This window comes from Zootoca vivipara, chromosome 13 (genome assembly GCF_963506605.1).
Source record: "Zootoca vivipara chromosome 13, rZooViv1.1, whole genome shotgun sequence".
Lineage (NCBI taxonomy): Eukaryota > Metazoa > Chordata > Lepidosauria > Squamata > Lacertidae > Zootoca > Zootoca vivipara.
In genome coordinates this window covers 28716703-28788791 of record NC_083288.1, presented here as the reverse complement: position 1 = coordinate 28788791, position 72089 = coordinate 28716703, and the positions used below count along the sequence as shown (strand labels likewise).

At 40.4% G+C, this 72089-nt stretch overlaps 7 protein-coding genes and 1 pseudogene across 7 annotated transcripts; 7 read left to right on the top strand and 1 right to left on the bottom strand.

Annotated features, from left to right (window-relative positions):
- Positions 1–2041: 2041 nt before the first annotated feature.
- On the top strand, positions 2042–2902 carry LOC132592906 (olfactory receptor 13H1-like). Its single transcript, XM_060281130.1, has one exon. The coding sequence runs from the start codon at positions 2042–2044 to the stop codon at positions 2900–2902; it is 861 nt and encodes a 286-aa protein (XP_060137113.1).
- Positions 2903–25336: 22434 nt separating this feature from the next.
- Positions 25337–26191, top strand: LOC132592905 (olfactory receptor 13H1-like). The gene has a single exon (XM_060281129.1). The coding sequence runs from the start codon at positions 25337–25339 to the stop codon at positions 26189–26191; it is 855 nt and encodes a 284-aa protein (XP_060137112.1).
- Positions 26192–32821: 6630 nt separating this feature from the next.
- On the bottom strand, positions 32822–33463 carry LOC132592904 (olfactory receptor 2K2-like). The gene has a single exon (XM_060281128.1). It carries the CDS (start codon positions 33461–33463, stop codon positions 32822–32824), a length of 642 nt encoding a protein of 213 aa, XP_060137111.1.
- Positions 33464–41395: 7932 nt separating this feature from the next.
- Positions 41396–42343, top strand: LOC132592903 (olfactory receptor 13H1-like). The gene has a single exon (XM_060281127.1). It carries the CDS (start codon positions 41396–41398, stop codon positions 42341–42343), a length of 948 nt encoding a protein of 315 aa, XP_060137110.1.
- Positions 42344–47000: 4657 nt separating this feature from the next.
- On the top strand, positions 47001–47948 carry LOC132592902 (olfactory receptor 13H1-like). Its single transcript, XM_060281126.1, has one exon. The coding sequence runs from the start codon at positions 47001–47003 to the stop codon at positions 47946–47948; it is 948 nt and encodes a 315-aa protein (XP_060137109.1).
- A 5920-nt stretch (positions 47949–53868) lies between these two features.
- LOC118078159 (olfactory receptor 13H1-like) lies at positions 53869–54786 on the top strand. The gene has a single exon (XM_035101880.2). It carries the CDS (start codon positions 53869–53871, stop codon positions 54784–54786), a length of 918 nt encoding a protein of 305 aa, XP_034957771.2.
- Positions 54787–58688: 3902 nt separating this feature from the next.
- LOC132592901 (olfactory receptor 13H1-like) lies at positions 58689–59612 on the top strand. The gene has a single exon (XM_060281125.1). The coding sequence runs from the start codon at positions 58689–58691 to the stop codon at positions 59610–59612; it is 924 nt and encodes a 307-aa protein (XP_060137108.1).
- A 4851-nt stretch (positions 59613–64463) lies between these two features.
- On the top strand, positions 64464–65388 carry LOC132592900 (olfactory receptor 13H1-like; annotated as a pseudogene).
- Positions 65389–72089: the final 6701 nt, after the last annotated feature.

The window sequence follows — 72089 nt, the reverse complement described above, 5'->3', positions numbered from 1 at the left end:
TCCTGCAGCCAGGCTTTCCCGTTTCCTTGCTGTGGTGCTGCGTCAGTGGGGGAGGGCACAACCGTTCCCGCCTTTCCTTGCCACTCCCTGCGATGTGGGCAGTCTCTGACGAGATGCTGGGGGGAGTTGCAGAGAAAGCAATTCCCACCCCTTCCCTCCTTGCGTCTTGGCGCCGCTGGGGTTTGAAAAGCCCGCGCGCGCGCGCTATCAATCTGCATGGGTTCCTGGTCCTGACTGGCCCCAGGCGTGGCTTGAAAGGGTTGTTGAGGGAGTGGCTTCTCCTGCGACCGTGGGAACCAAGCCCGCTTTGCGCGCGTTGCTTGCTTGTCGCTCCATCTGGATTCCTGCCTCACCCCCACCGCCAGAGCCGCTTTGCTCAGTTGATCCATATTACTGGGCTTTGGACCTCTCGAGAGCTCATCCTTCACCTCCTCATGCAACCCCAAGTAAAACGCCGCTTGCATTGGGGCAGACTCCAGATCCCACCCCAATCTGTGCACCAGCATGGTGAATTTCGCCCAATACGCGCGAACTGTCATATTTCCTTGGCGTAAATTATGAAGTTCCTCCTTAGTCTGGTCCATATGACTATCGGACGAATACATCGTTTTCAAACCTTCTAGAAATAGTTTGACATTCTTCATGCAAGGATTCCTTGTTGCAATTAACGGTCTTAGCCACTCCCTGGCCGCCCCTGTAAGGTGCTCCACAATAAACGCTACTCTGTGCTCATCATCAGGGAACTCATCGTGGTGCAGCTCAAGAGCATACACAATCTCAGTCTCAAAGCCCTGAAACTCCTTCGGGTCTCCATTGAACTTGCTTACTAGGGTCCCGGCTCTCCTTCCTGGCAGCACTTGGACTTGGGGTGCCCCTCCCGCCTTGTTTTTCTCTGCATCCAGCTTGTTTTGGAGGTCTACCGCCACCGCCCTTAAATGCTGCTCTTTTTCCTGGAGCTCTCTCACCTGTTCCGCAAGTTGTAGCCGGTCGTCCTGGACCTTCTTAGTCTCCTCTTTAGCTGCCTTCAATTCTCCCTGCGCCTGCAGCGACAGCTGTTGCAGTTCTAGCTGGGCTTGCTCAGCGATCTGCCGCCACTTCTCCGCCTCTGACACGCTCATCCCGGCAACTCCAAAGTAGCCCAAAAATGATTAGGAGGTTGCTGTCACAGTGGCCGGAGTGGACTACTTCAGAGTAACGACGCTACGCAGCTCTGCATTTTATTCTTTTATTGGTGCTGCGTATTTACAGTGCTCAAGTCATTGCTATTTACACGGAGCGATGTTGTCAGTCGGTTTCAGAACCTCCTAATGGCTTTTGGCGCGTCTTTCTCCAACACAAAAGCTTTGGCAGACCCATCCTCTTGCCCCTCCTCTTCCTGCGTAATTCTGGAGTTGGGGGGATGGGTCTTCCCCCCTTACTTGCCCCTTCCTGTCCCACCTGGGACCCTGGCTCCTCTACCTTGCCTGAGCCTCGGACACGACTTCCTGCTTCCCCACTGGAATCGGAACTCTCCCTGCTTTCCCCTTTGCTCGGGGACGGGCTTGAACTCAGGAGGGGAGGGACTTCGCGATATCCCCTGTCCCTCACAGTAATGAAATGAATTTTTTCCACTTTGATTAAAAACTGACGGAAGCATTGTATCTTTGTAAATTTTCTAAAATTATTAATCTGTTGGCTTTCTCTAACATTATTGAAGACTCCCCTGCTCTGGGATGGTGGTTAATAGACTGAGGAAAAATTACTGGGTTACATTTTTAAGAACATTTTTATTATTATTCTGTATCTCCCTCATGCTCTCTTACCATAAAATAAAACATTGACAATCACTTCTTAATGTATACCTTTACATACAGACGCAATACTATGTGTGATAATAAAAAATCACAGGACAAGAAATAAAAGGTAAGAAGAAGGAGATCAAGAGATAATGTATCTCCCTTTCTTCTGTTTCAGGTCGGCACTCATGCAGGACGTAGGGGAAAATGAGACAGAAGTAACAGAATTTATCCTTGTGGGGTGGTCAAATAGACCCAAGGCAAGAATGGGATTGATGGTCCTCTTCATTGTATCCTATGCTGTCATCCTTGTTGGAAATGGGCTCATTATCGTGGTGGTCATAAATGACTCCCGGTTGCACAGCCCTATGTACTTTTTCCTCTGTAATTTGTCCATCATTGACCTTTGCTTCTCATCAACTGGCATCCCACAGTCCATAGTCAACTGTTTAGTGGATAGACCTGTTATGTCGCTTCCGCTGTGTTATTCTCAAATTCTTCTGGGTCTCCTTTTTGGAACGTGTGAGTGTTTGCTGCTGGCTGTCATGGCTTATGATCGCTTTGTGGCCATTTCCAATCCACTGCGCTATACGCTCATCATGAACAGGAATATTTGCATCACCTTTGCTGCTATGACATGGACGACTGCCTTCATGGTTACAATAGTCCCCTGCCTTGCGAAGCCAGCACGATTCTGTGGGAACAATGAGGTGGACCATTTAGTATGTGAATTCAAAGCTGTCTTTAAGTTACTCTGCACTGATACCTCTGCTGATACATTGGGCATGTTTTTTACAAGTACTTTCACACTTGTTTTCCCTCTGATTTTCATTGTTTTTTCTTATATACGCATTCTTGTTGCCATCATGAGAATGCACTCAGATTCCGAAGGGGGTAGGATGAAGGCTTTTTCTACATGTGGGTCTCATTTGGCTGTGGTGGTTATGTATTATGGCTCATGTATGGCCTCCTACCTCACCCCTCAGAGTAAAGAATCCTATTTAGGTGACAAGATAATTTTTGTATTTTATGCAATAGCCACCCCCATGTTTAATCCTCTGATTTATACACTCAGGAATCAGGAAGTAATGGGGTCATTGAAGAGACTAGTGAGTGGAAAAAAATAATACAGAAGTATGTTATTAGATACTTTTAGTCCACTAACATATATTGGTGTTTTCCTATATATGAACTGTTATATTTATATCCCAAACCAATCTTTTTTATTTTTTTAAAAAAACTTGATTTGGTAGTTTATTTAAAATAAATAGGAATATGTTTGAATTCAACTCTGATTCTCAATAAATGGTTTGTATGTATATGTGTGCTCACCTGCATAACGAGTTTATTTAAAAATTAAAATTAAATTGTAAGATTTCAGACTACTACTATCCATATGCATTGATCATCACAAAAGAAAATAAATTGGTTATTCAGGAGCTATACTGCCTGCACAGCCTGGCTCTGGAATTAGACAGAGACTCAACTGCCCAGTCCCTGATCCCGGGCGATTCCTAGTCCAGTCTCTGTGGCAGATAGGACAGAAAGTTTTGGCATACCCCATTAAAAGCTCTTTATGTCCCCTGAAGATCTCAAAACCCAAGCAGGTTTGTCTGTTAGAGTAAGGTCTTTCAGATAGCTTGGACCTAAACCATTTATACATCATAACTAGCAGTTTTAATTGTGCAGGAAATAGGCTGGAAGCCAGCCCTTCTTGTTTTAGCAATAGACTTGCATGCTCCCTATAACTAGCCCCAGTCAACATTCTGGCTGCAGATCTTTGACCCAGATGAGGTTTCTAAGTCGTTTTCAAAGACAGCCCCACATCAAGTGCATTATAGTAATCCAAACAGGATGTAACTAAGGAATATATCACTGCAGCCAAATCAGATATATAAAGGAATGGTTGAAGCTGGCAACAGGTTGGGCTAGATGAGCTAAGTGGCAAACTCTTTTGAGTGTGCAGACACTTGCTTTGTCAGGGTGGGATGCTCAGAATTTTTTTCTATAGGGCCGCATTTAATCTCACGTTCTCATGTTTTATTACTTCCAAAAGCTGTCCAAAAGCACTCCTGGCCGCTGCAGAGACTGGGCATTTAGGCTGAGGGCTGAGTCCAGGAGCATACCCAATCTGTGAACTTCTATCTTCAGAGGGAGTGTTACCCCATCTAGGACTGGCAGAATTAGGTGAAAGTGTGACTAAAAACGCCTGTAAAATAAAAAAATTCCTTCAGTAGCACCTTAAAGACCAACTAAGTTTTTATTTTGGTATGAGCTTTCGTGTGCATGCACACTTCTTCAGATACAGATGCAGATTCAGATACAGATGCATGCACACGAAAGCTCATACCAAAATAAAAACTTAGTTGGTCTTTAAGGTGCTACTGAAGGAATTTTTTTATTTTACTTCGATCCAGACCAACACGGCTACCTACCTGTAACTAAAAACGCCTGTGTTCATGAAAACAACACACAAAAATTCATTACACCTCAGACAAATTGTTTGCAGTATTAATCAAAACTGCACACAAAATGTGTATCTTAGGAGAAATGTGAAGTAATGTGTAGTGGTGACTTTCTAGTGATCTATGGAAGGGAATCAGGTACTCATAATTATGTGTGCCTGTAGAGGATGTCTGAGCTTGGTGGCTCCCTTGATATACCTCTGCTGCCTGAATTATGAAAATCCTGGTCTTGGACATAGGTTTCTGGGATGATTACTGACTCCATCTCTTTCCACCTTTAAAACACGTTTCAGTCTGGGTTGCAAGAAACAGGCATTTGTTGCCATTTGTTTCATGCCTGGCTGTAAAACATTTGGCTCAATAGATCTGGGTAAAAGGGCATCTGTTAATCTTCCTTCTTTCCTGTTAGCCTTTGAAAAGCTGACAAACCTGTTTTCTGACAAGACACTGTTAATCTATGCAAGAATTCCTGGGCTCTTTCCTTTCTTTAGATGTAGTCTCTTTGAAGTTTAGGAAGTCTTTTTAGCATCTTGGTGTTAGTTCCAGATTCTCCCAACAGTATCAGATTCAAGGTGGGAGGAAACCTGGGAGGGGTTTTAGAACTTAGGATGAATTCTATTGGATGATTTGAATCTTTGTAACCTTTTGATATTGTAATAAAAAGATCTGGCGAAGGGGAAGAGAATGCACTTTTCCTCCCAGAGATTTGCTGGTTGAATCTCTTTCCTTTGTCCTTTATTTCCATGTGGTATTCCCACATTTTGGTGCCCTCTCTGAGGCCATTGGAATGCCAATGCAGCTTCTCTGAGGCATCCATGAAAAGAGGATCAGGTAAATGATTGCTCTTCTGATTTTGGGCTTAACAAAGCTCCCTAGGTGCTGTTTGACTCTATCTGCAAATAGAGGGCTTTCAGACTGAAAGATTCTTATCGTCCGGAACCTTGGACAGAACCTGTGCGCACAGAAAATAGGTAAGAATGGGGGGAGATCTAAGTATTTTGCAGAAAAAACATAAAAGAGATTTGCTCTTTTTGTTAAGTCCTCATGGTCACAATCAGGTGATGTCCCCACTGATTGACCAGTTATTGCATGAGATTTCTCATGTTGCGTCCTTCTTCCCTGAGGAAGGTACCCTAGATCTAGAAAAATGGGACAAAGTGGGTTTGGTTTTGAGTAAATCTGACCGACCCTCTGTTCAAATCTTACATACGTGGAAACTTTGCCGATCAGCTGTAGCTAGAGTGGCTAATCCATTGCTTCAGCTTCAAGATGCTTCTTCAGCATCCCCAAGCCCAAGGATTTTGCCCCCTTCTCAACCTCCAGAGCTGGGAAAAGATTTTGCTCTTAAAGCAGCTTCAGCTCCTCCAGCGCCTCTGCCTTCTGCCAGCTCCCTGTTGCCTGGGTCTGGTTTAGAAGTAATGCCACCTTCTTATTCTGTGGGTTCTCATTCTGAGGTACCACAAATGGCAGTGCAACAGATGGTTAGTCAGGCTTTAAAGGAGGGTAATAGTGAGATAACTTTGGATGTTCTGCCTTTAATGGCTAACCTTCCAAATGAGCAAATAGTCATGGTAAAATCTCAAGAGTTGCCTGTTATTCCATTGATTTTGGCTGAAAGAGAGCAGCAAGTTGCTGATGATGATAGTTTTTTGAATGCAACTGAGAGCAGACTTCCACTGAGAAAGCTCTCTAGCCCTGATTTCACTGAGTTGCCAATCTCTGTTAATGTAAGCAAGGTCAATGATTTTTTTCCTGTCTTGAATGAGCAAACATGCATTGTTGAAGATGGCTGGCAGGAATTGTTTGATACTCCACAACAACACTTTTTGGTTGTTACAAAATATGCTGGAGACTCTTTTCCTGCTTCCAGTAAGCAGCAAAACTTGTTATGCATTGTAAAAAGGTTTCTGCAGGAAGTTTTTGAGTTTAGTACTTTTCAAAGCAGTTTAGGAAAAACCAATTCTCTAGAGCAGCTCTGCCGTGTTTCAGTTAGTAGAAGATCTGTTGAAATTGCTGCATATGAACCAGATTGAAGGAAAGATTTAAATTTGCATTTCTTTCCTTGAGGCAAATTTGTTTGTTTGGCTACCAGAAAAGTTTTGCTAGTAGATGGTTTTTATTTCCCAGCTAACCAGAACTCTCTTTGTTAGAAACGCTTGTTAAAGTTTTAATTTTTTAGTTTTCAGTTGGTTTTAAAATATCTGCTTACCAGCAACCAGACTGGAAAAATGGAAATTTGATATTTTTGCTGCATTGAAGTAAATTCTACATAGCATACATGCAGTGAATTGGTTTTGAGTTTTTAATACTTATCTCTTGATAGCAGTATTGTTTAGCTTCATGTATTTTTATGTTTAGATATGCAGACGTGAGCATGAGTAAATTTATAGGCTCAATTCTGCTCTATGTATTTAGTTTAAAAAAATTTTTTCTATCTATATGTGGGTAAGAGATAAATTGAGGATGGTTTTTTACAGAATTTTCCTTTTCAGAATGCCTAAATGTTCTGTGACTTAAATTTAATTTTTGAAGGAATTTCAGCATCACAAATTAATGGTTAATGTTTTTTCCTCAAAGACTTAATTATTTTTTTTTCTTAGCACTGAGTGAGATGTTATCAGACTGGAACATGCATTTAAGTTCCTCTTCTTTGTGTGTGAAATGTTGGTTCTTTGTTCTCATTTCATAGGTTTACTCTCTGCACATGCTCAAGCACCCTCGGATTGTGATTTCTTCTTTAAAGGAATCTCCAGTGACAGAGTTATGGGTTAATGGTGTTTATTTACCCACAGTAATTATTTACTCTAGGGTGATCTTCAGGATTTTGTTTCTTAATATTTTAGTTTCTGATAATGTTTGATGATTTTCTTCTATTGATATGATGTATGATATTTTAGGATGCTGTAACTGGTGTTTAAATAGCAGGTCCTGATTCCTCTAACTTCCAGGAAATTACATGAAGGGAATTTATTTGAATCCTAAATAACATGTTTTTCTTCTAGGTAATGTTTCAGAAGTGCTGAATATGATTGTTGGCTGTAATTTTCCTATTTAGTCTTTGGTGGTATAAAGTTGGTTAACATGTCTATTTTCTTTTATCTAGCTTTTTTCATGGTTTTTATTGCTGTAATTCTCTCCCATATTAGATTAGTCTGAAGGTGGATACAGAGCAACTGCATGATTTCTTTGTTCCTTCTCTGTTGTTTTGTTCAAGTCAAGTTGCCAGTCCTCAACGAGGAGAGCTAACAAAAGTTTTGTTTTTTAGCTAGTGAACTTGCTTCAACGTATTTTTTTCTCATTGTATGTTTTTGGGTTATAACATGTTTTCTTTTCCAGAAACTATTCTTTCTCTAGCTTTTGAGAATGGGTTACATAAATATATTGTAGAACCTTCTTTCTTTGTAAGTTTTTCAATTTATCTACATGTGTCCTTATCCTTTGTTCTCTATTCTCCCTCCCTTTGGGGGGGGGACCTAATCAAGTTTTTTTTTAGGTTTGCTTTTACCTCTGGCTGGAGAAAACTTTACTCAAGAGTAAATTTACCCACCAGGTTTTTTTCCTTCACATTTTTGTTAATGAACTTTTCCTGAATGCCAATGGGTTTTTAACTTCAGTTCTTATGAGATAATATATTTTAACTTCCTAGGTTTTTTACTTTTATACTTATTAGTTGCATTACTGTATTTTATATTTCTGCTTTTGTGGATTTCTTCTTTCTGCAGCTTCTACACGAAAAAATAAAAAATAAAAAAAGAAAGGTGAAATATGGGAATTTAGCTAGGAAGCTACAGAAATATGTTAGTACTATAATACTATTATTTAGTCTTTCACTTATCTCAGTTTAAACTTTTACTATTCAACTTTAATTAAAACAAAATAAAATAAAATAAAAATAAAAAATAAAAACTTTTTTGTATTTTAAGTTTTATAATATGTGTTTTAATTGTCATAGTTTTCTTTTAACATACTTTTTAGGATTATTTTAGGTTAAAAGGTTCTTTTCCGGTTGTTGAAACATCTGCTGATTCAAATATGGAAGAATAGGATTTTTACTAATATTGCTCAAGCTCATAATTTTGGGGCAAGGGCAATTCTGCTTACTTTAACAGGTTCCTGTGGAAAATCCAAGTTGATGTGGTGAGGAGGACCTAGCACCAGATTCCTTCTACAGAAGTTCCATCCTAGTCCTAACTGAACAACACAGGCATAACTGGACAAAGTACAAGGAAAGACAATTTGGAGAACCCTGAAGACTTGATGAGTTCCAGATATCAAATGTCAATTACAGAATGCAGAAGTTCCAGGAAGATTCAGAGACTTTCCAGAGACTTTTAGCTAAAGACTTTCTTGTACTTATCAAGTTATCAGAACATACCATCTATCAATTGATTGCTGTGATTTATATTAAGCCTATTCATTTATTGCTTATGATCTTCTGTAATCATTGTGGTTGTATTTTATGATTTTGTTTTGTTATAAGGGGCAGGGTAAGAGGAATTTGCCCCCATGCATTACGAGACTACCAATGTACAGAGAGGGGACAGTTTAGCCAGAGAGAAGCCATTTTCTTGACTTCATGGTTCAAAAGTCAAGAGAAGCCTATTCTGCCGTATCAAGGTAAATTAATCCCCTGCTGACCCAGACAGTTCCTCCAGACCTCTTGGAAAACACACGCACCCTTTTACATAACCCATTGCTAAATCCTGTCTCACACCCACATGGAAACTTGCATAATCGCACCTCCAGCCAGATAACCAAAAACGATAACGATCACCCATTCTCGGAACTTCCACCCTCCCAAATCCCCGCCTGAGGTGCCCTCCCTTGTACTTTTCATGACCCAGATTCAGCTGAACCATGGACCTTTTTAAGATATATATATTTATCCCTAATAAACTATTCCGTTGTTCCTTTAGTAATGTTATGGTGTCCTCTATCATGTTACCCGATGCATCTCCCTATTCTCTACTCTGTATGAAACTGTATCTATTTACGAAACCGCAATAATATAACCTTGCACTGATACCTTGAACCTTTCTATCAAATTGTACCTGTTTAAAAAATCCTGCCATCCTGAAGAATTAATTGTTTGACTCTACTATTTGCAAAGGTTTCCACTTATGCACCCTTCTAAGCTTTTAGTTCGTTGTCCTTGATAAAATGTTATAAGCTGTCAAACATCGCTCTGAACTGTGAACGTTTTACCGCTGTTAGAATTGTATCCTCTCTGTGTATTATTAGTTACTGTATAATATCTTCTTCTTCTTTAACTTTAAGTGTAGTCTTTTCTCTCTATTGCAAACGTTGAATATTTGTATAAACTTTGTTGCAAGTTAATAGGCACCTCTGTGGCACAACATATTTTACGGACTGTTTCCACTTCTTCTTGATACCACACTGCCACCTAGCCAGTCTAAAAGAGCACGACTCAAATACACACTTTCAGTGAGAACAACAATTTTATTTGATAAACAGGTGTTATCAACAATCTTCCCACATCCGCAGAGTCTTCCTGTCAAACAATAAGGAGACATGCATAATCATTACCTGGACTATCACCATGATATCTTACATCAAGAATTCCATCAACCCCTTTGTCCTCTCGCGATTACCCCCTCCCAGAACCCATTTCCCCACCTTTTATGCAATTCTGTACTATTGGAAATGAAACCTATAAATTTGTGAAGCTTCCTTTGTTCGGGGTCCCTTCACTTCAACTTGCTTGTGTGGACGGATCGCTATTGCAATAGCTTTATTATTTAATTAATAAAGTACCTTGCTTCGTACGTCCTGGTTTGGCCTCTGTTATTTGGTAGGCAGGAGACGCTCAAACTTCGTCTGCCTGCCAGGATACCTGGACTCTTCCTGGGTCAAGGATCCACTTAATTCTAGGACCGTGTAGCTCTGCAAATTTTTACAACAGTTTGGCGACCACTTCGGGGACCCAGTTTTGCCTTGAGCTCCGGGTTCACTGAGGAAGGGGAGCCCAGCGCGCCCTTGCCTCTTTTGCAGGGGGGTAAACCAACCTCAGGACCCGAGGCGCTTGGTAGTAATTGAGAGTCCAAGCGGGACCCCCAGGACGAAGCAACGTTTAAAGGGACAAGGCTGTTTTTTCTTCAGGAACCAGTGGGAAGCTGGAGACAACGGGATTCGACTGAAAGGATCGGTCGTGAGTATTAAAAGGGGACACGCGGTGGGCTGATTACTGCAGCAACTAAAATTCTAAAACTTCACTCTTCACTGTTCTCTCCTTTTCTGTTTCTTATCTTGGGCTCTAGTTGCAGCTAAGCTGTAAAGGCATAAGGGATAAAGAAGAATTAGAGCCTTTGGGATCCGTCCTTTCGTTAAACGAAATACCCAGAAGGACGGACCCAGCTCGCTCCTGCCAATCTGCGCAGGAGTTCTGAGCAATCTACCCAACCTTTTTTCCGTATTCCTCTGCTCTTAATCTTCGGGTGAAGCCGCCCCTAGACACCCCCGATCCCCACCGGGAAGTGACGGGGTTGTTCTAGATCGCAAGGTCACCCGTTCTTTTCAAAAAACCTTCCTTCCAAGGCTAACCACCCGGCATTGCGTGGGCAAGCGTCCAGGGCAGGTAGTCTTTCTATTAGATTGTAAGAGGCAGGAAAGTTGCTGCAGGACCCTAGGCAATTGATGACCAGAAGGGGGTCCTTAGGTATCTAGCTGCACCAGGCCGCCTAGTAGTTAGTGCACGCGAACGGCAGGCAGGAACACCACAAGGACGTGGGGGTGAGTCATAGACTCGGGAAGTTAAGAGTGTCCAGGAACAGGGTCGGGGACCCAGAACTGCAGTATAAAGAGCCAGAATAAACATGGGTGCGCATAATTCAAAGGAATTCCTGTCCCAGACTCCCAGCCGTGGCAAAGCTCAATGGAAGCTTCGCCAAAGTGGGGACTCTGAGGATGAAAGCCCATTACAATTCATATTCGAACATTGGCATGAATTACCTGGGGTGGAAAAACTTGACAAAAATCGGCTAAAAAGACTCTGTCAGAAAGACTGGATCCGCGTCACTGCGGACCATCCAGAGGGGGAAAAATGGATCCCGAGAGGTTCCCTTAATGCCCAGCGAATCTCTGCACTAAGAATAACACTGGAAGACCAATACCCCTTGCAAATTCGATATCTCAACTTATTTGAAAAGGCAAAAATCCTTCTTAAAGGGACTGAAGGTCCAACAGCCCCACAAATGCCAGTAATAACGGAAAGGAGTTCAAGACCCCCACCGTACCAGGAAACAATTATAGAAGAGCCGGTAGACCAGCTCTGCAGCCCTGCCGAAGCCCCGGCACCATCTCCTTCTAACGCAAACAGACAACGGGAGGCTGAGGTCCAAGACTCCCGGAGTGCAGTGGAGGGCGGATCTGTAACTCCTGCCATGCCTAGTCTAAGTCCAGCACCTCAGGGCAACCTCGAAGCCCGAATTCCTGCTGAAGTACCCCCCCAGCTAAGTCCTGTTGCTAGCAGAACTCGTAGTCGTGACCCAGAAACCAATTTAGTGGATCAACTAGTGACAGTTTTATCGGAATTAAAGGGATCGTCCACAAAGGAAAGAGACCCCATAGAAAAGGAACCAGAGGCTACCGAGAAAACCCAGGGACAATATCCCTTAAGGTCAGTCCCAGTTTCAGATGGGACGAACTTCGTCTATTCCCATGTTCCCTTTTTAACCTCAGACCTACTGAATTGGGCTCAGCAGATGTCGACCTTAAAAGACAATCCTGACATGTGCTATCGTAAAATTGCCATTATTTTTTCTACTCATAATCCCTCCTGGGCAGACGTACACATGCTCCTGAATGGTCTTTTTAATGAGCCCGAACGGGAGGAGATTTTAGAGAAAGCAACAGAAGCCCTAAAATTACCTGATGTCCAACTCAATAAACCTGCAGGGATCGAGCCTCTAACTGCAGCCCAACTTAGAACCGAACCAGAATGGGACTATAACACCACGCCTGGGATTTGGTATCTGAAGGCGTTTCGAAAAGCCATCTTACATGGGATAAGGCTCGCGGGAAAAAAATCTACAAATTGGACTAAGATCAGGGAGGTAACCCAAGAACCTGATGAAACTCCCACCGCCTTCTATACCAGGCTAATAACCGCCTTTCGAACATGGGGGGGGATCGATCCTGATACCCCAGACAACCAAGTAGTGGTGAAAAGCTTCTTTAAAGACCAAGCTTGTCCAGACATCAGAAAATTCCTCTCCCTCCAAGTAGCCTATGAAGGGAAACCCATGAGTGAGATCCTCGGGCTTGCGAAAACCATTTATGATGGAAGGGATGAGAAAAAGAAAAAGGAGGCAAGGAAGGAAAAGGAGGACGATGCTAGAGTCCTCGCCTTGGCTTTGAGTGCAGCCAGTACCGCATATAACCCCCAACCTAGTTACCCCTTCAGAAATTCAAAGGCTCCCACACAACCTAGAGGGATGAACGCACATGCAAATCGACAAGCCTCTCCTTACCAAAGGGCTAACAATGTCCAGCATCGAGAGACCACCTCTCAATGCTTTTTCTGCAATCAAATAGGGCATTTCAAGCGAAATTGTCCATTATTCTTAAATACCGTGGCACCAAAACCAGCTCTAGGGATGGGATCCAATGCAGCACAAAACCCTAACCCGATAGCGCCAAACCCTTTCCAGAATCAGCGCCCATTCCAACTACCGCTGGAATTTAACCAGGAGCAAATGCAACCCACTCTTAATTCAGAGACTAACCAATGACAATTAAACGGGGATCCTTCAAACCTTGCCCTGGTATGCCCGACAATTGCCTTATCAGCCCATGACCCCATATGCACAATCACCATAGATGGCCATGAGTATCAGTGTTTACTAGATACAGGGGCAACTTTCTCAACTTTAAACGACAGTCATCTGAGGTCCAGTCAGCAAAAACAACGTATAATGGGCATTGATGGGATCCCCAGGACATGCGCTCTTTCAGAGCCAGCGAAAGTAACGATAGGGCCCCTGACTGCTGAGCACTCATTTCTACTGACCCCGAGCCCTGTCAACCTACTAGGGCGAGACCTACTATGTAAATTACAGGCAACTATAACTTGCAGCACTGAGGGTATCTACCTCCACATGCCAGAAGAGGCGGCAGTCTCCTTTCAAGGCATTTTAAAGGAAGAAAACCTGACTGATTTAGAAATACCAACCCCTCTGATTGACAAGGTACCAGTTCACCTATGGGGAAATACTAATACCTCTGTGGGACTCTTAAAATCGGCAGATCCCGTTGTTATTAAATACCGCACTGATGTCCCATACCCCTCCATCAAACAGTACCCCTTGCCGCAGGAGGCAATAGAAGGATTGAGGCCAATGATACAGGATTTTATGGATCAAGGCATCCTTGTTCCCTGCGTCAGCCCATGCAATAGTCCACTCCTGCCGGTACGCAAGCCATCACCCCCGGGTGCCCCAGTTAAATACAGGCTTGTCCAAGACCTCAGAATTATCAACAACTTTGTGATACCCCGCCACGCCATCACCGCCAACCCTAATACAATTTTGACCGGAATCCCACCAGATAGTACATATTTCAGTGTCATTGATTTATGCTCCGCCTTCTTTTCCATAAGAGTGCATGAGAAAAGCCAATTTCTGTTCGCCTTTACGTGGGAAAAAGGACAGCTGACTTGGACTAGACTCCCACAGGGATATGTAGAGAGCCCAACAATTTTTGCTTGTGCATTGCATAGGGACCTACAAGACCTCTCCTTTCCTGCTGGCTCCTCCCTTTTAATATATGTAGATGACTTGATAATTTGCTCCACCTCCGCAACTAATTGCCACATGGACACCGTCCATCTACTAACCGCCCTTGCCGACAAGGGCCACAAGGTCTCACCAAAAAAACTACAATATTGCCAAACTGAAGTAAAATACTTGGGCCACATAATTGGCCACGGAACAAGAGCTTTGACAACTGAAAGAGTAGATGCTATAGCTAAGGTTCCCCTGCCAAAGACCAAGAAACAGCTCCGCGGGTTTCTAGGAATGAGCGGATTTTGCAGGTCATGGATCCCAGGGTATGGAGAATTAACCAAACCCCTTGTAAAGATGACTAATAAGGACGAACCAGAACCCCTTGAATGGTCCAAAGAAAGCCTACAAAATTTTGAAACTATCAAAAGGGAACTGAGGTCCGCTCCAGCCTTAGGATTGCCAGACTACCGTCTCCCCTTTTCGCTGTTCGTGCATGAACAGAAAGGGGTAGCCTCCGGAGTTCTGACACAAACCTTCAGAGGCCAGGAACGTCCTGTCGCCTACTACAGTATTCAATTAGACCCGGTAGCTAAGGGGACTGTAGGTTGCCTCAGGGCAATTGCTGCCGCTGCGGAATTAGTGGACAGAGCCCTAGAAATCGTTCAAAATCAAGAACTAATCCTAAATGTACCACATGCTGTAGCCACCTTGTTAAACTTACGAAACTGTCAACATTTTAGTAACGAACGACTAAATCAGTACGAAGCTGCCCTGCTCACACCATCCAACGTGCGCATTAAAAGAGTCAATACCCTAAATCCAGCCACCCTACTGCCTCTGCCCGACGACGGGACCCCCCATCACGATTGCACCTTAGCAGTCCGCTTGGCCGAAAGGCCACGGGAAGATTTAGACCACCTTCCCTTGGAAAACCCAGATATCTCAATCTTTACAGATGGAAGTTCCAAGGTCGTGGCTGGAACAAGACAAACTGGGTACGCTGTGGTAACACACGACACCATCCTAGAAGCTGCACCTATAAACCCGCGCTACAGTGCGCAGGCAGCTGAGCTTATTGCCCTTATCAGAGCTTGCGAATTGAGTGAAGGCAAGCGCGTAAATATCTATACTGATTCCAAATATTGTTTCGGACTGGTACACGCTACGGGTACCCTCTGGAAACAGAGGGGATTCCTAACAGCTGCAGGAACACAAATCTCTCACGCACCGCTAGTGAAAAGACTAATGGACTCCATACATTTCCCGAAGGCCATCTCAGTAATACACTGCAAAGCACACACAAATGGCACGGACTTTGTCTCCTTAGGGAATAGTATTGCGGACGCCGCTGCCCAGAAGGCAGCGGCCATGAGAGGGGAAATGTATGAAAATGAATTTCAAGCCATCTTAGTTCCAGCCGATGTAGACTTCAATCGAATGTATCGCACCGCTAGTGTAGAAGAAATAAGCTCATGGCAACAACTGGGGGCACACCAAAGGGACAATGCGTGGGTTTTGCCGGACGGACGTCTAGCAATGCCTAAAGCCTGGGTACCCCGCCACCTCCGGGTTTTACACAATTTCACACACTGGGGAGCAAACCGCCTAGCAGACAGCATCCTTAGGCATTGGTATGCCCCAGGTGCACACCAATTTGCGAAGGCAGTATCCAAAAATTGCACCATCTGCGCCGGATTCAACCCAAAACAAGAACCACGCAAACCACCAGGGTCTAGACCTTGGGCATATATACCCTTTGAAAGCCTACAACTAGATTTTGCAGAACTCCCGAACTGTATGGGGTTTAAACAATTACTTGTCATAACAGACCGACTTTCAGGTTGGCCAGAAGCTTTTCCATGCAAACGAGCAAATGCTCAAACCGTTGCCAAAATCCTCATGCAGGAAATAATTCCCAGATACGGAGTTCCACGTCGATTAGACTCTGACCGTGGGACACATTTCGCTGCAGAGGTAGTTCAGTCTGTCACCAAGGCATTTGGAATTAAATGGGAACTCCACACCCCGTACCATCCGGCCTCTTCAGGTCAGACGGAGCGGATGAATGGACTTATAAAAACCCAATTGGGAAAAATCTGTAAGGCTACCGGGCTAAAATGGATAAATGCTCTTCCGTTAGTCCTACATAATATTCGTAGCCAGCCGAGAGGACTCTTGAAACTATCTCCCTATGAACTCCTGTTCGCCAGACCCTCCCCGACTCATACCACCCAACTCCCCGTCTCTGAGCTAGAGACTGGGGAAAACGAACTGACTGTATATGTTACACAATTACAACGACAACTAAAGAAACTACACCATTATGCAGCAACCTGTCAGAATGTTCCCCTTGATGTCGATGCTCACTCCTTCACGCCTGGACAGTGGATTTGGGTTAAAACTTACAGGCGAGCCACCTTACAACCCCAGTGGGAAGGACCCTACCAGATTCTCCTGACGACCCCAACTGCAATCAAGGTCTCTGAACGTTCTGCCTGGATTCATCACACCTTCTGTAAGTCCGCACCAAACCCCAACGACCTGGGTGACGTTGCAAGGACCTCCCCATCTTCCATCAACTCCACCGAAGACACCGTCCCACTCGACAATCCCGCGCCAGCCATCGAATCCCCCCAAGACCCTCCCGAGGAACCCACCTCGATCCCAATAACAGCCAAGGAAGGTGACCAAGGAGACCTGGAGAAGTGGATGTCAAAGATCCTTGTAGTACCTGAACCAGACGACCCAGATCATCCACCCATACGAATGCAGTTCCGGAAACAGAAATGCCACGACACCGGGAGCGGGACCTGAAACCCCAGTTTTTGTTTTACCTTCCCTTTCTCATACCACCTTCCCAAAACCCAACCCAGTTTTCCCACCCTCCTCCCTTATCTTTCTCAAACCCAAAAACCACCACCCCCTCCCTTCCCTAACTGTATCGTGTCTGTCGAGTTCTTTCTTTATTTTTATACAGATTTTCGCCTCTGCCAACCCGTGAGATGGACCGGACCCTGCTCCTGGGATACTGTCTCGCCTTCATCACCTACGTCGCAGCCCAGCAGCTCAATTGTGGAGAAAATCCTTCTGAGTTCTTCTTCCTGGATCATCGGACCGTCGACTCCTCTGACCCTACTTCCTTGAACAACCTTGGAGACTTCAAATTCTGCCTTCCCGGAACTAAGAGGTGGCTACCACATGCCTTTCGACCCCAACTGCGAGGCACCCAAACCTGGGAATTACTTATAAGGTCTGCCTCCTTCTCTATATTGGGACGTGCTTTCTTTACCCTTGACCATTCCTGGAACCGGTTAACTTGCCACAATGGAACTTCTCATCAGACCCAATGGGGCACCACTATTAAGACTTTTGACCCCGCAGAACAAGGACAAGGACTTTGGGGGGAATACACGGACTCTATGCATTATGACTTTTGGACTTATGGATTCATGTGTACCAATCCATCCACTGCTACGACCATTCAAGGTATCTGCGTTCGAAAATTTTGTTGTATATGGGACATAGGGACGGCATCAACCTGGGAAGGAAATAGGTATGTCGAGGGATGGTTACACTCAGTTGGAGGTGGGGCTAGTACGGAATGGGACCATGTAGGACCCCAGAGATGCGGGGGAGTCTCAACTGACCTACACTTACTCCACCGACAGGACCCTTTACAGCCCCTCGGCACTGCCCCTAGAAACGTCAACCTTACAGGACTTCCCTTGCCCCCGCGCATTTCCGATATCTCTGCATGGCAAAGTAATACGTACGTCCAGCTCCTTCAGCGGGCCGCCCATGCCACGAATTTAACTGACTGCTGGATCTGCACCCATATCCCATCCCACATAGAGCAGGGAGTGCCTTTCGTTGCAAACCCCCTCACCCTCCAACAGTATAAGAGTACCTACCTCCTGAACCGGAACCTTACTTTCTTAAAGCCCACTTCACAGTATATATACCTGAGTGGTGAGTCCCAAGGACCCATTTGTAGAGAATTTACAGGAACTGGAAGCCATGTGGGTTCTAGCAAATGCCCCGTTACGATCTTAATAAACCCCGGAGAGGACCTCACCTTAGTCAGGAATCACACGCATTCCCGTTCTTACCCTGATCTCAAGTCTGCCCTGACAGCCGTCTTGTTCCCGTTCATTCAAGAATCACCCATTGACGGTCTCATAGAAGCCTTTAGCACCGGACGAATTGGGAAACCCCTCAGCGGGCTATTCTGGCTCTGTTCCTCCCGAGGTTATACGTGGGTCAGTATTCACATGAGAGGATCCTGCTTCCTCGGCCACATACACCCAGGGTTCCGGGTAACCCAGGACTTACCTACCGGCCGCTTGAGAAACAGGAGGTCCCCGACTACCCCGTTAAAACCTAAGGCAAAGGCAGAGACCTGGCTCCGCGCAGTGTTCCCAGCCTATGGGGCTTTCTCGAACCATATGGACATCTTAAAACTAACGGATATTTTGTTGCGGTTCATCAATGAATCTGAGGCCGCCACGCTAGCAGTGTTAACAGAACTCACTCAGGTCCGATCCCTCTCTATTCAGAACCGCTTGGCTCTTGATCTCCTCCTGTCAGCGCAGGGCGGGACCTGTAAGCTCATCGGGGCGGAGTGCTGTATGTATGTATCCGATCAGACCCTGAATATAACAGCACACCTCCGAGCCATCGATTCCCTAACAAAAGATCTCCACGAGGTGCAGAATGAAGGGGTCTCAGACTGGGATATCTGGTCGTGGCTTCCCAATGCCTCCTGGCTCAGGGAAATCGTGAAAGGCACCCTTTTTCTAGCTCTATCTTTGATCCTCCTCCTTACCTCCCTTTGCTGTTGCCTCCAATGTTTCCCGGCTATGTTAACTCCCCGCAGACAAAAGCCCTCCCCAACCTCCTTTCAAGCTCCGTTATGTCCTTCCCCTGAGTTCCCCGAGATAGTACCGATGTTCCACCTTGGGAGTGGGGAGTACATTACCCCGGTGTGCGGAAATAATTTTTAATTACTTAAAAATTAATCCGCAGAGAGGGGAAATGTTATAAGGGGCAGGGTAAGAGGAATTTGCCCCCATGCATTACGAGACTACCAATGTACAGAGAGGGGACAGTTTAGCCAGAGAGAAGCCATTTTCTTGACTTCATGGTTCAAAAGTCAAGAGAAGCCTATTCTGCCGTATCAAGGTAAATTAATCCCCTGCTGACCCAGACAGTTCCTCCAGACCTCTTGGAAAACACACGCACCCTTTTACATAACCCATTGCTAAATCCTGTCTCACACCCACATGGAAACTTGCATAATCGCACCTCCAGCCAGATAACCAAAAACGATAACGATCACCCATTCTCGGAACTTCCACCCTCCCAAATCCCCGCCTGAGGTGCCCTCCCTTGTACTTTTCATGACCCAGATTCAGCTGAACCATGGACCTTTTTAAGATATATATATTTATCCCTAATAAACTATTCCGTTGTTCCTTTAGTAATGTTATGGTGTCCTCTATCATGTTACCCGATGCATCTCCCTATTCTCTACTCTGTATGAAACTGTATCTATTTACGAAACCGCAATAATATAACCTTGCACTGATACCTTGAACCTTTCTATCAAATTGTACCTGTTTAAAAAATCCTGCCATCCTGAAGAATTAATTGTTTGACTCTACTATTTGCAAAGGTTTCCACTTATGCACCCTTCTAAGCTTTTAGTTCGTTGTCCTTGATAAAATGTTATAAGCTGTCAAACATCGCTCTGAACTGTGAACGTTTTACCGCTGTTAGAATTGTATCCTCTCTGTGTATTATTAGTTACTGTATAATATCTTCTTCTTCTTTAACTTTAAGTGTAGTCTTTTCTCTCTATTGCAAACGTTGAATATTTGTATAAACTTTGTTGCAAGTTAATAGGCACCTCTGTGGCACAACATATTTTACGGACTGTTTCCACTTCTTCTTGATACCACACTGCCACCTAGCCAGTCTAAAAGAGCACGACTCAAATACACACTTTCAGTGAGAACAACAATTTTATTTGATAAACAGGTGTTATCAACAATCTTCCCACATCCGCAGAGTCTTCCTGTCAAACAATAAGGAGACATGCATAATCATTACCTGGACTATCACCATGATATCTTACATCAAGAATTCCATCAACCCCTTTGTCCTCTCGCGATTACCCCCTCCCAGAACCCATTTCCCCACCTTTTATGCAATTCTGTACTATTGGAAATGAAACCTATAAATTTGTGAAGCTTCCTTTGTTCGGGGTCCCTTCACTTCAACTTGCTTGTGTGGACGGATCGCTATTGCAATAGCTTTATTATTTAATTAATAAAGTACCTTGCTTCGTACGTCCTGGTTTGGCCTCTGTTATTTGGTAGGCAGGAGACGCTCAAACTTCGTCTGCCTGCCAGGATACCTGGACTCTTCCTGGGTCAAGGATCCACTTAATTCTAGGACCGTGTAGCTCTGCAAATTTTTACAACAGTTTTATATTGATATTGTTGTATGCTTATGTCTATTCAATATTTTCCTGATATAATGTAGTCTAGTTTCAATCTTGGTATTATGGGTAATTGTTTATTTTAGGATTGCTAGGGTTTATAAGTTTGCTTAGGTAGAATTTATGATCACATATGAGTTATTAATCTCAGTTAGTAATTGATGTTTTCATATTGTATTCTTTCTTCATGTTCCCTTTGTCTTTCTCAATCTACCTCAGGAATCTCTTGGATCTCTGTTATTCAGGCATCATCTACAGGAATGTGATGAGGATGCGATGCCCTTATTGTCCTAAAGGCAGGAAACTTTCTTCTGCAAACAAAATTAAATTAAAAAGGATGAGATGTAGTGGTGACTTTCTAGTGATCTATGGAAGGGAATCAGGTACTCATAATTATGTGTGCCTGTAGAGGATGTCTGAGCTTGGTGGCTCCCTTGATATACCTCTGCTGCCTGAATTATGAAAATCCTGGTCTTGGACATAGGTTTCTGGGATGATTACTGACTCCATCTCTTTCCACCTTTAAAACACGTTTCAGTCTGGGTTGCAAGAAACAGGCATTTGTTGCCATTTGTTTCATGCCTGGCTGTAAAACATTTGGCTCAATAGATCTGGGTAAAAGGGCATCTGTTAATCTTCCTTCTTTCCTGTTAGCCTTTGAAAAGCTGACAAACCTGTTTTCTGACAAGACACTGTTAATCTATGCAAGAATTCCTGGGCTCTTTCCTTTCTTTAGATGTAGTCTCTTTGAAGTTTAGGAAGTCTTTTTAGCATCTTGGTGTTAGTTCCAGATTCTCCCAACAGTATCAGATTCAAGGTGGGAGGAAACCTGGGAGGGGTTTTAGAACTTAGGATGAATTCTATTGGATGATTTGAATCTTTGTAACCTTTTGATATTGTAATAAAAAGATCTGGCGAAGGGGAAGAGAGATGCACTTTTCCTCCCAGAGATTTGCTGGTTGAATCTTTGGTCCTTTGTCTTTGTTTCCAATGTGGTATTCCCACAGTAATGTGATCTCTGCTCCTCCACATGCAGCTGCTGGGTGACCTTGGGCTAGTCACACTTCTCTGAAGTCTCTCACCCTCTCACCTCACATAGTGTTTGCTGTGGGGTAGGAAGGGAAAGGAGATTGTTAGCCACTTTGAGACTCCTTAAGGTAGTGATAAAGCAGAATATCAAACTCTTCTTCTTCTTAAAGCAAACTGTTACAGACTACAGATCCTGGGCCTTTGATGTAATTCCCGTATCCCTCTATCCCAGCTTACTGTCTCAGTTGATTTGTCTCCTATCGATCTTAAAGGCGAATATTTGAGATTGTGAAATTGTGATCACAACTCTGTGACATTTAAATGGGCCCATCTATTGTATAACTATAGCCATCTAACTGAAAGCATCAATGGGGACTTGTTCCAGATTTTGGATGCCAAAGGAGGCCTATGTTCTGTGCCCACCTGCTGGACATCTGACATTGAAGGAGATATGGAGAAGAGCCTCAGAAAGAATATTTCAGAAAGGGAGGGGGAGGCTTCTTCAAAAGGTGCTTTTGCCAAGAACTTCAAGACAGTCTCTATGTCTTAAAACTACAGATAAATCTGAAGCAGCCTCACCCCTCTTTAAACAAGTTGGTAGATGGCAACAGAGTTGTGACTTTTTTGGTCATGGACCATTTGTGATAGCTCCACATCTCCCATGTTATGGCATGGTCTGGGAATAAATGATAACGCCAAATTGCTAATGTTAAACAGGCCTAGGACTGATCACTGCCCAAATGGAAGTCAGCCTTGAAACTCCATAAATATCAATGGTTGAAGAAAGCTGGGACACAAAAGTGCTAAATAATGTTGATGTATAAATATACTAAATAATAATACTGACAAGGATGCTACATAAATTCTGCTGGAGGAATTATATGAAATCAACATGGCATTTCACATTGACTGATATTTAGCAGTTACCGGTATTCTACCTTCAAGTTAGTTTTTGCAATGTTATTCACTGTGGTCATAAGTTTTAGTTGTGGAGTAACTTCAGAAAGTAATGAGACATTTGGGAATGCACCCAATGGGAAGACAAAAAGCAGAGCACTAAAATAAAATCTAGCCCATTGTTTCCTATATAAAAACTCCCATTGAAAATTAGTTACATTAATTTACTCAGGCGCCATCTGTGTGGTTTGCTTGGCCCTTAAAAAATAATAATAATCCTGATTCTCCAGTGCTAATTCTTCTAAGAGTGCTTGAACTATTAGTGCATTAAAAGGTAATGTAAATTGTATTTGTATTAATGAATAGGACTATTTCAAACCAGGATTTCTACCAAGTTATTTCTTTTCTAGCTTTGCTTACAGTTAAATCCTACCTATGTTTTCTTTTTTCTGCATTTATATCAATTTTGTTCCATATATAATGTGCAAAATACTATTCTCTCCCTCACTCTCCTAGAAACAACAATAGCTAGTCATTAGTATTATAATAAAATTATTGATGTGTCCATAGGCTGTGTGATTTTCTTACAAGGGGCTACTAGGGGCTGCATCCACTGGCAGTCACACTCAAAGTACTAAAAGACCGGTTAAAATTAATAGAAATGGCTATGCAAGGTTTGCTCATTTCTGTTTTTCTGACTGTATGGGGAAGGGAGAAATGAAAATGTTGTGGATAAAATGTTCACTATGTTATTTTCTTGTTCTGCTTCGCAAGACATATATTTGCATCATAAATTTCCCTTAAAAGTTTACATTGTGGAAAGGAAACATGTGTCCGTTTACCCTCACAATGGCCACCCATGAAATAATAATAATAATAATAATAATAATAATAATAATAATAATCAGACCCTCCAAATCTCTGTTTCCCAAGGCCAGTCCTGGATTTACAGAAGGCATCCTAGTTTTTTAGTTGGTCCCAGAATGTCCTACTTTTCCTTAGGGCATCCCTATTTTCATTGGAGAAATGTTGGAGGGCATAGAGTTATGGGTCCCCACGAACCAATGTGATAAGTAGCTGTACAAACCTTGGGAGAAATCTGAAGGCAGCCTTGTGTTGAGAAGTTTTTTTATGTTTAAAGTTTTATTATGTTTGCATATATACTGGAAGTTGTCCAGAGTGGCTTGGGCAACACGGTCAGATGTGCAGAGTAGAATTCTTATTCGTATTCACCAGGACAACCCTATTTTAATCAGAGAAATGGAGGATATGATAATTTACTGTAAGAAAGTTCAGTGGTCGGAGTCTCTTACTTGAGTATAAGGAAGAGAGGTTTACTGAGGCAAAGTAGAGGTACAGGCTCAGCAATAGGCAATGAGTCACAGAAGCCTTTACACTCTAGCTAGGTGACAGGAAAGGTGAGAGTAGGTAGCCTAGAAAGAATAGTTCAGTATTGCAGAGTCCAAGGTTGGGGCTAAGAGTTCAGAACTGAAAAGAAGCAACTGAGGTCACAACAGGTTGGGCTAGATGAGTTTGGTGGCTAACTCTTTTGAGTGTGCAGACACTTGCTGTGTCGGGGGTGGGATATGTCCGTAGACTAGTTCCTACGAGCGAGCAAGCATGCGCGCACACACACACTCCTCTCTGTCTAGGCAAGCAAGAGACATTATCAGACTTCAAATGCATATTTCAGCCATGCAAATATACTTAAGGGTTCGAAACAGGGTTACTGAGTGTTGCAACTTGGAAGGTGTTGTGGCCTTGAAAGAGAAAAAACTTTTTTTCTCTCTCTTTTTTGTATTTTGTATTTTTGTGTTTTATGTGATTTTTTGTATTTTCGTGTTATATATATATATACTGTATATTAGTTTTATAGAATCAATAAATATATTTTTTGGGGGGGGGGGAGAAAGAGAAAAAAAGTCATGAGCCAGAGGGTTGCATTCAGCTCCTGGATCTGAGGGCCCCCAGCCCTGCCATAGAAGGGGTTGTGAAAAGGAGGAAACATATTTATTTATCTTTCCTTGCTTTTCTTTATTATTTGATACAAGTGGGGTTTTGGGGGGGGTGAGTAATTAAACATGAATTTTATTTTTATTCATACTCTTCTATGTTTCTTCATGCCAAGAGTCTAGTAATCAACTCCTTAATTTGTAAATGACATTGTTTAGTTTCCAAACTGATAGGCACTCATCTACCTCAATTCGCTATTAGGGAGAATTCTGGCCCTTGAAAGTTATGGACCATAGTAATATTTATAGTATTATGTTGAGGGATTACTCTGTGTCTAAAGATGCAAAATAATAGAAATTAATGGAAAATTCCATTGGAAAAGGCACTGCCTTCATTTCCCTCAATGAAATAAAAAAGTAATATATAAATACATCAGTGGTTTTATATTTTTGCTATTTTTATACGTTTTTATCACTCTGTTTTACTGTTTTTATGTTATCCTTTTCAACACTTAGGGATTAAACAAAATTAAGTTGCTTAGAAATGATGGTAAATAAATAAATGAATGAAATAATTAACTCAACCATAACAATTCTAGACACAGAATAACATTATAAATGTTCCCTGGGAACTCAGGCAGTTTGTGTCAGCCCACATTAATACACTTATCTGAGATTTAGATGTTTTCTATGCTCATAAATTTTTCTATATGGTCACATTCAATCTCACAGTCTGATGCTTTATTGCTTCATCTTCTGTTAAATAACCTAGGCATCTGAAAAATAGACATGCCCAGTAAATAACAAATAAATTTGTTTAATTGTGTTCTAATCTATTTTTAAAATATTTAAACGTCATTATTTATCTCTCCCCATCCCCATCTTATCAGCCTTTATGCAGGAAGTAGGAGAAAATGAGACCGCAGTGACTGAATTTGTTCTTATTGGATGGTCGGGCCGCCCCAAGTCAAGGATGGGTTTAATGGTGTTCATGATAATTGCATATTCGATTACAGTTGTTGGAAATGGACTCATTGTGGTGGTGGTTATAGCTGATCCACGGCTCCACAACCCCATGTATTTTTTCCTGTGCAATTTGTCCATCCTTGATCTGTGCATGTCATCATCTGGAGTCCCACAATCTATAGCCAACTGCCTGGAGGACAGACCTGTCATGTCTTTTCCTTTATGCCTCACCCAACTCTACACTGGCCTTTTCTTTGGCTCAACCGAATGCTTCCTTCTTGCTGTCATGGCTTACGATCGATTCATTGCCATCTCCAACCCACTCCGCTACATGCTCATAATGAACAATACAGTTTGCACCGTCTTGGCTTCTGTGACTTGGTTTAGCGCCTTTATGTTAACAGTAGTCCCCTGCCTTGCAAAGCCAGCTAGATTCTGTGGAAACAATGAGGTGGACCATTTATCATGTGAATTTAAAGCTGTTTTCAAACTCATTTGTACAGATACCTCTATGAGCCAACTAAGCATATACTTCACTAGCACTTTAACGCTGGTTCTGCCCCTTGGCTTCATCCTTTTTTCCTACATGCGTATCCTTGCAGCCATCCTGAGGATGAAATCAGGAGGCAGGATGAAGGCATTTTCCACCTGTGGGTCCCACCTGGCTGTGGTTTGCATGTTCTATGGCACATGCATATTTACATACCTCCTCCCTCAAAATAAGAACACGCGTGACGTTGACAAAATAATTTCTGCATTTTATGGAGTGCTGACGCCCATGATCAATCCTTTAATTTATACACTCAGAAACCAGGACGTGTTGGGAGCATTGAAGAGGTTTCTGTTTACAAAAAGCTTATAGGTAACTAATTACACTTTTTAAATAACCTTTTTGTTTGTAGACATTTTATTTGTAATACATAAGGGAAGTGGACTGATTTAACCACCCACATTAATTTCCAGTCTAGAAATTAAAAAATGGTTCTTTAAATTAGTCTCTCCATCTAGAAAACTAGCTTTTTTCAGGAGAAATGAAGAGTTCATCTTGATTTTCATTAACATTGTCATTTGGGGGTGAGGCAACTCTTAAACATGCAAAAATTCCACCACCTCTGCAGCTGGAGGTGGTAAAGTGCCAGTTAAACCTGTTAAATGTATGAACTGGTTATTAGTCACTTCAATACTTTGCATTGATGATGTTATAGTATATTTTTATAACATATGTTTCTCTGCGTTTTATTTTGCTGTACATGGCTTAAAGGTATTGTATTTAATGGGCTAGAGAAATGGTCATAATAAAAACACTATATATATTTATATATTGAAGCAATGATAGTTATATGTGAAATTAACGGTTACCATATTTAATCCCCTCTTCAGAAATATAGATAGGAACTTTATTTGGATTAGCCGCTAGCCATAAAAATAAGATAAAATATAATGGAAATAGATATAAATTGTCAGCTATACAAAATACATTCTGAATGCTTACATCAATACAAATATCAGAACTTAGATCTTATTCTAATTGCCCTGGCTAATTTTTTTTGCAGTTTTTGCTGTCACCTGGTTATCTTGATCTGCCAGAAGAAAAGACACAATAGCAATGGTTGAGTGACCTCATATAGATAGCAGTAGTGGCATAACAACCCCACTCCTCAAATCTTTATAAAGAGTACAACCTAGCAGTGCATGAGCCACTGACTTAATACTGCCATCTCCACGTGAATATCAGCATTTTTCAAGTGGATTTTTTTGAAATCGACCCTCAAGTACATCTGAAGGCAGTATGTTCAATCTTGCATAAGTGAAAGCACATCTGTGTTTTGGAACTGTTAAATTTTGCAAGTAGGGTGCCAATGCATCAAGAAGTCTAGGTGGAAAATAAACATACCATGGACAAAATTTCCTTATGGTGGCCAAATTATTCTGTCATTCAATGTCATATAGGAGCTATCTAACTAAATTATTTGCTTCGCTGAAGCCCAGTGTTAATAACTATTGTGGTGATAAACCAAAGGAATAAAGCTCTTGGATAACAATTTTAGTTCAGGCGCTCTTGTGATGATCTTGCAATACTAGCGGTAGTAGACCAGTGGGGGATAAATTCCTACAATAATTAATTAAATGTCCTATATACACCAAATCTGTAATCCAGCAAAGGAAAGATTCGCCTCCAAGGGCAGTGATGCGTTTGGAACACAAATAAAATTTGCCTTGGAAACTTGGACTGAACAGCTTCTGTGGGCCCAAGGTGAGCACCTGTCCAAATCTGAGCTCCATATAAAAACTGTGCTAGGGGTTAGCTTTAAACATTTCAAGTGCTGAAGGTATATATGATTGCCACCTTTTGTGTGGAGAAAGAGTGTCATACTTTTAGCACTTGGAGACACTTTTCCTCTCTGTATTTCAGGTGTGCTGCCCTGTTGACTGAAAAAACAAGGCCAATATATTTAAAGATTTTAACTTGTTTGATCGACTGGTTATCCATATACCATCTGTGGGCCCTATAGTTTATTAAGAAGACCATGACTTTAGAAATATATTTTACCACAAAAACTGTTTTTTTTTATTTTTTTATTTATTTTTTGATGCAGTATTCCTTTTTTCTAGACTGGAGATCTACCCCCACTGATTGTGTGCCCGCTTGACATGGCAGTAGTTGATGTGGTTAAGGGTTGTAGAATCTATGGTAAAGTATTGCATGCTACCTTCCATCATCCCTCAGATGAAAGTAGGGATATTTCTCAGTTTCCCTCCACAAACTGACCTTCCTTGACCTACCATTTTTGTCCTCTCCCCCGAGCATATCAGAAGGGTGAATGTGACCATGACTACACTAATGGGGCACAACACACAAACCCTCCACCATCCTGAGAAACCCCTTGTTTTTATTTAATTTTATTTTTTGGTAGATTTTGTAGATTTACAAAAAAAATAGAAACACGTCAAGAAATAAATTTTGGGAAGGGGTAAGATTAGACACAGACACACAAAGCATTTATTAAGAAAAATCTAGACTCTTGCAATCTGCTCCACCTTTCTTCCCACCCAGGATGGCCCTGCCCTCTGCCTCCACTCCAGAGCTGGTGCATCATTGAATGCTGGGCCCCGATGGCAGCAGCCTCTCCTTTTCCTCACCCGCTGTCCAGGTGCCCAAGGAAGAAGACCGGCAGCACTGTGCTCAGGAGTGGCAGCAGTGGCCGAGAAAATAGGGACATTCCAGGATGAAATCAGAAGCTGGGAGGGATTTCATAATTCAGGGACTGTCCCTGGAAAATCGGGACACTTGGAGGGTATTGTGTAGTATGATATGAGCATTGTAGTGATTTAAGGAGGGAGGAGTTTGTAGTTTTGGTGAATATGCGGCTTTGAGATTGTTTTCTCCATGCCTACTTGTAGCATCATAGAAATAGATCATTGGTGTTCACTCGTGGCCTTGCATATGCAGAAGCAAACAGTTCATCTCCATGCAAATGCAGAAACAACACAATGGATTTGTATGTTGCCCTGTATGTTGCCTTGCACACACCAGGCTCTAATATATAGAATATATATTAGATTCAGCCAAGTTCTGAGGTCTTGATATGCAAGGGCAGCAGCAGGCTGTTCAGGGCTTTAAAACCCTTATTAGACAATAACCCTGCCCCCCAAACATATTCAGAACTAGATTGGGGTGGGGTGGGAGTTCACAGGTCTATCCAGGGCAATAGATACCAATCTGTGGCCACAACATTGTTCACTGGGTGTTCATGCTGTTAACTCACCATGGGGTTGCCACCTTGGTCTGAACGAATGGGCATGTGTTACATGGATGGGGCACAGAGGAATGTGATGGGACACTCTGATGCTGTGGTTGGATGACAACATCACTGCCAACAGTCCTCTGGATGCGCTCATTACACAACTGCGTGAGAACAACCTGGTTGCCAGGAAAGGTATCAACCTCACACTGGTGACTGGTGACCTCAATTCTCTGTGTAGTAAGCATCCAGGCATGCCCTCACCTGGTCAGATCTTGATGCCTGTGAAGGGAAGAAGAACAAGGCCATCCAGCATTATCTGGCATGCTGCGGGGATGGAGTGATCCAACACTCGAGTATAATATTCACTTCAGAGGCTCTGTTCCGATCAGACGGTGTGCGCCTCACAGATGTGGGCAATGAACACTGGTTGCAGGACATATCTGGGGGCTAAGGGGTTTGTTGCAAGTCTGAGTGGTTTGGTGGTGAGCCATCCCCTGCTGGTACTGGCTCAGGTAGCAGATAAGGCATTGGGCTGAATAGAGGAGTCCAGGAGGGAGCCCACTGGGGAACCAATGGGCCAATGCACCACTATAAATGGCAGCCTGTGCAGGGTCGTGGCACCCAATCCATGTTGTGGGTGACTCCCCAGCACACGTTCAACCCCACCAGGTTCCTATCAGGTAGCAGGTGGGTTGCCTGAGTCTGGATACATGCCCAGTGCCTTAGCCAAACCTACTCTTTCATGTAATCAATAAAGTTGTGGCCTGATTCAATCCAATACCAGTCTCCTGTCTTCATTCTTGTGACCCTCCCTTCACCTGTTATGACCATTATGTGACTGTGGCGGATAATGATAATGCTACCTTGCTAATGCTAAGCAGACCTAGAACTACCTGAATGGAAGTTCACCTTGAGACTCCACAGAAGTCAATGGTGGAAGAAAGCTGGAATACAAAAGTACTAAATCAATGTACTAAATGATTATGATGTATAAATATACTAAATAATAATACTGAGAAGGATGTGGCTTAAACTCATTAGATCGATACCATTGCAGGAGTTCTCCAAAATCAACATGACATTTTTCATTGACTTACATTAAGTAGTTCTTTTACCCTCAAGTTAATTTTTGCAAAGTTATTCACTTCAGTTTTAGTTGTGGAGCAACTTCAGAAAGTAATGAGACATCTGGGAATATGTCCAAAGGGAACACAAAAAGCAGAGTGCTAAAATATTCTTTTTGGGAATGAGGGGAAATCATGACCTAAAAGAGAATGTCAAGTAAGTCTTCAAAAGGTTTTATTTATGTAATGATAGGATGAATTCAAATAGGAATCAATTCCAGTATGATAGTGAGGCAAATAAAAATTAATTCCAGTGAAAAAACCCCAAGACAAGGCCCTGTTTTAATGGTCCTGGTATACCAAGTATGGAATTGATTCCTATTTGAATTCATCCCATCCTTACATAAATAAAACCTTTTGAAGACTTACTTGAAATTCATCTTCCTCCTGGCCCGAGTTCTTGCAATTTACTGTTTATTTCTGGACTTCACCAAGAACTCCAATTTCTACACTAAAAGAGAATGTGGCAGAATGATTCAACAACTGAGCTAAGAAATTAATTGCGTGACGAAGCTCCCATAAATCCCGTAAATAACTCACAACTCACACGATATTTTAGGTTTGGGTTTTTGGCATTATTTTGGCCACAACTTTATTTAAATACAATTAATTCTGAGTGTTGGCTTAGGCTTTGGTTAATCCATCTGTCCACTCTAAGGGACAGGACCATTTCCATCTGACCCTTGTTGGGTCAGGACCAATTCCATCTGCCTGGTTTGGGTAGGACCAATTCCAACTGACCCTTGTTGGGTCAGGACCAATTCCATCTGCCTGGTTTGGGCAGCACCAATTCCATCTGACCCCCTTTTGGGTCAGGACCAGCTCCGACTTACCTATGGGTAGGTAAGTGAAGTAAACACCCCATGGTAGTGGAGGTACTGTTCACAGGCACTCTCCTCTTGACCCAGGAATGTTCCCCAAGGCTCAGCTCTGTAATGGCCGCACCATCCTTGCCTATGGCAGGATGAATGGACTAGAGTCCCTGAGCCCCAGGATTCCTTTAACGGAATACTTCTGTGAGGAGCAAGATAGGGGGGTAGGCAAATTCATGCCATGCCCCTCCTATAACCAATTTATTAACCAAAGCCTAACGGCCAACCTAACAAGTTGTGACAATTTGCTAATCAGTAGGCAAAAAGCAAATGGCAACAGCCAATCAGCCAAGTGGCAAAATTCCTACTGGGCCCCTGAATACAGGCGACCCCTGAAAAGGCAAAGCAATGTCAGCTAAAGCCTATAACACGGCGGCGGGCGGGCGGGAGATTCAAAGGCTTACCGAGAGTGAGCTGAAAATGAAAGTGCCTGAGTTTAAATAAGTGGCTCCTGTCAATCAAAACTGTGACATGTGACACGCCTCAATGGCTAAGTCTAACTACAGCCCACCCTCTCCCAGATTTCTTTTGAGCTCTTCCACAACCCCCACTACACTCTATGGAGTGTAATGGGCTTTATAGCCCTAAAAATAATAATCAAATTTCATATTTTACACACACACACACACACACTATATATATATATATATATATATATATATATATATATATATATATATATATATATATGTGTGTGTGTGTGTGTGTGTGTGTGTGTGTGTGTGTGTTTATTTGTAGTACAATTTATTACAGATGATGAAAGATGCAAGGCATATCATACACTGACCAAAAGTACCAATTATTCATTTTAAGCGCCTATAGCTGGTCAAACTGCTTAATTCCTGAGGGCACCACATGGTTTTCCATACACCTATTTCATCCTTGATGGACAGAATGAGACTTGATTGAAATTTGAAAGTGCTTGCCAATGTGTGTGTGTGCAACCTATTCACACACATGCACAAGAAAGATCACAGATACAGAGCCAGACAGATACAGCATTACGCTTTTCCTCCAGGAAGGTATATTCTTGACTTAGTGTAGCTTTATATTTCGAGTGACTATTGGAACAGATGCAGAAACAATAACAGGGAATCCAGGGCAAATAATGTACTACAATCACCACTGATAGTATAGTTACAAAACAGACGAGAATAAATTACATCACTGCTAACTTTACAAGAAACAGATTTGTGTGTAAAAACATTTTTGAACCCGGGACACGGGTGGCACTGTGGTCTAAACCACAGAGCCCAGGGCTTGCTGATTGGAAGGTTGGTGGTTCAAATCCCTGCAACGGAGTGAGCTCCCGTTGCTCGGTCCTAGCTCTTGTCAACCTAGCAGTTCGAAATCACGTCAAGTGCAAGTAGATAAATACGTACCACTCCGGCGGGAAGGTAAACAGTGTTTCCGTGTGCTGCTCTGGTTCGCCAGAAGCGGCTTAGTTATGCTGGCCACATGACCTGGAAGCTGTCTGCAGACAAACGCCAACTCCTTCGGCCTATAGAGCGAGATGAGTGCCGCAACCCCAGAGTTGTCCGCGACTGGACCTAATGGTCAGGGGTACCTTTTCCTTTACCTTTACATTTACATTTTTGAAGAATTCCAGATGGTGAACATTCATTTAAAGGGCCTGTAATATTAACCTGCAGTTTGCTGAACCCAAAATAAGAATCCAGTGAAAATCATACAATGGGAAAATAAAGTGATTTAAAGGGGAAACATCCAAATAAGAAAGCTATGTATCTATTTAATATGTTATGTCTGGTTTTTTCTTACCTATCAGTTTCTTCAATGCACCCAAGACTTCTTGGTTTCTGAGTGTATAAATTAAAGGATTAAACATGGGAGTCAGCACTGAATTAAATGGAGATATTATTTTTTCTATCTCATGTGTCCCTGCATTTTGTGGTAGGAGGTAAGTGAATATAGCTGTGCCATAGTACATGATCACTACAGTCAGATGGGAACCACAGGTGGAGAAAGCCTTTGTCCTACCTCCTTCTGAGTGGATCCTAAGGATGGTCACAAGAATGCGCATGTAGGAAAAAAGGATGAAGCCCAAAGGAAGAACCAGTGTCAAAGTGCTAGTGAAGTACATGCTTATCTGGCTTGAAGAGGACTCTGCACAAATGAGCTTAATAACAGATTTAACTTCACATCCTATATGGTCAACCTCATTGTTTCCACAGAATCGAATGGGATTAGCAATAGATTGAATCACAGTAATCATAAAGGAAGCAGTCCATGTTGCGGTGGCGAGGAGGATGCACACTGTTCTGTTCATAATCATGGTGTAACGCAGCGGATTGGAAATGGCAACATAACGATCATAAGCCATGACAGCCAGAAGGAAACATTCTGTTGTACCGAACAGAAGAAGAGCATACATCTGTGCATAGCACATAGGAAGAAGCATTACAGGTCTGTCCACTAAGCAATTAGCTATTGATTGTGGGATTGCTGTTGCTGTGAGGCAGAGGTCAAGGATGGCCAAATTGCAGAGGAAGAAATACATGGGATTATGAAGCTTTGGATCGTATATGACTACAAAGATAATAAGACCATTTCCAATAACTATTATTGAATAGGAAATGATCAAAAAGGTCATTAAAGCCATTCTTGATTTGGGTCGATCTGACCACCCGATGAGAATAAATTCAGTCACTTCTGTCTCATTTTCTCCCACTTGCTGCATGAAGATGGATCTGAAATATATTATATATTATATATATTATATTTTAGTACATTTAAATACATTTAATTAGATCAAACTATTGTGTACCATGCTTGGTCTATTTTGGAATTGTAGTTCATACACAAGCAGGAGATGCTGCTGTAGATGTTTTGCTGCACTGTAGAAGATTGCATGATAGGTTGCCTCTCGATTCCCCACTTAAAAACAATAAACAGTGGGAGAAGATTCTAGGCTAACCTTCAAACTGATATGCAAGGCTGAAAGTTGCAACTGTGTCTAACACCGATTCTTTTCATTGAGCCTATAAAATCTTTCAAGAAAGATATCCCAGGATTTTGACAATTTATCAGTCTTATAACACAACACATATATGTATATTTTCTATATCATATTGTAGGAAGATGTAATGAACAGAATCAGAAACAACAATAGATTGAAAAGCATATTTCGTCACGATATTTTAAACTTACCCAAATAGTAAGTTATATTGCACTTTTTTGTAACACAATGCTATTTTACACATCAGAAATTGCTGCTATGTTCTGTGAAGCTTAGTTCCAGGGAGGTATTCATAAGACCACGGCTTTATTTCCATGCATATAAAAAATACATTAACTTCTGTTTAATTATGTTGATAATTCAAGGAAGAGTCTGGTAATAGAGCCTGCCAAATAACTGAGAGAAAACCACCCCAATGACAATAGTCAGTCAGCTAAGCCATCACCCAGGATACTTCTATTCCATTTCTTTTCCAACTGAGTTTTGCATATTTTGCTACCCTCCTCGAATAGTGAGTCAGCATTCCACTGGCCACTGAACATGAAGTTTATTCCTTATTGAGCTACCTCAGGGATTACCCACTTGGGGTTTTTATCCTAAAAAGAAAATTGTGCACAACTGCTAAACCTTTGGTTCTCACCCCCACCACAAGCCTTGTGATAAATTTATCTTTCTTCATTCCAAAAGTGGGATAGGAGTATTTTAGGATTAAAGAAAAAAGAAAAAGAAATAAACAATTTAAAATAAATGTGTCTGCATAAGCAATGACACTTACTACCAAACAGACTGAATGAGAATTATTATAATGAGGACAACGAAAAGTAAGCAAAAATTATTCTTGCCTTCTTAAATCTCATTGAACACAGAAGAAGATAACCCACTGTTTTTGGATTGCCTTGTGTGTTTAAGGAGTCAGCAATTGCAGATTCATAAAAAGAAAGAAAAATGCAGACATACTGCTTGAATAAGACTCCCCATATCATCTGTGCAAATGAATGGAGAAACAGCTATCTGGTTTTCAGTGGGAGATTTTATTTAAGAAACTATGGCATAGCATTTTATTTACATACTTATTTACTTACTGTTTTTTATTCCCTCTGAGCAGATTCTCTATTGCCTCATTACTGTTTGAATTTATTACAGTAGTTTTAATTAGCAGAAATTTTAATGGGTTGCCTACAACTAGTTTTCATGGTGAGTTTGGAGAACTCCCTGTACAAAACAATGTAAACAAGCAAGAGTTTGTCGAGGTCTTCTGAAATTTCCTCTGTGAATATGTCCAATCCTCTTTTAAAGCTATCCATGTTGGTGGCCATTGGCTGCCTCCTGTGGGAGCAAGTTCATAGTTTAACTATGTGTTGTATATAGAAGTACTTTCCCTTTTCTGTTCTGAATTTGCCAACATTCTGTTTAAATGGATGCCCAAGAGTTCTAGTGGAGAGAGAGAGAGAGAGAGAGAGAGAGAGAGAGAGAGAGAACTCTTCCACATCCATTTTCTCTATCCCATGCATCATTTTAGAAACGTCTATCTTTTCATTTCTGAGGAATGATATATAATGAAATCGAAAGGATATTTAAAATAACATTTGTAACAAAAACTAGAAGCTTTTCTTTTGGGAATTATAGTGACCTAAACTGTATAGAAACTTATTTATGTATGCTACTACTGCGGCAAGAATGTTACTTGCCCCGAAATGGAAAGAAGCAGAAGTCCCAGCAAAGGAAGAATGGATACAAAAACTTATGGAATATGCAGAAATGGCAAAACTTACCGGAAGAATAAAAAATCAAGATAACAAACTTTTTTAAAAAGGATAGAAATGGCTTATTGAATATTTAAAGATAACATTGTAAACAGATAAGAACATTGGCAAAATTATTGTAATAACCTGCAGTTTCACAAGAGTATATATTTAAAGAAGATGCATAAATGAGCACATCAAGTTAATTTGGATATGCAGAAGATATTAAAAATAAATTTAAGGAACTGCAGAAAGAGGGGGAAGGAAGTCAAGTTTTGAAATGTTGAAATGATTGTAAAATTAGTGAAATGTATAAACTTGAAAAGTATAAAAAAATTAAAAATAAAATAAATGTCTATCTTGTCACCACTTACTCTCCTTGTTTCTAAACTAAAAGTGTCAAATGTTGCAACCTTTCCTCACAGGGCAGTTGCTGCACTTGATCATTTTTGTTGTCCTTTTCTGAAGAACTCAGGTAACCAGAACTGTGCACAATACTCCAATTTGTACCAGAGATTTGTATAATAGCATTGTGATATCAGCAATTGTAGTTTCACTTCCTGTCCTAATTATCCCAGTATGGATTTTGCCTCTTTCACAGAAAAGGACAACAAAAATGATCCATTTTCTCTATCCCATGCATCATTTTAGAAACGTCTATCTTTTCATTTCTGAGGAATGATATATAATGAAATCGAAAGGATATTTAAAATAACATTCGTAACAAAAACTAGAAGCTTTTCTTTTGGGAATTATAGTGACCTAAACTGTATAGAAACTTATTTATGTATGCTACTACTGCGGCAAGAATGTTACTTGCCCCGAAATGGAAAGAAGCAGAAGTCCCAGCAAAGGAAGAATGGATACAAAAACTTATGGAATATGCAGAAATGGCAAAACTTACCGGAAGAATAAAAAATCAAGATAACAAACTTTTTTAAAAAGGATAGAAATGGCTTATTGAATATTTAAAGATAACATTGTAAACAGATAAGAACATTGGCAAAATTATTGTAATAACCTGCAGTTTCACAAGAGTATATATTTAAAGAAGATGCATAAATGAGCACATCAAGTTAATTTGGATATGCAGAAGATATTAAAAATAAATTTAAGGAACTGCAGAAAGAGGGGGAAGGAAGTCAAGTTTTGAAATGTTGAAATGATTGTAAAATTAGTGAAATGTATAAACTTGAAAAGTATAAAAAAATTAAAAATAAAATAAATGTCTATCTTGTCACCACTTACTCTCCTTGTTTCTAAACTAAAAGTGTCAAATGTTGCAACCTTTCCTCACAGGGCAGTTGCTGCACTTGATCATTTTTGTTGTCCTTTTCTGAAGAACTCAGGTAACCAGAACTGTGCACAATACTCCAATTTGTACCAGAGATTTGTATAATAGCATTGTGATATCAGCAATTGTAGTTTCACTTCCTGTCCTAATTATCCCAGTATGGATTTTGCCTCTTTCACAGCTGCACAGTGAGAGACTGCTGGTGTCCTTATACCGAGGCTCCATAGACAGCATTCTCACATACTGTATCTGTGCTTGGTTTTCCAGCTGCACAGTCATGGACAGGAAAGGTTCTCCAGAAGGTCATAACCACAGCTCAAAAGATTATCAGTCATCCTCTCCCATCTCTGGAAGAACTATACAATTCCTGTTGCCTTAAAAAAGCAAATGATATTTTACAAGATTCATCTCATCCTGGATATAGTCTTTTTGCACCGTTGCCTTTGGGCAAGAGATACAGAACAATTAAATCAAGAATGAATAGATTAAAAAAAACTGTTTCTATCCAAGAGCTACAACCATCTTAAATGCTGTAACTAAATAATATGATTTTGGGGAGTTGTGATGGGTGTGTATGTATGTGTGGGTGTGTGGCTGAAAATGTGTTTTTGTTTTGTTTTTTCATGGGATGGCATTCAATTTCGTTGTACTACTGTATTTACAATGACAATAAAGTATCTATCTATCTATCTATCTATCATCTATCTATCTATCTTAATGCAGACATTAAAATTTGACTGGCATGCATGCCTTTGGTATGGGAAGATGAAAATTTATAAAAGTTTTATGAACCATATTCTTAGGAAGAATCTGTATAGAGTTTGGGAGAAATATAAAAATCTGCTGGAAAGGAAAACACCTTCATGGCTATTTCCTATCGAGTCTATTACAATTAAGAGAGTTAATATGGATCGACAGTGGGCAACTTACAGGGAATTGTTGCACTTTACAGGGGAGGAACCCAAACTGAAATCAATGGAAAATGTAAGGAGCCATGTGTTGGATTGGTTACAATACCATCAGTTACATGAAATGTTTAAATTATATAGGAAAAATGGTTTTTCGGACATAAGCTCACAATTCCTAGGTGTCAAAAAAGGTTATTTATGTATGCTACTACCGTGGACCGTGTTTTGTTAGCCCCAAAATGGAAAATGAGCAAGGTCCCAACCAAAGAAGAATGGCAACTTAAGTTAACAGAATATCCTCATCTTGCAGACTTAACTTATAGAATAAGAGAACAAGAAGAACATAAAGAATGTTTATTGAATATATAGGTAATAACTGTGAACAGCTGGCAGCACTGAGATAAATTCAACAATGGAAATAAGTTTTGATGTATGCAATAATGGAATACTGAATGGTATAGTTTTTGTAAAATATGCAGGGGTTTATGATCTGTAAAATGAACCATGAAAATAGAAGAAGGGACATCATTGAATATTTTCTCCTACGCGTCCTTCTAGTCTTTCACAAAACTTATAGAAACACAAAGGAAAGAAAAAATTGACATTTTACTGGCAGAATTTCAAAACTTTCTCGAATTCACTTTAATTTCAAATTAACCACATTACTGATATTCACTATGACTTGAAGTTTTAGATAAGAATAACTTTGTGAAGTAACGAGACATTTGGGAGCATGCCTAAAGGGAATAGGAAAGCAAAGTGTAACTTTTTTCTTTTTAAAAATCACATACGAGACAAAGTTTTCTCAGATAAAAACTCTTGTTAAGGAGGAAATAGTTATTTCTCCATCCATTTATATTGATGCTAGTAAGGGAATTACACTGCAGCATCTTACTTGCACTTTTTCTACTTATAAATGTATGTGTTGTTTCCTTAGCCATTAGTACACAATTCTATATTTAAAGTAACGTCTGATTAAAGTGCATTTTTATTAAGTAGGAAACTATTTCAAAGCAGGGCTTCTGACATTTGAAACACATTTATATTGGCTTCGGGGACATTTTGCATGATTTTTTAAAAAATCAACTTGCTACAATTCAGCTTAGAGATAAGAGTTATACCAATTAAGATAAGAATTCAAAAGACAGTTGGATATTGTCAGCCTAAAGGATGGTGATATCTGCTATGAAAAGGCCTTAAAAAGGCAAGTAGTGAATTTTCTTACTCATTACTGACCTCATTGTGATTATCTTTATTTTTGTTTGAATTCATAAATTTCCATTAATTCCCCCTGTATGATTTATGCAAACATCTATTTTCCCTCCTCCCGGTTCTACATTAAAAACCCTAGATGGTCAGCCTTTTCAGTACAGCACCAGTTTCCATTTTAAAATCTGATACAGAGGGTTGAGAAACCTTTGAGATATAACAGAAAGTGGTGCAGGGGGCTCTAGGGATGTGACAGTTGCACCCCCAAAACAGTCTTCTTCCCTGTTTGACTAGCAAAAGTAATTTTCTTAATTTATCTTACAGTAGTTTATTTGTTTTTAATGGGCATTTTGCAGAAAATGCTTGGTTGATGTTGTTCTCATGCTAGAATAAGTACAATCTAACTTGGTCCACGAAGATGAATATTATATAGATTTCCTCATGACACCCTTCTCGTTAGCCATGCCTTCCCTATGGAATGCCCTCCCATCAGATGTTAAGGAAATAATCATCTATTTGACTTTTAGAAGACATATTAAGGCTACCCTGTACTGGGAGGATTTGAATGTTTCTGTGTTTGTTTGTTTTTAAAATATTTTATTAGAAGCTGCACATAGTGGGTGGGGCAATGCATTCAGATGGGGGGCATATAAATGTTGTTGTTGTTATAAGAGATATCATTTGAGTCAACAAAATCTATTTATTGAACTGCTTAAATATTTAATCGAAGAACTCACAGAAACTCTTTTCCAATGCTGAAATCCTATGCATTTTTACCAGGGAGTAAGCAAGCTACAATGAAAACAATAGGATTTACTTCTGAGTAGATATGTGCTAGCTCATAATGTTTGTGGGGAGCAGAGGCATAGCATAAAGAGAGGATTCATTTTCTTCTTTCCCCATCACTTGTTATTCTATTTGCACCTATCTGAATTTTGCAATGAAAAACTCTGTGTACAACCAAAAACTGTCTACAAAAAATGCTTATACTGGAGGAACGTATGCCTGAAAATGGACTCATTTGGGAAAATAGCATATCTGCACATTTAGCAAATGTGCATTCAATGTGTATTATAGGAGAATGCATACCAAAATGCTGATGAGTTTTTGTGAGGACCTTTGTTGCGAACTCCTAGAGCTGATTGGGGGAAAAACATGAGAAACTTTGAACTGCTTCAGCCAGGCTCTTCTAATGTTCATATGACACACACATGGTAAATATAGGGAATGGTCCTTGAGCAGTTCATGCTTACTTGATGCAAGAAATATTTCACATTTGCACTTTGGTGCCATTTTAGAAAGTTTAGCATGTGTTCCATTTTGGTTGTGTAAGAGTCTGTCACCCAAATGTTTTGCAAACTTCCATACCTATAAACTTCTATACCTTCCAAAGGGAAGCAAAATATTTAGATCCTACCTGCTTCTCATCTATGAAAAGCCCAGTGCACCTATCTTTATTTTGGGGTGTGTGTGTTTGTGTGTTAATTGTTGTTTAGTCATTTAGTCGTGTCCGACTCTTCGTGACCCCATGGACCAGAGCATGTCAGGCACTCCTGTCTTGCACTGCCTCCCGCAGTTTGGTCAGACTCATGTTCATAGCTTCGAGAACACTGTCCAACCATCTCGTCCTTTGTCGTCCCCTTCTCCTTGTGCCCTCAATCTTCCTCAACATCAGGGTCTTCTCTTCTCATGAGGTGGCCAAAGTATTGGAGCCTCAGCTTCACGATCTGTCCTTCCAGTGAGCACTCAGGGCTGATTTCCTTCAGGATGGATAGGTTTGATCTTCTTGCAGTCCATGGGACTCTCAAGAGTCTCCTCCAGCACCATAATTCAAAAGCATCAATTCTTCGGCGATCAGCCTTCTTTATGGTCCAGTTCCCATACATCACTACTGGGAAAACCATAGCTTTAACTATACGGACCTTTGTCGGCAAGGTGATGTCTCTGCTTTTTAAGATGCTGTCTAGGTTTGTCATTGCTTTTCTGCCAAGAAGCAGGCGTCTTTCAATTTCGTGACTGCTGTCACCATCTGCAGTGATCATGGAGCCCAGATAAAGGATGGCATACGTTGTTGTTGGCAGTTCTGAGTGAACTGTGTGAACTAGAGTGCTGTTATTCTAAATTTGCTTAAGTATAGCCATTTTCAAATTATTCACATTGTATTTTTCTTTTGCTACATTCCAGGTCAGCCTTTATGCAGGAAGTAGGCGAAAATGAAACAGCTGTGTCTGAATTTATCCTCATCGGCTGGTCAGGTCGACCCAAGTCAAGGATGGTTTTAATGACAGTTTTTATAATTTCCTACTTCATAACAGTTCTTGGGAATGGACTTATTGTTGTGGTAGTCATATGTGACCCACGGCTCCACAACCCCATGTATTTTTTCCTCTGCAATTTGTCCATTATTGACCTCTGCCTCACAACAACGTCACTCCCACAATCTATAGCCAACTGCTTAGTGGACAGGCCTGTAATGTCTCTTGCTGCATGCTACACACAAATGTATTCTATTCTCTTATTTGGTACAACCGAATGTTTCTTCCTGGCTGTCATGGCTTATGACCGATACATTGCCATCTCCAATCCACTGTGCTACACACTCATTATTAACAGGACAGTGTGCATCTTGTTGGCAACTTCTACATGGATGGCAGCCTTTCTTATAACAGTAGTGCCTTGTCTTGCTAAGCCAGCTAGGTTTTGCGGAAACAATGAGGTGGACCATATAGGATGTGAATTCAAATCTATGTTTAAGCTCATTTGTACGGATACCTCTATGAGCCAAATAATCGTATACTTCACCAGTACTTTGTCACTAATTCTTCCCCTTAGTTTTATCCTTTTCTCCTATATGCGCATTCTAGCAGCCATTGTAAGAATGCACTCAGAAGGAGGCAGAATGCAGGCTTTCTCTACATGTGGGTCTCACCTGGCGGTAGTGACTATGTACTATGGCACAGCCATATTTGTCTACCTTTTCCCTCAGAATGAGAAGACTCATGAGATGGAAAAAGTACTCGCAGCATTCAGTGCAGTGCTTACACCTGTGTTTAACCCTTTAGTTTGCACACTCAGAAACCAGGAAGTTTTGGGTGCACTGAAGAGACTTTTAGGTAACAAAAAGCCAGGCATCACATACTAAACTTGTTTATGCAGCTGTTTTAGTTGCATTGTTCCTTCATAATGTGAAGCAATATTTCCCTGATTGTCCCATAGTGTCACTTCTTTTTACTGTTTTTGGCAATGAAATGGAAATATACCACAAATGTAACAGGAATGTAAAATTAACATTCATGTTATGGCATATCCTATCCAAAAATATAATTACCTACAGAATGTGAACGTAGCTGTGGTGTTATTTTTATTCTCCCTGTCTTATAAACATATCAACAGCTTTTTCTCTGGCCCAGCAGAGTCACAATACTGGTGGCCCATTCTTGAATATAGAATTTGCCCAGGAACCTCAATTAATGATCCTGCGATAAGAACAAATATTACATCTTGGGTGCTCCACAAGTTGGACATAATGGTATAAACACTTGCTAGTTCGAGAACTGAAACTCAAAAATATAACTTTGGGGGAAATAGTGATTGCATCTCAGCAGCAGACTGACAGGCTGTTACCTGCTTTTGGCTCCCTCCTAAGACTGGCTTCCTTTCATTTTAGTTGATGGGTTCTATCTTTGGGTGGGGAGCAGACATTTTGGCTGAATCCACAAAATGAAATAAAAGAGGAGAAATGTGATTTTCAAGGGAGAAGGAGGGGGAATTACAATTGTTGCAAAAAGATTTTGCATCATTCATGGCTCGTGACTGAAACACTGTTGTCACCAATCTGTGAGTACTATACAGATAAATAACAGGGTGGTTTGCATCATGTTGGTCACTGTTACTTGGACTTTCATAATTATTGTAATCCCATGTCTTGATAAGACAGATAAATTGCTTGGAAAGAATGAGACTGACCATGTAGGATATGAATTCAAATCTATCTGCAAGCCTATTTGTATGGATACCTTCTCAGAGTGACAAAAATTGTTCTGGCATGGTTTCAAAAATCACCACTGGCATACCACAGGGATGTGTGCTAAGTCCCTACCTGTATTCATTGTGTACATACGACTGTGTATCATCTGACCCATCTACTGCAATTATTAAGTTTGCAGATGACATCACCATAATGGGTTTAATAACAGGTGGAGACGAATCAGCATATAGAGGGGAGGTCCAAAAAATATCTACATGGTGCCTAGAGAACAACTTGCACCTTAATATCAGCAAGACAAAGGAGATGGTGTTGGACTTCCGGAGGAAGAGAGGAGAACTAGCCCCGTTGTACATTGGGAAGGGCTGTGTGGAGAGAGTCTCTTCCTTTAAATTTCTAGGAGTTTATCTCAGTGAAGACCTTACTTGGAAAATCAATACAACCCAGGTGGTTAAGAAAGCCCAACAGAGACTCCATTTCCTCAGAGTGTTGTGAAAGAACGATGTCAATCAACGATTGTGATTGCGAAAGAATGATGTCAATCAGCATTTGATTATCTTCTTCTACCAGTTCACAATAGAAAGTGTCCTTTCATTATGGTGTGGTACGCTGGTTTGACATCAACGGATAGGAAATACCTCAGGGGCGTAGCCAGGATCAAAACTGAGAATCAATAAAGAATAGAAGTTTTAAAAAAATCTCTGAGCACTATTTATAAATTTATAAAAACAATGAACAGTACATTATATCCTCAACCTCATTACATCCATAAATGCATTTCCATTCCATATGAGCTATTCCAATGTATTTCCCCTCTAAATATGCTGAAGGCATCTGTTGAAACCTAAGTTCTACAAAGGCCCTATATAATTGTGAACAAGTCAAACTTTCAAGGTAGTGAGGCCTTGAATGGTGATTCTTAATTTGAGGGTATTGAATAGAATAACAGGCAGCAAAAATGGATTTTTAAATTGGTTAACACCATAGCTGAAGTTCCAAGTTCTAAGTTCACATAAACTAAGTGATAAATATTTATTCGTTTGGAGATTATAAAGCCTAAGATTGTCTTGACACTTCTGTGCCAAACCTCCTGTCCTTAGTTGCTCCAACAAGCAGAGCATGGTAAGAATATGGTCTTCAAAGGTCTACATCATTTAGGTTAGATCAATTATGACTGCTATCAAGGGAAGACGCAACTCAGTTCTAAGATGAGCTGGTGGGGTCCCATTAGGTGACTGTAGGAGGCCCTGTAGGAGCCTGTTCATGACACTTAGCATGTGGTGGTGATCAAAACCTAGGGATTTACATGTTGAATGCTTAAAGTTTTCCTTTTTAAATGTAAAACAAATTAGTCAATGGAGATTAGTACATGTGGGAACCCACAAAGAAGAAATACAAGTCAGAACTAATAAAGTCATCTTCATCTTTACCTATTTGTGGAAATGACTGTGATTTACATGTATTTATTTACTCACATGTAAACCTGAATCTATATAAATAAAAGCAGTCACATAAAACTATAGAAACATCAGACCAAGGGAAGTCAGGAACTATAAATGCTGTAGCTAATCTCAGGCATTCATTGTGAGACTTTTATTTGAAGAGGATTTTTAAATGCTAAGATAAAAACTGTTCAGAATTTTAGGGACATATGTAAAGTACTAGTTTTTAACATGACAAGAAAGTCACTATCTCTTCAAATGTTCTGCCTCTTGAAACCTCTTGAATTACCTTTGGGTCATTTTGCAGATTTTTGCTAAATGGAACAGCATCCTTGATGTAGCTTTTTTTAAATTATTTTGCAGGGGAAGGGCGAGAAATGCACAATGCTCTGAAGGATCTTTTCCATGATTCCACCTCCAATCTTCAGTGAGTAAAAAAAACAACCAGTAAATTATAACCTATTTTGTTGATGTTTCTATGCATTTTTTAAATATTTGTGGTCACTTCTTTCTCACTGTTCTTGTGTGGACTAGCATGGTTGTGCCATGAAGTATTCCAAATTACATGTTACACATTTATACATTTTAAAAGTCCATTTTTATTTTTTTAAACAGAAGTGTTAAGCACATTTTAAAATATTGCCACACAAATCAGTGGGACTTTGTGTTGAACTATGGAAAATGCATGCAAGTTTGGATTTTTTTTTAATATAACGAGAACACTTTTTTTACACAAATAATTTGTATTTTGGCCATTCACAGTGCTCTTTCTCTTAAGATCACCATTTCAGGGAAGCAGGTTGAATGATGTAAATTCAGAATGAGGGTGAAGCAATTAAACAGCAACCAGAAATACTTTCAATCAATTGCAAACATTTCATTCTACACACCTTGGAAAATGGTGGAAGGAAATAAATTTAATATTTTTTTCCAAGTGAATTCAATATCTGTCCCATTCCCCCACCGTTAATGTGCTAGTGAAAGCAAATAAATCCACTAAATAATTGTGTGGAAGCATCCAGATATATGGTAATAATGAAATAAATGAATGCAATTCTATATTTTTCTACTCAGAAGTCCCATTAAATTCAATGCTTACTTGAAAAATTGATATAGTATTGCAGTCAGATAAAAAGTCCAGTTGTAAAGGTAATATTTCTTCTAAATGGAGGTCTAATATTTCTCATAGGAGCACAAGTTTTGTCATGCATTGTCATGCATTTTCAGTTCAGTGCTTCTCATCAGCGCTTCTCACTGTCAAGCTGGTGTTACATGAGCTTTTCGCAAGCATAACATGAATGCTCCACCTACTGTATTCTTCTTTGTTCCATCTTTGTAGTAAGATGTTTGAACATTACACAGTTTGAACATTACAACCATAGTAGAGACTTCCTTGAACAAATGAATTACATTATGACTATTTCTCTGTAGACTCAGTGCTTGTAAAGGAAGTGACCTACTACTACCTCAGCTCTCTTTATATTAGAAAAGTGAGTAGTGTAGAAATGTCTTAGAAATTTCATATGGTGCTTCTGGTGAATGACATCTTTCTTTTCCTCTTGGAAATTATTTTAACAGGATTAAGGGAACATTTATTTGAAATTTGTTTCATTCCGTATAGTTGTCTAGAGCTACACATTTGTTGGAATTTCTACTAATTTTCAGTTTAAGAATTTACACATTCAATGTAAGGGAACTTTGCAGCTTCTATTATAATATCAGTATTATGACATTAAAAAGGTACAGGTAAAGGACCCCTGACAGTTAAGTCCAGTCGCAGATGACTCTGGGGTTACAGCGCTCATCTCACTATACAGGCCAAGGGAGCTGCCGTTTGTCCGCAGACAGTTTTCCCAGGTCACGTAGCCAGCGTGACTAAGCAGCTTCTGACACAACGGAACACCAAAACCAGAGCAGCGCATGGAAACGCCATTTACCTTCCCGCTGGAGTGGTACCTATTTATCTACTTGCACTTTGACATGCTTTCGAACTGCTAGGTTGGCAGGACCTGGGACCAAACAACAGGAGCTCACCCCATTGTGGGGATTCAAACCGCCAACCTTCTGATCAGCAAGCCCGTCGACATTCTGATCGGCAAGCCCAAGAGGTTCAGTGGTTTAGACCACAGCGCCACCCACATCCCTTATTAGGTTAGTAGAATTATACTTAATCTAACCTAAGATCATAGAATCATAGAGTTTGTCACATTTAGGTTTTGTTGAAATTCATGGGACTTATGACTAACTTTTCACACTGAATTCAATGTAACCCAAGTACTACTAACATATTAGACCCAACCAGGTTTTAATGATTTTATAACGGCTATAGAAATCCAAATGGCATTTGATTTCTTTCTTCAGGTAACATCCTGATGCCAGAACTAGGAGAACTGAATGATACTGAGATAACTGAATTTGTCCTCATTGGATTCTCAGGGAAACCCAAGACAAGGATGGGTTTAATGAGCTTTCTTATCTTAGCCTACCTAGTGACAGTAATTGGAAATGGACTCATTCTCTTTGTATACGTAGCTGAGCCCCGGCTTCATAATCCAATGTATTTTTTCCTTTGCAATTTGTCTGTACTTGATGTCTGTTATACTACAACTTCAGTCCCGCAAGCTATTGCCAACTGTTTGGTGGACAGACCGGTCATGTCCTTTAACATGTGCTACCTTCAAATGTACACTGGCTTATACCTTGGATCAACAGAATGCTTCCTGCTTGCTGTCATGGCTTATGACCGATATATTGCCATCTCCAATCCCTTACGTTATATGGTCATCATGAACTGGAAAGTTTGCATTGCTTTGGCAGCTGTCTCCTGGGTAGGTGCCTTCATGTTATCTATAGTTCCTTGTCTTGCTAACCCAGCACGTTTTTGCGGACACAATGAAGTGGATCAGATAACATGTGAGCTCACAGCCCTCATGAAATTAATTTGCTCAGATAATGCTGTGGGCCAACTTGTTATGTATTTTACAAGCAGCTTCACTCTCCTCTTCCCCTTCTCTTTCATCCTCTTTTCCTATTTACGTATTATTGTGGCCATCCTAAGGATTCATTCGTCGGGTGGGAGGTGGAAAGCTTTCTCCACCTGTGGATCCCACTTGACTGTGGTGTGCATCTACTATGGAACGTGCATATTCACCTATCTGAAACCTCAGTCTAAGGTGATGGAAGAAAAAGACAAAGTTATAACTGTGATTTATGGAACAGTTGTTCCTCTGTTAAACCCGCTAATCTACACACTGCGAAACCAAGAAGTGAAAGGTGCACTTAAAAGGCTGACTGGGAAGAAACAGAGATCTAAGCATTGAGTCTGTATTTACTTAAGAATTCATATATATATATATATATATATATATATATATATATATATATATATATATACTGCCCCTCAATGAGGCCAAACTTAGATTCACAAAATGTTTAGGGTTATGTATATCCCCGAGTCCACCCAAAAAAAGCACTGTATGTATAGATTGTGTCCAATGTGGTTTCCGCTTTAGAAAGACTATTTGGGATTTCAGCCTAAAGGTCATGAAAATGCCTGCCTTTTGTATTTCCTTAGGGCCAACATAGACCAGATGGGGTTGGTCATATTTATTGTTCATGTGTCTGACTTATTAACAAACAAGGTGGGGTGTGAAGTTTCTCTTATGTCAAGAGTTGTGCTTGGTTTTATAGAGCTGAACCTTCCTCACACACCAATTCTATTGCTTCCTACACATCTCACTTCTAGTACATCAGCAATTTACTGGTGGAATAACAGGGTGAATTATGGGGAGTTAGTGTGTGCGAGATGAGAAGGCTCAGTTCCTTACCATTCAGTAGGTTTAAAACAGCCTCACCTTGCCATCACTTTATATGATAATGAGGCAGACATGTACAAATTCACTCTTCTTCTATCTGCATTGGCCCTTTTTCACATGGTAATTTTGTCCTCAAAATAATATTTAGTATTTTCCCCAACAAATATAGGCATCATCAGCATCACTAGTGTAAAATTAGGGGGGGGACATGATTTTCTGTATATATCTAAGTATTTTACTATATGTATATTGGGTCTTGGGCTATCCTCCCCAAGGGTTTCAAGCTAGAATACTACTACTAAGCTGATAGAAATATAACTTTTCTCTGTCTTGATACACCAAAATGTAAGGAAGAAACAAACAAACAAACAAACAAACTGTAAGGAACATTAAGAGTTCCCCAATTATTATTATTTTGCATACTTTCCAGGTGCATGTAATGAACAAATAATAAAATTATAAACTATCAAAAGTAACTTTGTTGAAATGAGTTTATCACAATCATATTTACACTTTGGGTTGGGGGACAACAATCTAAGAACTAGTAATTGATTAAAGTAAAATATGGTACTAAATATTTTTGTAACACCAGTCAGTCCTGAGTACACCAGTCAGTTGTTTTTTTAAACTAATTTGGGTGGGGGGACTCCTCCCCTCTCTTGGCCAATGTTAGTTGAAGCTGAAGTTCTCTCAGTCCCTCTGTGTCTGGGGCCGTTGCCTATAATGGATTGTGCCAACAATATCACCTTGATATTGTTATGATTGTCTGTTGGTAGTCACTGGTTATTCACTCTGCTACAGAAATCACATACCGGTATTAATCACAGCTTTCAAAAGTAGGTAGTAAACACACACTTAAAGGCTGCAACCAGCATTACCACTCCTATGTGTCTTAACCAAGGGTTAGAGATAATGAAGCAGTCCATAACTGTAATACAGTGGTACCTCGGTTTATGAACACAATTGGTTCCGGAAGTCTGTTCATAAACTGAAGCGTTCATAAACTGAAGCGAACTTTCCCATTGAAAGTAATGGAAAGTGGATTAATCTGTTCCAGATGGTCCGCGGAGTACTTAAACTGAAGCGTTCATAAACTGAAGCGAACTTTCCCATTGAAAGTATGGAAAGAGGATTAATCCGTTCCAGGCGGGTCCGCAGAGTACTCAACCTGAAGCGTACTTAACCCGAAGCATGGGTGTAATTGGTTCCGGAAGTCTGTTCATAAACTGAAGCGTTCATAAACTGAAGCGAACTTTCCCATTGAAAGTAATGGAAAGTGAATTAATCTGTTCCAGATGGGTCCGCGGCATTCGTAAACCGAAAATTCGTAAACCAAGGTGTTCATAAACCGAGGTTCCACTGTATGCAGCTACTGAGTTACACTTGCATGCACAAAAGGGTTAACCTGCACCCTGAGTGACCCTGAGATTTCTATTGACTGCATGCAAAGTGTAATTCTTTTGTAAGGAAACAAAGTTCCTTCTTTTTAGATGAATGCTCGGTTGGCAGAGCATGAGATTCTTAATCTCATGCAGGGGCGTAGGAAGATAGGGGCAGTAGGGTCGGGCCGCCCCGAGTGGCGTGCTCCAAGGGGCGCCATCGCGGGCGCCCGCCCTGCCCCCGGAGCACATGCCATGCCCCTCTGGGAGGCACGCCCCACCCCCAGAACGGGCGCCAGCCCCGCCCCCGCCCCTGGTGCCGGGAGCATGAAGCTCCACCACTGAGGTCATGTGTTTGATTGCCATGTTGGGTGAAATATTTCTGGGTGGAAGTTTCTGCCCTTAAACCAAGAAGGGAGTGGATGGTCCACAGAGTTTCCAATGGCATCCTACAGTATCAACTACATCTTGGAGTGGCCCTTAACTCAGGCATGACCATGTTCAAATTTTAGTCTTCAGACAGGAGGCTGATTCAGGATATACACACTCCTTAATCCACAGTCTACCTACATCTGTAATCAATTCCACAACATTGTTATGTCATTTACCTATTACAGGCTCCCCCTACCCATTGGCAGACACACTGTGTCTGGGGCAGCTAGCTCAATGATACCAAAGTGTGCTTATGGGCAACTATTTCCTAAAATAAAGTATGAAAATTAAAAATAAAACGTGTCCCCAGATTCCTTGAAAAAAATCTGGTAACCATAATTTAAATCCCAGACAATTGTTGTGTCCATTCATTTACCACTCAGCTGTTAGGTGCACTGGGATGGGGGGCTGTGGCTGGGCACAAAAATGGGTCCTTAAAGGGAAAAAAAGCAAGTTGAGTGCAAAGTGAATGTTTGGAAATTTAAATAGCTCACAATGATTTGCATTCATTTATTTATTTGGCAAACATTTGTAAACCCTTTACTAGGAAAAAGAAAAAAGTCGTTTTCAGGAAACTCTTTAAAAATCAGTTAAAATGCCAATGAAAAGCCAAATATTGAAAAGCAGTTTCTGTTAAGCAAAATATAATTTCAAATAAAAGAAGTATTTTTAAGACTCTTACACCTACTAAAATCAGGCTTTTTGGAACACAAGCATTTTCAACAAACACTAAAAATAAGTGTAGATGCTGCCACTTATACTTTATATGACTGGATTAATGTGGGTATATCAAAGGGATCCTTGCTTCCATTCTAGTGAACTCAGTGGAATTCCTTTCGATTAAATGGGTGAGGGCTATTCTCTCTGTTTGAAACGTAGATGGTTTTGTGATCATCACTTCAGATTTAGATGTTGAATAGTTATCGGCATTTCTTCAGTGCTCTCAAGCAAATTAATCCGTAGAGATTATATCATGTGGGAATGCAGAAGGTTAATGCAGAAATCAAGAACTAATATAAGGTTACTCTTGTTTACCTGAAAGTAACAATGCTCCAAGATACATATAGATCTCATATAGATAGATCCAGCTGTTCAAGAATGGAAGATATGTTTCCTACATAGCTATGGTTATTGGATGCCCAGATAATATAAGACAAAGAACTTGTGAAGTAAATGTAGCCAGTTTGATACCTTCATTGTATAACTTTATTTTAAATTTGATAATAGTGGATCAAAAAGATCAATAAAATGGATTCAGAAAATGTATTGATACGAGTGCACTAGATTTGGAATAACTTTAAGGATTTAAAATATTTCTTTTTAATCTGCAAAGAACTCCAACATAGCTTCAAAAGCTCTTTCTCTCACCTTTCCCAAGGCACCTGACATTATTTTTGCATCATCCTGCTGAAACTCTGAAAAATAGGAACTACCACATTGCACCGATTTTTTTTTAAGCTTACTGTCACAACTGAGTAGATTATTCTCAATATTTGGAAGAGATTTTTTAAAGGTAACTTTCTCTTTTAATTGAGCTTATTACTTGTATCCCACTTTCTCAGTTCAATAAAACTTCATTAGAAGAGTTTATTGTTATTATTTTTATATTTATTTTATACATTTTGTGTTTGTATGTTGCAAATCTCAGTACACTTGGTTGAAGGTAAGTTAATAATAATAATAATAATAATAATAATAATAATAATAATAATAATAATAATATACGGTACCTACTTACATCTCTCTCGCTGAAATCAATTGGACTTTTAAGTTTTTAACTTATACAAAGTCTTGCCCAGTGCAATGATTTTGAAATGAAATAATATTGTGTCATTTTTCTGTATATGCATGCTGGTGCAATCTACAGTGCCATTTAGCTTGTAATTTTGCAGAAGAGGATAAGGAATCAACAACCTGCATCAACAAAATAATAAATGGGGATACTAAAATAGAATACCAGTCAATTCAAAACAAAATATTGCTCATCTACTGTTAAAGATGTCTTAGAAATGTGAAAATGTAACAAATTTAGAATGGGCTTGAAGTAAAATAAATCTCCAGCGCCTACATAATTTGATTATCAAGAACTGGTAAATTTGCATTGCATTGGTGTTTGTTCCATGGTTTGTTGGTTGTTTCATGGGTTTCCTTTGTTCCCTTTTCCCAGCCTTGCCTAAGCCAGCAGGGTGACTTGGAAACAAGTCTGTATCTGAAGAAGTGTGCATGCACACGAAAGCTCATACCAATGACAAACTTAGTTGGTCTCTAAGGTGCTACTGGAAGGCATTTTTTTTTTTTGGAAACAATAGAATGCATCATGTAGCTTGTGATGTCAAAGCTTGCATTAAATGGCTCTCCTCAGCTGGTGCTATGGGTCACTTGGTTATGAAATACATTTACTGCTCTTTCTCCTTAACAGGTAATATTGTGGCCATTCTGCAACAATTTTCATCACGTGGCCGGTGGGAAGCTTTCCCCCACTTGAAGCCCACTTAGTTGTAGTGTGCAGCACTATGAAACTTGCACATTCAAATATCTAAAAACCCAGTCTAATATCACACAAGATAGGTCTCAAAATTGCATTTTACTGACCAGTGATTTGTATGTTAAAACTTATTTATTTATTTATTTATTTATTTTTAAGTTTGAGATCTTTCCTCAAATATGAGTCACTTTTAGAAAGTGGGGGGTGGGAGAAAAACTGGCTATAAATTACATGTGGGTTATTATTTAATGAGCTTAGAGTCCTTAGGGGCCAAAGAAAGAAAGGATGATTCCGTACCTGTTTGGTCTGACTTTATTTCATTTGTAATCAAGGAAGAACATGGCCAAGGACCTCCCTTGGCCTGTGAATGATTATGGTTGTGACTAAGAGCATTTGAAAACTTTAATTACTTTTCTTTGGTATAATAGGATCCATGCTTTGTAACTATGTCTGGTTTAACCATTATGTCTGTGCTATAAATAATTCCAGTTACTATGTTCCACATATTCTGATACTTGTGGTTTGTTTTACAGTATTTGCTTTTATTTTATTTCTGATTTCATTTGACAGTGATCTATAATTGTATATGGACTGTTTATTGTTGCCAAACCCTGCTTGATAATACTGTATTTTGTTGAATTTCGTATAACATTTCTTTTTAAAAATAAATAAATAAAAATACAGGCTTTTTGCCTATAATATATGCAATGCATAGAAATTACTGTTGACCTATTTCTCATTGAATAATGTACATATTGTTCCCACTTGGTTTCCTTTTAGTCTGTCTTTAGATCATTGTTTGTCATTAGTCTGTCTTTAGATCAGTCAATCTTTAGATCATTGACTGTAAAACTAAAAATTGATTTAATTTGACCCATATAACCTGTTTTTGTGTGTCTATAATTCAAATTCCAAACATTTTAATCTAACTATAAAATTATCAAATTCAATATCATGTTTCTACTTTTTTATATAAATGCCTATAATATATATACTATATATACTATAGGCATTTACATATAATATAGACCCTATATTATATGTAGCCAATATGTTCTCAAATATTGAGCATTTTCTGTCTCTTCTCTTGATCACCAAAAGCAAATTCCTTATGCAGAATCTAGGAGAAATGAATGAGACTGACATCACTGAATTTGTCCTCACTGGATTTTCCGGACATCCCAAAATAAGAACAGGATTAGCGGCTCTAATGACCATCATCTACTTAGGAAATGTTGTTGGAAATGGACTCATTGTCTTCGTGGTCACAGCAGATCCGCGGCTTCACAATCCAATGTATTTTTTCCTTTGCAATCTGTCCATCATTGATATTGGTCTTTCTACTTTTTCAGTTCCACAATCTATTGCCAACTGTTTGGTGGACAGACCCGTCATGTCTTTTGCTTCATGTTACATTCAAATGTATGCTGGCATATACCTAGGAGGAACAGAATGTTTCCTGTTAGCAGTCATGGCTTATGACCGGTATGTTGCCATCTCCAGTCCACTGCGTTATATGATTATCATGAACTGGAGGGTTTGCGTTGTTTTGGCTATTGCAACGTGGACAATGGCTTTCTTGCTCGCTATCATTCCCTGTCTTGCAAAACCAGCCCACTTCTGTGGGCACAATGAGGTGGATCATTTTGCCTGTGAGCTCACAGCCCTCATGAAGTTGATGTGTTCAGACATGGCAGTGAGCCAACTGATCATGTACTTTACCAGCACCTTCACAGTACTTTTCCCCTTCTGCTTGATCCTTTTTTCCTATGCACGAATAATTGTGACCATTTTGAGAATAGATTCATCTGGTGGCAGAAAGAAAGCTTTCTCTACTTGTGGATCTCACCTGGCTGCGGTGGTGGTTTTCTTTGGAAATGCTATAGTCCAATACATCAAGCCTCAATCTAAGGACAATCAGGATAGTGATAAAATTATTTTTGTCTTTAATGCAGCAGTAATACCCATGTTAAACCCTTTAATCTATACACTGAGAAACCAAGATGTGCTTGGGGCACTTAAAAGACTGACACAGAAGAAACTGTAATCATATTGATGATTGAACCTTAGGGTTTCTTTTAATACTTGAGAGTACAGTAGTGCCTCGACTTACGAATTTAATCCGTTCCGAAGGCACCTTCGTAGATCGAAAAATTCGTAAGTTGAAAAGCGCCATTGGAAACGTGATTTCCCATAAGAATGCATTGGAAACGGAAAAATTCGTAAGTCGAAGCAACCCCATCTAAGAGTTAGTCAGCCAACAGGCCTGGTGACAGAAGCCATCACCACATAGAGCACGTCCTTGGGGATCCTGACATATTCCATACTGTGGACATGGCCAAGCCAGCATAGATGTTACTGAGACAGGAGTCAGTAATAAAGCAGGAGCCAGATAATAAAAAATAAACATTATTATAAATTCGATAAAGGTAAAGGGACCCCTGACCATTAGCTCCAGTTGTGACCGACTCTGGGGTTGTGACACTCATATCGCTCTTTAGGCCGAGGGAGCCAGCGTTTGTCCACAGACAGCTTCCAGGTCATGTGGCCAGCATGACAAAGCCGCTTATGGAGAACCAGAGCAGCACACGGAAACACCATTTACCTTCCCGCTGTAGCGGTACCTATTTATTTAATTAATCTAAGAGGCGAGTCACTTAACGACTCTATACAACACAAGTTCTGTACAGTTAAGTATGCATCCTTTAATCAGGCTGTGTCAGGGACTGTCTGGATGAGGAGTGCAAGGAGCCTTCCATCCAGGAGCTCCCCAGGGAAGATGAGGACTTAGACTCCTGGTCCTGGTGGTGGGACAATGGGGAGGGTTGAGCTGGGGGTGGTGGAAGCAGGAGGGTGGAGTGGTCAAGGGGGGTAGAAGGCCTTTCCAGGACAGGGCTGGAGGTTGAGCATCTTGATGTGAGTTAGATACAGACAGGGAGGAATCAGAGAGTACACCTGCCATACCATAGCAGGGTAGTCCTGCTGGCTCTCCTCCTCTCACACACCCCTTTAGTAGACTCCTAAAAATTGCCTAGCAATGAGCCAGACAGATCTAGAGGAGGAGCTCATCCCCATGTCACAGACTCTGTCTGTTGGGGAGGGCTCAAGAGTGAGAGGCTAGAGGGGAATGGCAGGGCCAGAGCTCAAGTTTCCTGTAACATCTCAAGCTGAAGGAGTTGAGCCCAGGAGAACTCACTGTGTTACTTTCTGTGAATAAAAATTCAAGTGCATTCCAAGCCTCCAGCCTCTTTCTTGTTGACCTGCAGGGCCCTGGCACTTCCCTGTTAGCCCTCATGACAGGCTGTAAGGCTAGTTAGAGAATGCAACATGGACACATTAGAAGAAGAAGAAGAAGAAGAAGAAGAAGAAGAAGAAGAAGAAGAAGAAGAAGAAGAAGAAGAAGAAGAAGAAGAAGAGTTTGGATTTGATATCCCACTTTATCACTACCCGAAGGAGTCTCAAAGCGGCTAACAATCTCATTTCCCTTCCTCCCCCACAACAGACACCCTGTGAGGTGAGTGGGGCCGACAGACTTCAGAGAAGTGTGACTAGCCCAAGGTCACCCAGCAGCTGCATGTGGAGGAGCAGAGACGCGAACCCGGTTCCCCAGATTACAAGTCTACCGCTCTTAACCACTACACCACACTGGCTCTCTTTTTTTGCCACATTAATGGCAAAATGTGAAATTGAATCAATCAGCCTTTCACCTGCTGCCTAGACATGTGGATGATTTCTACAGGTTAGGGTTACAGGTCTGGCCTTCAGGGAAGTGGTCATTATCTACATGATTATGTATTAGTAGGGACAGCTTTATCGCAGGCTGGTTGGCAACTCATGGAGGAGTTCATCACTTTGACAGGGGAACTGTGTGTTCCACTGGCCGCAGATAAGTCCGACGGTCCAGCCACCACACTTAACTATTTAGGGATATAATAAGATTCAGTGGCCCATACTGAAAAGTTAGTTGGTCAGTAAGGTCTGATTGCTCAATTGCTACAGCAAAAAAAAGGCCACTCAAGGCAGGTGCAATCCCATCTCAGTCACCTGAACTTCACTTGCCAGGTTATAGCCCTAGGCAGAGCCTTTTGCACTTCTCTAGTCAAACTCTAGCCCTTCTGCGTATTGGCTCCCCATCATCATGTCAGTCTCACAAAAGCTTTCAAAGCTTATGTATTGGTATGGCTAAAGTTCCTCCAGGATGATAGTCTGGTGGTGATACTGGCCTAATATTTCTGGGCAGGAAGTTGCAAAGTGCCACCAGCACTTTAGAAGACTCTACACTTTTCTAGTAAATTTGGTGTGATTCCTTTTCATTAAATTGTTGAGGATTAAACACTCTTTGTTAAACATACAGTGGTACCTTGGTTGTCGAATGGCTTGGCTCCCGAACAAATCAGCTCCCGAACACTGCAAACCCGGAAGTGAGTGTTCTGGTTTGCGAATGTTTTTCGGAAGCCGAACATCCGACACAGCTTCAGCAGCTTCTGATTGAGTGCAGGAAGCTCCTGCACCCAATCGGATGCCACACCTTGGTTTTTGAACAGTTTCGGGAGTTGAACAGACTCCTGGAATGGATCAAGTTCAACAACCAAGGTACCACTGTAAATAGTTTTGTGATGATAACTATATATTTATATGACTAATTATAGGAGTTCCTTGAATGCTTGCAAGTAAATTAGTCAATAGGGATAATTTCATATGGGAATGCAGATGGATATAGCTGAAATCAAGAAGTAATATAACGTTACATATTTTTATCCTGATGTGGCAATGCTTCAGTGTAATTTTTCATTGAAATATAAATATACTAGATTAAGAACCAAATCTGTGTTACCTATACAAAGATAGCTATTGAAGGACCAGAGAGCATATGAAAAAGAATTCAGAAAGTACATGCCATATAGCCAGCTTTGAGATTTTAATTGTATTAGTTCATTTTTAATTTGATGAAGTCAAAAGGAATCAGTAAAAAGGATTCTGCAAACATATTGATATTAATGTGCTAGATCCAGAACAGTTTTGAATTTAAGGGATAATTAAAAATATTACTTTTTAATTTGCAAGAAACTCCATCATACCTGCAAAAAGCCCTACTTTCTTTCCCAAAGTCTCTTGAAATTGTTGTTGAGTTATCCTACCAAAACTATGGGGAAAATATTTGGAAATAACCGGAACACACTGAATGTTTTAAGAGAAAGCCTATTGTCACAACTGCATAGATTTCTCACCATAGTATGAAGACTGTATTTAAAAGGTAAGCTTTCATTTTTAATTCACCTTATGTATTCCACTTAATTATTCTTGGATATGCCAGCTTGTACATTAAATACTATGCCTCTGTTCTATAAAGCTTCATTAGAAGAGTTACATGCATACCTACATCTCTACCACTGATATGAATGAAAAAGTACCTCATTTTTTCAAAGTCTTACCTAGTGTCCTGATCTAGAAATAAAATTATATTATATGGGATTCATATAGTCAAATGTCTGAAATCTCACTCTAATATTGCACAAGAAACAGACAAAATTATTTTACATTCTATTGGCCTGCTTTTTAATGTTAAACAATTTTTAGTCAATTCACTTAGAAATCTTTGAAAAATGTTAAAGATGTTTCCCCAGATGTGGTGAGTGGTATGTTATAACGTAGGAAAGAAAAAAGGGAAACATCTAATAAGATCCCAGGCATTCTCAATAAATTACCTGTGATGCATATACATATTAGTTGATCTGCATATCCAAGGAGTTTCTATAATTTTGATCCTACGCATTTTTTCCAATTATAGCATTATCAATTTCAAGGTTTTCAGTACATTATCAATTTCAAGGTTTTTAGTATAGTTTATATATAGTCAATTCTTTAACTTTCTCAAATACTAAGCAACTTTTATTTCTTATTTCTTCCCTGATCAGCAAAGACAAAATCTTTATACAGGACTTAGAGGATATGAATGAGTCTGAAATCACTGAATTTGTCCTCATTGGATTTTCTGGACATCCCAAAACAAAGATAGGATTGGCAGCTTTAATGACCATCATCTACTTGGGAAACATAATTGGAAATGGACTCATTGTCTTTGTTGTTACAGCTGATCCTCGGCTCCATAATCCAATGTACTTCTTCCTCTGCAATCTGTCCATCATTGATATCTGTCTTTGTACATCTTCAGTTCCACAATCTATTGCCAACTGTTTGGTGGACAGACCCGTCATGTCTTTTGCTAAATGTTATATTCAGATGTACACTGGCATATACCTTGGATCAACAGAATGTTTCTTGTTGGCAGTCATGGCTTATGACCGGTATGTTGCCATCTCCAATCCACTCCGTTATATGCTTATCATGAACTGGAAAGTTTGCATTGTTTTAGCTATTGTATCATGGACAATGGCCTTCTTACTTGCTATCGTTCCCTGTCTTGCAAATCCTGCCCATTTCTGTGGACATAATGAAGTGGATCATTTTGCATGTGAGCTCACAGCCCTCATGAAATTGATTTGTTCAAACATGGCTGTGGGACAACTGACAATGTACTTCACCAGCACCTGCACAGTTCTTTTCCCCTTCTGTTTCATCATTTTTTCCTATGTGCGTATCCTTGTGGCCATTTTGAGAATCCATTCATCTGGCAGCAGACTGAAAGCTTTCTCTACTTGTGGATCTCACCTAGCTGTGGTGCTGGTGTTCTTTGGAAATGCTATAGCACTATACATCAAGCCTCAGTCTAAAGACAATCAGGCTAGTGACAAAATTATTTATATCTTTAATCAAGCACTAGTACCCATGTTAAACCCTTTAATCTACACACTGAGAAACCAGGATGTATTAGGAGCACTTAAAAAGCTGGTGGGGAAGAACCTGCAGTCATAATCTTGTATGAATCTTGTGAGTTTTGATGGTATTCTAAATTATCATAACATTGTCATGTTTTTAACAAGCTTTTAAAATGTTTTTCCTTGTAAAGAACCTTATATCTCTGAAATGTGCATTAAAGGAAATTAAAAAATAAAAAATAAAAAATAATAAGAAACTAAAGCACAGGCTTCGTTGTCATAATGCATGCACTCTATTTAACTACCTATTTTTCTATCATCTATCTGTCTATCCATCTATATCTATCTATCCAGTTGTTCTGCGATCCTACCCAAAGGATTTAGGGACTCGGGTGGTGCTGTGGTCTAAACCACTGAGCCTAGGACTTGCCAATCAGAAAGTCGGTAGTTCGAATACCCGCAACAGGGTGACCTCCCATTGTTCAGTCCCAGCTCCTGCCCACCTAGCAGTTTGAAAGCACGTCAAAGTGTAAGTAGATAAATAGGTACCGCTCCGGCGGGAAGGTAAACGGCATTTCCGCGTGCTGCTCTGGTTTGCCAGAAGTGGCTTAGTCATGCTGGCCACATGACCCGGAAGCTGTCTGCAGACAAACGCCGGTTCCCTCGGCCTATAGAGTGAGATGAGTGCCGCAACCACAGAGTTGGTCACGCCTGGACCTAATGGGTCCCTTTACCTTATGGAACTTTATTTCAATACTGTATGTAATTATAGCAGCAATACATTTATATGCACAGATATTTACAGTTGAGGAAGAATTGTTAAAATTACTGGACTTAGCAGAGATGGTGAAATCAATGTGCTTAATCAGAATAATCACTTAATATTACTAAAGATTGGAAACTTCTTATAGACTTTTTGCATGAAAAAGAAAATGAACTAATAATATCTGGCTTTGAAAACTGAAGATAATGTTGGTTTCTAGAATGTGGATTTGCTGTTGGGTGTTATCTTGGAGAGGGTGTGTTGAATAATTTTCTATATAGCTAGCAGATGAAGAATCAGAAGTTGTCTTTATTTTTATTTTATCCCCCCCTTTCCCCATTCATTCTGTTCCCTTCTTATCTCTTTTTCTGCCCTGCTACTTAGATTAGCATTTTAGTTTTGATAAAAAGATATATGATAGTCATATTTGTATTCCCCCCAAAAATTTCAATAACATTTACTCAAAAAAGAAAAATACTGGTAAGTAGGTAACTTTTAAAAATCAACAGATACAACTGCCATGTGATTTTTTAGGCGAATGCACACCCTTGCCATATTTCTAGTCATTTTGGGGGGGACAAATGAGATACAGCATAATATAGACAACATTTTTATGTTATGTAACAGAACAGAAGACCTATGAACATTTTACAAGTCTTATATATTCTTTCAGAATACCAATGCAATGCAAAATAAACATTAATTGTGTGGGGGTGGCATGTGTGTGTATGTGTGTAAACTAGCATGTATAAAATGTGTATACTTTTTAAAATAACACAATTTCTGGAACACAAAAGTTAATAGCTGGCACCCCAAACAATGCCATAATGTTGTCTGCCTAATATCTATTGGTAAAGGTAAAGGTAAAGGGGCCCCTGACCATCAGGTCCAGTCGTGTCCGACTCTGGGGTTGCGGCGCTCATCTCGCTCTATAGGCCGAGGGAGCCGGCGTTTGTCCGCAGACAGCTTCCGGGTCATGTGGCCAGCATGACAAAGCTGCTTCTGGCGAACCAGAGCAGTGCACGGAAACGCCGTTTACCTTCCCGCCGGAGCGGTCCCTATGTATCTACTTGCACTTTGACGTGCTTTCGAACTGCTAGGTTGGCAGGAGCTGGGACCGAGCAACGGAAGCTCACCCCGTCACAGGGATTCGAACCGCCGACCTTCTGATCAGCAAGCCCTAGACTCTGTGCTTTAACCCACAGCGCCACCTGGGTCCCTAATATCTATTGGTAGAAAGTTCTAAAGTGCCACCTACACTCTTTAAGACCAGCCCCACTGGGTGCAGGAGGGGATCAGAATAACCCTTGAGTGTGTTCAAGTAAACTCAGTGGGGTTAATTTTGCTCAAGTGGTTGAGATCTACAGTTTTGTTGTGAAACCTAGTTTTCTGATGATGACTTCAGATTTATAAGCTGGATAGTTGTAGATGCATTTTCAATGCTCTCAAACAAAGTAGTCAGTGGGGATTGTTTCATATGGGAATGCAGAAGGGCAAACCAGAAATCAAGAACTAATATAGCACTGTGTATCTTTAGCTGGATGCAACAATGCACACACACACACACACACACACACACACACACACACACACACACACACACACGACCTGGATGCTTCAGATTTAAACATATGCTACTTATATAAGGATAATGACTGAAGGCCTGGATAATATAAGAAAAATAATTAGGAAAGTAAAAGTGCTATAGCCAGCTTTCAGACCTTCATTGCTTTCCTTTCTTTTTAATTTGATGAACATAGTGAGTCAAAAGGAATCAGTAACAGGGATTCTGAAAATGTGTTTTTAATAATATACTAGATCCAGAACTGTTTTGAATTTAAGGGAGAAGTAAATATATTATGTTTTAATTTGCAAAGAATGCCACAATAGCTCCAAACTTCTTCCTCTTTCAGTCTTGGATTATGTTACCAAATTATTATTGCATTATGTTACCAAAATTGTGGGGGGAAATCTACCACGATGGGCTGATGTTTAAAAAAGCATACTGTCACAACTGAGTAGATTTTTCACCCTAGTTTGAAGAGATTTTTTTAAAAGGTAAGCTCTTTTTAAATTGACCTGATTATTTGGATTCCACTGTTTTGATTTGTATTGTAAACAACTCTATGATACCCGGATGAAGAGCAATATATAAATTTAATAATAATTATGAAAATACTATACCAAGTGCTCTATAAAGCTTTCATTAAAAGTGTCAAATGCATCTGTCCAACTGAAATCCCTGGGATGTTTAAAGATTTAACTTAGATGAAGCCTTACCCATTTTTAACCTGCATCTGAAAGGCACAAGAATCAGTGAAATAATAATCAGGGATGCTTCCAGCCAACTGAAAACAGTTTTTGTTCCCTTCCTCTTTCAACTGTTAAAAAATGGTCTAGAAATGTGTTGGGGAATTTAAAAATGTGCCTTAAATGAAATCTTTTTTTCTTTTTTCTTTTAGTGTGCATTTGAAAGTGTAGAAACCATCACATAGTTCTAGATAAAATGGAAGATAACATAACAAGAGAAAATAGCTTTAAAACCCGCATTTCACATGTAAATTATAATTAGATAGCAAAGCATTGTTACCTTATACTGAGTCATAACATTAGGCTATTTAGCTCATTATCTTCTAAACCGATTGAGAATGACTCTTTGGGGTTTCAGACAGGGAGCATTTTTGTCCCTATCTGAAGATGCCAGAGATTGAATCAGGAACCATCTGCACACAAAGCAGATGCTCTTCCAATGAGCTGCAGCCCTCCTTCCTAAATTATCATATATTATGACATTAGGTATATGCAGTTAAAATGGATGCCTATTGGTATCAATCATTTTGGCTGAATAGTGTTTGGGTATTTGGTCTACTGCCTCTAGCACATTTTACTAATTTACTCCAAATGGAACTTTGCCACATTGTAGAAGCATTAGCCATGTCAGACCAATGGTCCATGTAACTTTTTGTTTTGTTCTTCAAATGATGTATAGTAAGCTACTGCTTGAGCAAGAAATCCATTGAATTTGGTGCAGTCCCAATATGATATTTATTCATCTTCGGGTTTTTCAGTTTAGTCTGGCAGATCTATTGTACTGCTATTGTTAGAGTCATATTTTAATTTTTAATTATCTCTAATAAATCCCTGTACAAAACCAGGAGCCATATGTAACTACATTGGTTTTCTTTCTATTGAACAATTCTACAGTTGGAACTTGGAGAATTATACAGAAATATTTGTGTTTCATTGGATATTGGATATATTAAATTAACTATTGCTTTGGAATCAAGGCCAGAATGGGCTTCATGAATTTTCTGACCTTAGCCTCTTTGGTGACTATAATTATAAATGGACTCATTGTATTAAGTAGTTGCTGAGTTGAATGCACATTTTTAATTTTCTCATGATTGACACTGATTGTTTTACCGCCGCTTCATTCTCATGAGTTATTGTTGTTTAGTTGACAGACCTGTCATGTCATTAACCAGGTGTATGTTGCAATCTCCAGTCCCATACATTGTATGATCATCTTGAAATAATATGTTTGCATCGCAATGCATGCTCATGTACATCAACTTGCAATGGGTGGCTGTGTCCTGTATTGTCTCATGCACTTCATATTTCCTACTGTTCCGAGCTTTGCTGAATCAGCAAATTAATTTGGACACAGTGATACATAACATGTAGCATTTGAGTTTTCCTTAAATAGATCTACGCAGCTAGCATATTAGACAAACTGGTTTTGAAGCACATATACTTCTCCCCCAAGTCTCTTTTCCCACAATATCACTGGTTGTTTTTTTTGTATATCAGTTATGTGATGCATATTATTATTATTATTATTATTATTATTATTATTATTATTATTCTGCCCTATACCCAGAGGTCTCAGGGTGGTTCACAGAGTAAAATCAAAATATAAAGCCACAAAATACATAATCAAAATAAAAACAACAGCAACCCAATACCCCTCCCAAAAAACCCGCTTGATTATCTATTTAGCTATCAGTTCTATAGTTCAGATCCTAAAAAATTGTTGATGTAATTTAATGGTATCAATATATTGGTTTGCAATATTCATATAAATGTTTAGATTGTATATGATTAATTATCTAGCTTTCTCAAATATTGAATATCTTTAATATCTTCCCTTGATCACCCCAAAAAATCTTTCTGCAGAACGTATAAATGAATGAGACTGACATCACTGAATTTGTCCTCATTGGATTTTCTGGACATCCCAAAACAAAGATAGGATTGGCAGCTTTAATGACCATCATCTACTTGGGAAACATAATTGGAAATGGACTCATTGTCTTTGTTGTCACAGCTGATCCTCGGCTCCATAACCCAATGTACTTCTTCCTCTGCAATCTGTCCATCATTGATATCTGTCTTTGTACATCTTCAGTTCCACAATCTATTGCCAACTGTTTGGTGGACAGACCCGTCATGTCTTTTGCTAAATGTTATATTCAGATTTACACTGGCATATACCTTGGATCAACAGAATGTTTCTTGTTGGCAGTCATGGCTTATGACCGGTATGTTGCCATCTCCAATCCACTCCGTTATATGCTTATCATGAACTGGAAAGTTTGCATTGTTTTAGCTATTGTATCATGGACAATGGCCTTCTTACTTGCTATCGTTCCCTGTCTTGCAAATCCTGCCCACTTCTGTGGACATAATGAGGTGGATCATTTTGCATGTGAGCTCACAGCCCTCATGAAATTGATTTGTTCAAACATGGCTGTGGGACAACTGACAATGTACTTCACCAGCACCTGCACAGTTCTTTTCCCCTTCTGTTTCATCCTTTTTTTCCTATGTGCGTATCCTTGTGGCCATTTTGAGAATCCATTCATCTGGCAGCAGACTGAAAGCCTTCTCTACTTGTGGATCTCACCTGGTTGTAGTGCTGGTGTTCTTTGGAAATTCTATAATCACATATATCAAACCTCAATCTAAGGACAGTCATGCTATTGATAAAATTATTTATATCTTTAATGCAGCTCTGATACCCATGTTAAACCCTTTAATCTACACACTGAGAAACCAGGATGTGTTAGGAGCACTTAAAAGGCTGGCGGAGAAGAAACTGCAGTCATAGATTGAATCTAGTATATTTAGATATTATTTTAAACTGTCATGACACTTATATTTTCAGTTTTCTTTGGGTGAAAGGGAGGGGGTAATAGATCTGCATTAATATTTTTTATGAACAGAGTAAATAATACCGTATTGATGATAATAATAATAATAATAGAAATAAAAACATAGGTTTCATTTATATAACATATCCACTGTATATACTCAATTATTTATCTATCCAGTGGTTCTATAAATCAGATCTGTGGGCTATCCTACTCAAGGATTTAATCTGATATATCCTGAGAGCAGAATATATTCAAATAATGAACAAATTCTCTACAGCAAATTAAGCTCTGGGGAGAATGCACAATATGAACCTATGAGGACTTTAAAAAAGAAAAATGCATTCCAATACATAGGGATGAGAAAAACGTTTCAAATGATATCCTCATGGGTAAAGCATTTCTTCTAGCCAATTTTATCTGTGCAAAAGCACTTACAGAACCTAAATGAAGCTGCCCATAAGCAGGGCTTCCCCCCCCAAGCTGGAACTCACCAGAACCCAGTTCCAGCACCTCTCAGGTGGGTACCATTGCTATTCTAGGAGAACTGAGTTCTGGCACCTCTTTTTCAAAAAAAAAAATGGCACCGCCCATGGGCTATATCAATATACCTGCAGTGATTCAATTTGAAACCCAGCTGTCAGAAATCATCAGGATGCACAGGGGAGCAGGCAGAAAGCAGATTCAGTGTCACATTTTGCCAAAGGTGCGGCAGGAGCTGATCAACTTCATTTTGATAAAAAGAGGCACACCACACTGAGCATAATTTATGTGGTATTACATCATTCACAGACACCCCCACCCCTTCCTAGGATATGACAAATTGTGAATTAACTTGCCCAGAGCCTTGTTGGGCATTATGCCCAAAGCATGCACCTGAAAATCCCCTAGGCGTGGGTCCATGCAGGGGCCAGCCATCCTGTCTGTGGCTCTCTCTCTTTCTGCAGCAATGTCAGGATGCTCCCTGACTAAACTCTGGTTGGAGGCCTCATGACAACTGTGCTCACCCATCACTGGGATCCTCAAACCTTGGGTGAAACCCTCCAATATATATTGAGTGGCTTGATGGTTTGCATAAAGTTAACACAGAGGGTATACAGCCACTAAAAAAATTGATAGGTATGGGGGCTATATACCGGTCCTGAAAGACCTACATTGGCTCCCAGTACGTTTCCGAGCACAATTCAAAAGTGTTGGTTCTGACTTTTAAAGTCCTAAACGGCCTTGGTTCAGTATACCTGAAGGAGTGTCTCCACTCCCATCGTTCTGCCCGGACACTGAGGTCCAATGCCAAGGGTCTTCTGGCAATTCCCTCCCTGTGAGAAATTAATTCTGTTTTAATTTTGTTGGGAGCCGCCCAGAGTGGCTGGGGAAACCCAGCCAGATGGGCAGGGTATAAATAATGAATTATTATTATTGAGCCAATGAATAACTACAGGTTCTGCAGATGGGTTATTTATGTACTGTGGAGCTGGCACTAGAGATGGCGGAACCTGCATCCTTGTGTGGGGCCCCAGGGCCGAATCCCCAGAAACCATGAAGGGCAGCAGCGGCTCCTATAACAAGAGGTGTAGGAATGAGGCATGAGGTAGCATTAATACTTGTGTAGGAGCCTGCATTGCGTCCTTTGGCTATTTGCTATGCAGTAGGCAAAAACCAGATGGCACCAGCCAATCAGTCAAATGGAAAAATTCCTATCAGGCCCCTGAATACAGGCGACCACATGAGAGGCACAGCAAGGTCAACACAGAGGCCTAAAACAGCGGAGGGAGGGTGGGGATCCAGCCAAAGTGAAAGAGAAACCTCTCTCTTTGGCTTAAATACCCAGGGGGCTGACCCATCAAATTGCAACATATAAATTTGCCCAACAACAGCCAGGGACCTATCAAATGGTGACCACTCATGCCCCCACCTTTGCAGCTCAGGAGTGGTTTGTTAAGCCCCCACTGCAAAATCGTGCCCACCATGATGGTGAACCCACATTGTAGGTGTCATTTGTGTATAACTAGCAGAAGCGTTACACAAACACAAATCTGCATACAGGAAAATATATTTGAACCATTCCTGTCTCTACTTTTTTCAAACACTACCAAGGAGCTGGGACCAAGCAACGGGAGCTCACCCCATCACAGGGATTCGAACCGCCGACCTTCTTGTTGCCTAATTGCGGCAGCTTTAAAATGCTGGTCATCATTCATCATTTCCATTTGATGCACATGTTCAAGCTGCACAATGCCTGCACAATTTCTAAGCTGGCAAACTGCTCATTATTTCACATGATGTTGCTTGGGAGATTGCAAAGTGCAGACTCTGTTGATCTGAGGCAGGCAGGTGGTTATAGTGGTTCTCATATCCATTTACATAGAGAGCATTTAACATACATAATTGAAGGCATGATAGCTAAGCAGAACATCCATGTCCACAGGTGTTACTCTTCTGAATACTAGTAGCTGACTGGTGGGCATTCAACAACTATCTGACTGGCCCACTGCCAGATTTATGTATAAGCTAAACAAGCTATAGCTTAGGGTCCCACTCTCTTGGGGGGGCAAAAAAAATTAAAGGAAAAAAGACCTGGATGTATATTTCCAAAATATAAGATAAAAAGCAAATAAAATAAAACCTACATACAACAACAGTGTTGTTAGGTCCATAAATTACCATATATTCAACACAAAAAACAGCGGAAATTTGTTGTTGAGAAAGGACAGCTGGACATATAAAGGGCCCCATTACCTTCAGTAGCTTGGGGCTACTAAATCCAGCCCTGGGCTGGCCTCTTTTTGACACGATATTGTACTAGATGGAAACATCAGCCTGCTTTAGTTGCCAGGCAACTGACATTGCCCCTAGTTTCCAGGGACATCCCTATTTTCATTGGAGAAATGTAGGAGGGTAGCCTATAGTAGGATGTCTGACTTTCACTGAAGAAATATTGGAGGTATGGAGTTAACTGACTCCTGAGCCGTCTGAAGGCAACCTTGTATAGGGAAGCTTTTTAAATGTTTAATGTTTTATTATGTTTTCTATATGCTGGAAACTGCTGAGAGTAACAGGGGTGTGTGGTATAAATATTAAAATTATCATTATGCAATGGGACATTAGGGCGTGTTGAATTTTTCATCTTTAAAAATCCTGATTTGAGGGGTGTTAAAAAGTTGTGGTATGATGAGGTAATTTGAAATATATTTTGGTTATTTGTAAATATTTTGGTCTTGCTTGGTAAATCTCTATGTGAAAAGTTCCTACTTTTTAACATTTTTTAATTTTTTCTGTCATTTATAAACATATAGGTTATTCCCCAATTTTCATGAAAACAGATGTTGATAAGTGCCTAGAATTGATTACAAGATACAGTGGTACATCACAAGATGAAATTAATTTGTTCTGCAAGTCGCTCCGTATAGCGAAAAGCTCATCTTGAAAAGCATGGTTTAAAATTTTCCTGGTTTACCCGGGCTACCCATTTTGTTAATGCATTCCTATTTGTCTTGCGAAGCGTGGTCATAGGAAACTTTGTCTTGCGAGTCACCTCGCGCAACGCAAAACGCTTTCATCTTGTGAGTTTTTCGTTGCATGAGGCATTCGTCTTGTGGGGTGCCACTGTATTGTAGTTCTCATATATGTATTGTAGTACTATTAATATTAATATCTGTACTATTAATATTAATATTAATATTAATATTAATATTATACAACAGTATGTGATATCTTTTTTTGCTTTCTACCACCAGTCTACCCACTGAAGTCATTGGGGTTTCAAAGTCGAAATGCTCTGACAAGTAGATTTATCGTCTATCCAAGATAGACAGAATGGTGTGGCATGAGGACATCTAACCAGCCCTAGCAATTGTCTTCTGTGTTGCATTGGAGACTGGGGGCTGGGGTCTTGCTTGAATATGTTACAGTGCATCTCTGGTACCAGAACAATTGTGTGGTCATCAAAGGAGCTGGGGTCCTCACCCACCAACATCATTTTATTATACTATACTGTATTCTATATATATATACTATATTCAGCAGAGAATTGTGTCCCTTTGTTGCTCACTTCCACCCTTTGCAAATAGAATTTTATTCCCATGAAGGAGAAAAGCATGTTTTCTTTGAAGAATAGCTATGATAAACACGATAATGAAGTCTATGCAGAGGACTGGATAAACTACTTGGAGGTGTTAAAAATACACTGTAAAGTAGAGCTACCAAAGTTCAGTCGAGTGACGGTCTTTCCTTATTGGATAAATTGGGGGTGCAAAAACAGCATTCTGATAGTATAGGATTCAGGCTGTTGGACAGGCACCCAATCTTAAGAGAAGGATTGCCACATTTTAAAAAAGACAAGATTTTAGTTCCTTCAATAGTAGCAGGGATAATATGCACTATGGTAACCCTTCTATCACAGTGATGGAAGGATAGAAATACTATATATTCTCCTGCTTCAGAACCATTAAATGAACAGAAGTCTTGACCTGCATGGAATATGGTTTCTCTAAGTCTGACACCATCTTTGTGAGGATCAAGAGCAGGCCTTTAGATTCTACAGGAATCAAATTTTAACAGTGTACACTTCTTTTGAAGAGCATGGTCCAGGGGGCTTCTGCCAGTGGCTCTCCTACTCAGATGTGGGCCCTCAGCAGATACATGATCATGTGATACCAGCCCTTGAAGTTGTTCATTTATTTTTCTTTTTTCTTTTTTTACTATAATAGGACGTTATATGATAAAGTAATGATATGTTGTTACAGCTGGAAACAAAATTTCTTTATATTTTCACTTGTATAAAATGATTAAAAACTTTAACTTCGCTTCAAAATGCGAGTTTTTGGCTTTTTTTTGTGTATTTCAAACAGATCTCAATTTACCAAGCTAAACATCAACCAATCATAAAAATAATTGCAGATTTGGATTCCTCATGTGCAATAACATGTTTTTAGAACCCCTCATTGTGCAAATTCGGGGGGAAAAAATTCCGTCCTTAAATGACACGCCCTAATGGGACATCCTTATTTTCATCGGAGAAATGTTGGAGGATATGCTATTGGTTCCACACACATCCCATTGTCACATCCTCTGCTGGCTCCAACCCACACTGACATTGTGTGCAACAGAGAAAGTGAGTTCACTCTAAGCTGGAACCCTGATCATGCACAATCCTGTATCATACGATGACCCTACATTTGAAGTGAAGACTCCGTGGTTTTTGTTTTTGTTTTTTTTAATTATTTAACAAAATGTTTATACCACACATTCAACAGAAGACCTCTAGGCAGTTTACAAGGAACAATCTAAACCAGGCATCCCCAAACTGCGGCCCTCCAGATTTTTGGCCTACAACTCCCATGATCCCTAGCTAACAGGACCAGTGGTCGGGGAAGATGGGAATTGTAGTCCAAAACATCTGGAGGGCCGAAGTTTGGGAATGCCTGATCTAAACAATTCATTAAAAATATTGATACAACCAAACCTTAAAAAGGATCATTTACATTTTTAAATATAAAAAACACCAGCAATTAAAAAAAAAAACAATCTTACACAATAAAATGGGATATTGAAATTCCATGCCTGAGGAGGCTTGTGGAAACAAAGAAGAAAAGAGGTTTTCAGGAGGTGCCAAAAACAAGACTGTAAAGGTGCTTTGCCTGTTATTATTGTTCAGATCAGCTCTTCCTGTCATGAGACAAAGGTTCTTAAGAGCAGAAGGGGCAAGACCTACAAGGCCTTGCACAATCATTCAAGCTTGCTAATCGTTAACTGTTAACAGCAAACAGTACCCCGTATTCCCCAGGAAACCCCCATTTTTCCTTACCATTTCCCGGCGTTCTCCCGTTTGAGCTCCTCTCCCTTAAATTCGCTCCTGCCGGCAGCCATTTTTCTGGTGCCGGTTTGACCATCTATGGGCACCAGAAAATGGCCGCCGCTGGCGCTGGAAATAGCTCCTACGCATGCCCAACGGCGATCTTAGGGGTGGCCACATGGCTGTGGCCATCTTGGAGGTGGCCGCATGGCCACCCCTAAGATGGCTGCCACCATGTGGCCACCCCAAGATGGCTTCCGGTGCAACTTCCGGTGCCGCTGCTGCTGCTGCTGATCCCGTATTTTTCTGTGGGAGACTTGGCAGGTATGGTGACACCTGGGGCGGCAAATTGCCATGCACCCAGGGGGGCGGCGGCGCTACGTGATGACGCATGCGTACAACGTAGAGGGGGATCGCAACCCCCGCGACTTCAAAACAGAGCCTAAACGGAGCATCCAGGCTCCAGGTAGAAAGTCCACTGGCGCAGCGCGCCATGCTGTGCTGAACGGGCTTTTTACCGGGAGGCTGGAGGGGCTCGGCTTGGGAGTCGCTGGGTGGGGCACCGACTGTCACACACCCCCAGAGAGTAACCCAGGGTGTCCTGCCCCCTCTGCCCCCTAGCTCCGCCCCTGGTCTCAGCCAGTGTGTGTGTTGTGTTGTTGCCGACAGAATGGCTCCAGGACTCTAGTAAATCAGTAACGAAGACTGTGCCTCTGTGAAGAGTCAGATAGCTGCTTTCAGCTCTCTATGTATGCTCTTTAACTATGCTGTTTATGAATAACTTTGTTTTTTTCTGTTTAAGAAGTAGACTGCGTGATTAATTTACTGCTGTGTGACACTTCCAACATGTGCAATTTAGTGAGAGTG

Coding starts and splice junctions, on each gene's coding strand:
- LOC132592906 (XM_060281130.1), top strand. CDS start 2,042: ATGGGATTGATGGTCCTCTTCATTGTATCCTATGCTGTCATCCTTGTT.
- LOC132592905 (XM_060281129.1), top strand. CDS start 25,337: ATGGGTTTAATGGTGTTCATGATAATTGCATATTCGATTACAGTTGTT.
- LOC132592904 (XM_060281128.1), bottom strand. CDS start 33,463: ATGTATGCTCTTCTTCTGTTCGGTACAACAGAATGTTTCCTTCTGGCT.
- LOC132592903 (XM_060281127.1), top strand. CDS start 41,396: ATGCAGGAAGTAGGCGAAAATGAAACAGCTGTGTCTGAATTTATCCTC.
- LOC132592902 (XM_060281126.1), top strand. CDS start 47,001: ATGCCAGAACTAGGAGAACTGAATGATACTGAGATAACTGAATTTGTC.
- LOC118078159 (XM_035101880.2), top strand. CDS start 53,869: ATGAATGAGACTGACATCACTGAATTTGTCCTCACTGGATTTTCCGGA.
- LOC132592901 (XM_060281125.1), top strand. CDS start 58,689: ATGAATGAGTCTGAAATCACTGAATTTGTCCTCATTGGATTTTCTGGA.